Genomic DNA, 72,089 nt, shown 5'->3' with positions numbered 1-72,089 from the left:
ATAAACAACACTATCAACCACCTTAAACTAGCATATATAGAAAAATCTACCCAACAATAACAGAATACATATTTTCTCAAGTTCACAAGGAACATTCTCTAAAACAGACCATTACACAAAATAATAAATTGTAAAAGACTGAAATCATACAAAGTATCTTGCATGAACACAAGGAATAATATTAGAAATCAGTAGAAGGAATCCTGGAAAATTCACAAATATGTGGAAAGTAAACAATACACCCTTAAACAACCAACGGGTCAAAGAAGAAATTACAAGGAAAATTAGAAAATACTTTGAGATGAGTGAAATCAAAAATAAAACATAATAAAACTTATGCAATGCAGTGAAAGCGGTTTAACTATAAACTCACACATTTCAAATCAATGATGATTTTAAATCAATAACCTAGCCTTCTAACTTAGAAAAGGGAGAAAACTAAAACCACAGATAATAGAAGGTAGGAAATTATAAATATCAAAGTGGAAATAAATCAAATAGAGAATATAAAAACAATAAAATCAAGGAAACCAAACGTTGTTTGCTTAACAACAACAAAGTGACAAATCTTCATCTTGACTGTCCAGAAATAAGAGAAAAGACTCATATTACTAAAACAAGGAAAGAAAGTAATAAAACTACAACCAATATTATAGAAATAAAAAGGATTATAAAAAAATACTATGAACAATTACAGGCAACAAATTTGATAACCTAGAGGAAATGACAAATTCCTAGAAACACACAAACTACCAAACCAACTCAAGACCAAGTAGAAAATATAAACAGACTTATAATAAAACATTGAATCAGTAATCAAAACCCTGCTAGCAAAGAAAAGGCCAGGATCAAATGACTTCAATGGTGAATTCTAGCAAACATCTAAAAAATGATTTACATCAATCCTTCTGTTTGCTTTTCCAAACAACCAATTCTCCAATTCTTTCATACCCCAAATGGGTGTTCAACAATTCAGTTCAGTTCTGACACTAATTACCCAGAGTTAGCACAAAGCCTGCAGGTTAAAGGCTCAGTCTGAGAAGACTACCTGCCCCTACTTTAGATGCTAGCATCAAATAGGTTCATCATGTAGGCTAACTACATATTCAGGGTTTCCCCCAATCCTCAACTTCACTAATTTACTAGAATGATTCCTGGAATGCAGGAATAGGCTATACTTAAAATTACAGTTTCTTACAAATGAAGAACCACATGAAGAGGTACATAGGGCAAGGGGTTGGAGGCACAGTGTTTACATGACCTCTCCAGCATGCCACACTGCCAGCACATTGATGAACTTCACCAAGTCAGAAGTTCTCCAAATATCACTGTTTAAGAGTTTTATTGAGGACTCATTGAGTAAAAATTGATTAAATCAATGTCTGCTGATTAACTTACTCATCCATTGGCTAAGGATGAAGGAAAAAACCCACATGATCTCAAGTGATACAGAAAAAGCATATGACAAAATCCAACATCCTTTCATGACAAAAATATCCAATAAAGTAGGAACAGAAAGGAACTTCCTCAACAAGACAAAGAGTATTTATTGAATACTGTTAATATTGCCATGGTCATGTCTAAATCACTTATAACTCTAGCATAAGGGTTAAAACACAAAAGTATTAAAAATAACTATAGCTACAGGACACCTGGGTGGCTCAGTCAGTTAAGCATCTGACTCTTGATTTCAGCTCAAGTCACGATCTCACAGCTCCTGAGTCTGAGCCCTACATCGGGCTCTACGCTGATTTGGGAACCTGCTTGGGATTCTCTCTCTCCCTCTCTCTCTGCCCCTCCCCCACTCATGCACTCTGTTTCTCTCCCTCAAAATAAATAAACTTAAAAAAATAAAAAATAGAAATAACTATAGCTACAATAATTTGTTACTGGATGCACAATACAAAAAGATGTAAACTGTGACATCAAAAACACAAAAGGTGGAGGGGATAGCATGAAAATGTACAGTTTTGTATGCATTCAAAATTCAGTTGTTGCCAGCTTAAAATATACTGCCATAAGACATTTTATGTGAGCCGCGTGTTAACAATAAAACAAAAAACTAGAATAGATATATAAAAGGTAAAAAGGAAGGAATCAGGGGCACCTGGGTGGCTCAGTCAGTTAAGCATCAGACTTCAGCTCAAGTCATGATTTCACAGTTCAAGAGTTCAAGCCCCGCATCGGGCTCTGTGCTGACGGCTCAGAGCCTAGAGCCTGCTTTGGATTCTGTGTCTCCCTCTCTCTCTACCCCTCCCCCTCTCACACTCGGTCTCTCTCTCTCTCTCTCTCCAAAATAAATAAACATAAGAAAATTTATTTTTTAAAAAAAGAGCCTACATCTGGGGGGAAAAAAGGAAGGAATCAAAGCATACCACTACAAAAAATTATCAAATCATAAAGGAAGAGAGCAAGAGAGGGAGAGAGGATCAAAGGAACCACAAAAGAGAAAAAAAATAAAATAAAATGACAAGAGTAAATCCATTCTTCTAAATTATTTTAAGGGTGCCTGGGTGGCTCAGTTGGTTAAGGCTTCAACTTAGGTTCAGGTCATGGTCTCATGGTTTGTGAGTTCGAGCCTGGCATTGGGTTCTCTACTGTGGGCTAGCAGGGTTCAGAGCCTCATCTCCCTCTCTCTGCCCCTCCCCTCCACCAAGCACCCTCATGTGCTCTCTCTCTCTCTTTAAAGTAAATAAACATTAAATAAATTAAAAAAAAAAAAGACTCACTTCAGCCTTAAGAATAAACATAGGCTCAAACTGAGGGGATAGAAAAACATATTCCATGCAAATGGACCCACAAGAGGGCAGAGGTAGCTATCTTTACAGCACACAAATTAGACTTCATGTGGAAGACTGTAACAAAAGGCAAAGAAGGGCATTGTATAATGATAAAGTGATCAATTAAGAGGATATAACAATTGTAAATATTTGTGCACAAACATCAGAGCACCTAAATGTATAAAGCAAAAATCAGAAGAACTGAAAAAAAGAAATAGTCAGCAATACAATAATAGAAGGGATTTCAATACCCCACTTCCAACAATGGACACATCATCCAGAAAGAAAATCAACAAGGAAACACAGGACTTAAACTGCACATTAGACCAGATGGACCTAACAGACATATGCAGAATATTCCACCCAACAGCAGCAGAATACACATTCTTCTCAGAGCATTCTCAGGGACAGATTTATGTTAGGCCACACAACAAATCTTAACAAGTTTAAGAATAATGAAATCATATCAATCATCTATTCCAACTGTAATGATATGAAACTAGAAAGCCATAACAGGAGGAAAACAGGAAAATTCAGTGGAAAATTTTTAAATAGGTGAAAACTAAACAAAATGGTCCTTAAGTATCAATGGGTCAAAGAAGAAATGAAAAGGGAAATTTAAAACAATCTGGCAACAAATGAAAATGGAAACACAACACATCAAAATTTATAGGATACAACAAAAGCAGTTTTAATAGGGAAGTTTATAGCACTGAATGCCTACATTAAGAGAGAAAAAAAAAAAAGGAAATGACATCACCAAGACAGCAAAGTAGGAGACCCCAGCCTCTCCATGCCCCCACAGACATCAATAATTAGACAGCTATCCATGAATAAAAATAGCTCTGGGAGAGCAGTGGAGTCCACTTAAGAAACTTGAGGAGTGTAATGGAACAAAAAACTGGAGAATAACTACAGAAAAAGGAAAGGAAGAACAGCTTCATTTTTGTCTCATCATCCCAATTCCCCATATTGGCACTGCTCAGTACCAAGAGGCAGCACCCCATCTAGAAGGAGTTCCTCCTGCATGGAAAGGGAGATCAAGTTAAGCAACAGGTTCCCCCAGTCTTTTGTGTATCACACAAAGGACCTGATTCTGCTTCACCCCATCCAGAGACCAGCAAAGCTGACACACAGAGATGGCTAGGAACAAGGAAGAAGGGCAGGGACTACAGGATCAGCCACACAGTAGGAGCAGCCCTGGTTCTCAGTGACCTGTTCTGCAAAGGACCTCCGCACCTTTCACCATTGAAGAAAACATTGGCCAGCACGGCCACTGCAGATGCCCTGCAGATTTCACTAGTTTTAATGCCACAGGTATTTGCATTGTAGACACCAGATGCCTCTCAGGCTCCCTATCCCCACCAGATCCCAGGATCCACACTAGTAGCCAGTCCAGGCTTCTGCAGCTGCTCAAGTACATGATGCCAACCTGACCTCCCATGACTGACCCTCACCACCATGTGTACACTTGAGGCTAGCCCTTCCAACCGTGCACCTGCCTGCTACTAGCCTCACTTCCCATCACCAGCCTCTGCTGAAGTGGCCTATAGCCACATAAGTGCCATGTCAACAGCCAAGGCCCCTACAGTTGCTTGTGGACCCAGATTTGGCCCTATCTCCAGGTACTGGCCAGCACCACTGGGTTCACCTGCAGCTAGCCCCTCCAGGCTGTGCACCTGAACATTCCTATCCTGTGGAGACACTATAGCCACAGTAATGCACACCGACAGCCAGGACCCCCAGAGCTTCTTGTGGCCCAGCTCCAACCTTGTCTCCTGTCACTGGCTTGTACCACTGGGCTTACCTGAAGCTAGCCCCACCAGCTGTACACTTGAACACAACCAGACTCCTGTCACCAGCCTCTGCTGTTGTAAGTCCTTGGCATGAGATCGTAGCCACAGAGGGCATGCCAACAGTCAGGGCACCTGGAGCTGATACTGCATCCTTAGTTGGTTCTGGTCCCCACCACTAAGTGTGTGTGTGTCTGCAGCCATCCCCTGCCACTACACGGGCACCAGCAGCTGGCCCCCAAAGCCAAGGGTGTACACATCACAGGCTCCACTCATCAATGCTGCCTGCCCTTGTCCATAGCCTCAGACCTGGAAGTGCCTCTGAGGACCCCAGCAGTACTTGCAGCCATTGTGAACCCCCATGGTGCTCACCAAAGACCACCTAGTTGTCAATGTTGTGGACTCCAGCAGTGCTGACCTCCAATGCTGTGGACCTCCAAAAAGACATTCTGTCCCCACAGAGCCAGAGAAGGCATATGCCCCTGCAGCTGGCACCCTGCAACACTAGACCCACTGTCACAACACACTCCAGCATGCTCCCAGCAACAAGTGAAGGTCTTTCATTATCAAAGTCAGCCCACAAAGTCTGGAAAAGGTGACTGTCTCTTCCAATGTGCAGCCTCATAAGCAAGGCTACTAGAATCACAAAGAATAGGAGTAACATGACACCACCAAAGGAACACAGTAAACGTTTGGCAACTGACCCCGAACTAAATTGCCCAAGAAAGAATTCAAAATAAATGTTCTAAAGATGCTCAAAGACTTCAAGAGAATACAGATAAGCAATTTAATGAAATCAGAAAAAGCAACCTCACTCACAATAGTATCAAAAATAATAAAACACTGGAAATAAATTTAAATAAGGAAATAAAAGATAAATTCACTGAAAACTATAAGGCATTGATGAAAGAAACTGATACACAAATAAATGGAAAGCCTTCCTGAATTCATGGATTGAAAGTGTTATTAATATGCCCATATTACCTAAAGCCCATCTATAGATTCTATGTAATCTCAAGGTTGCCAAGGGCTGAGAGGTGGGGAGAAGTAGGGAGGGATTGGTAAAATAGTACAAACTTTCAGTTATAAGATGAACAAATTTTGAGGATCTAATGTATAATCTGACTATAGTTGATAATACTGTATTGTATCGTTGAAGTTTGCTAAGAGAGTGTTCTTAGCGTTCTCTTTTAACACAAAAGGGCAACTAGGTCAGATGACTGATGTATTAATTAACTCGAATGAGGGAATTCTTTCACATCATATACGTATACCAAATCATCAGGTTGTCCACTTTAAATACACTACAATTTGGGGTGCCTGGGTGGCTCATTTGGTTGTGTCCTACTCTTGATCTCAGCTCAGGTCTTAATCTCAGGGCCCACATTGGGCTCCACGATGGGCATGAAGTATATTTAAGAAAAAAAAAAACCCTACAATTCTACAGATTTACAATTTAAAACTGGGAAAAAGAAGAAATTAAAGAACATCTAAATAAATGAAAAGACATCCCATGTTCATGGACTCAAAGTACTCCCCAAATTGATGGCAGTACTCCCCAAAGTGAACTACAGAATCAATCAATCCCCAACTGCTTTTTGTAGAAATGAATACATGGATTCTAAAATTCATATGGAAGGGCAAGGAACCCTGGATAGCCAATCTTGAAAGAGAACAAAGTTTGAGGGCTCACACTTACTAATTTCAATACTTTCTACAAAGTGACAATAATCAAAATAGTATGGTACTAGCATAAGCACAGATATATAAAACAAGGGAACAGAGTTGAAAGTCTAGCAATAAACCCATTCATCTATGTTCAACAGATTTGCAGCAAGGGTCTCACGTTCATTCAAGAGGAAATAACAGTCTTTTGAACATACAGCGCTTAAGCAACCAACATACAAAACAATAAAGTTCAACTCTTACCTTGTACCACATATAAACATTAATTCAAATGGATTAAACAGCCAAATGTAAGAGCTAAAACAATAAACTCCAAAAAAAAAAAAATTGGAGTAAATCTTCACAATCTGGATTTAGCAATGCAATCTTAGGATACCAGATAAAGGTACAGATAAATTTGGCTTCATCAGAATAAAACTATTGAGTACTGAAGGGTACTAAAAGACAACTCATGAATGGAATGAAAATATTTTCAAATTATATATCTGATAAGGGTTTCATATACTGAATATTTATAAAGCACTCTTACAACTCAACAACAAAATGACAAACCAATTAAATAATGAGCAAAAGGATCTAAATAGGCATTTCTCCAAAGAAATTACACAAATGGCCAAGGAGGGCATAAAAAGATGCTCAACATCACGAGTCATTACGGAAATGCAAATCGGGATTATCATGAGATACCACTAGAATGGCTATTTAAAACACACACACACACACACACACACACACACACACTTTTTAACAGAAAAAAAAAAAAACAAGTGTTGGCAAGAACTTGAAAACCTGGAACCCTCACACACTGCTGGTGGGCATGTGAAATGGTACAGCTGCTGTGAAAAAGTCTGGCAGTTCCTCAAAAAGTTAAACATACAGGGGTGCCTGGATGGCTCTATTGGTGGAGGATACGACTTGATCTTGGGAGTCAGGAATTCAAGCCCGACCTTAGACGTAGAGATTAATTAAATACACCAAAAAAAAATTTTTTTTTGAAGCTAAACATGTAATTACCATATGACCCTGCAATTCCACTTCTAGGTATATACCCAACAGACTACAAAACATGTCCATACAAAAATATGTACACTAATGTTCATAGTAGCATTATTGGTAATAGTCAAAAAGTAGAAACCCAAAAGTTCATCAACTAATGAACAAACAAAATGTGGTATATCCAAAAACTGACTGAGGTACTGATAAACACCCAAGAACCTTGAAAACGGTTTTTTTGACCGGAAGATGGCAGTGTAGGAGGATGCTGGGCTCACCTCGTCCTGCTGATCGCTTAGATTCCACCCACATCTGCCTAAATAACCCAGAAAAACGCTGGAAGACTGGCAGAACAGAGTCTCCGGAGCCAAGTGTAGGCGAGAGGCCCACGGAAGAGGGTAGGAAGGGCGGAGAGGTGGTGCGCCCTACACGGACTGGCAGGAGGGAGCCGGGGGGTGGAGGGGCAGCCCGCCCTGTAAGGCAGAGCCCCTGAAGTCTGGCTTGCAAAAGCAGAGGGGCTGGACTCCGTGAGTTCTGAAAGCCAGCGGGACTTAACATCTGGAATTTTAAAAGTCAACAGCTCTGCTCTCAAAGAGTGGGGAAGGCGAGAGGGCACCAGGAGGGAGAGTTGCTGAGCCCTGGAAGGCAGAGTTCAGCTTGGCGGGGAACAAAGGCGCTGGCCAGTGCCAGATCCCTTTCCCATCCCCCAGCTGAAATCCCAAAGACAACCTGTTCCTGTCACCAAACTTGCTTGCACCGCACAAATTCTGTGCTTCTGTGGATACATCTCTCCGACAGGTCTGCCTCCCTCCCAGTGCTGCAGGGCCCCTCCCACAGGGGGCCACCAATGGCAAAGCAAGCTCAGCCTGCACCTCCCACCCCTGTGCACCTTGTGGATCCACCCTAACACACCAGATCCCATCAGTGTAGCACGATGAGCCTGGCAGTGTGCAAGTAGCCCAGACAGGGGCCATACCACTCCACAGTGAGTCCTGCCACTGGGAGAGGGGAAGATAAGGTACACGCCAGTCTGACTATGGCCCAGCGGTGGGCTGGGGACAGACATCGGGTCTGGCTGCAGCCCCGCCCACCAACACAAGTTACTCCAGACAGCACAGGGGAAGTGCCCTGAAGTTTGGAGCCACTGCAGAGACTACCCAAAATGACAAAATGGAAGAACTCTCCTCAAAATAAACTCAGGGAAGTAGCAACAGCTAACGCTATATAATGGAACAAGAATTTAGAATAATAGTCATAAAATTAATCGCTGGGCTTGAAAACAGTATAGAGGACAGCAGAGAATCTATTGCTACAGAGATCAAGGAACTAAGCAATAGTCATGAGGAGCTAAACAATGCTATAAATGAAGTGCAAAATAAAATGGAGGTGACCACAGCTAGGATTGAAGAGGCGGAGGAAAGAATAGGTGAATTAGAAGATAAAATTATGGAAAAAGAGGAAGCTGAGAAAAAGAGATAAAAAATTCCAGGAGTATGAGGGGAGAATTAGAGAACTAAGTGATACAATCAAACGCTACAATATCAGTATAATAGGAATTCCAGAAGAGGAAGAGCTAGAGAAAGGGGCTGAAGGTGTACTTGAACAAATCGTAGCTGAGAACTTCCCTAATCTGGGGAAAGAAAAAGGCATTGAAATCCAAGAGGCACAGAGAACCCCGTTCAGACATAACTTGAATCGATCTTCTGTACGACATATCAGAGTGAAACTGGCAAAATACAAGGATAAAGAGAAAATTCTGAAAGCAGCTAGGGATAAACAGGCCCTAACTTACAAACGGAGACCCATAAGACTAGTGGCAGACCTATCTACTGAAACTTGGCTGGCCAGAAAGGAATGGCAGGAAATCTTCAATGTGATAAACAGAAAAAATATGCAGCTGAGAATCCTTTATCCAGCAAGTCTGTCATTCAGAATAGAAGGAGAGATAAAGGTCTTCCCAAACAAACAAAAACTGAAGGAATTCATCACCACTAAACCAGCCCTACAAGAGATCCTAAGGGGGATTCTGTGAGTGAAATGTTGCAAGGACCACAAAGTACCAGAGACCTCACTACAAGCATGAAACCTACAGACATCACAATGACTCTAAACCCATATCTTTCAATAACAACACTGAATGTAAATGGACTAAATGCTCCAACCAAAAGACATAGGGTATCACAATGGATAAAAAAAACAAGACCCATCTATTTTCTGTCTACAAGAGATTCATTTTAGACCTGAGGACACCTTCAGATTGAAACTGAGGGGATGAAGAACTATCTATCATGCTATTGGAAGTCAAAAGAAAGCTGGAGTATCCATACTTATATCAGACAAACTAGACTTTACATTAAAGGCTGTAACAAGAGATGAAGAAGGGCATTATATAATAATTACACAGTCTATCCATCAGGAAGAGCTAGCAATTATAAATGTCTATGCGCCAAATACGGGAGCCCCCAAATATATAAAACAATTCATCACAAACATAAGCAACCTTATTGATAACAATGTGGTATTTGCAGAGAACTTTAATACTCCACTTATGGCAAGGGATAGATCATCTAGACACAGGATCAATAAAGAAACAAGGCCCTGCATCTTTTGGGATGAGCACTGGGTGTTGTATGGAAATGAATTTGACAATAAATTTCATATATTAAAAAAAAAAAAAAAAGAAACAAGCGCCCTGAATGATACATTGGATCAGATAGACTTCACAGATATATTTAAACTCTGCATCCCAAAGCAACAAAATATACTTTCTTCTCGAGTGCACATGGAACCTTCCCCAAGATAGATCTCATACTGGGTCACAAAACAGCCCTTCATAAGTATGAAAGAATTGGGGCGCCTGGGTGGCGCAGTCGGTTGAGCGTCCGACTTCAGCCAGGTCACGATCTCGCGGTCCTTGAGTTCGAGCCCCACGTCAGGCTCTGGGCTGATGGCTCGGAGCCTGGAGCCTGTTTCCGATTCTGTGTCTCCCTCTCTCTCTGCCCCTCCCCCGTTCATGCTCTGTCTCTCTCTGTCCCAAAAATAAATAAAAAACGTTGAAAAAAAAAATTAAAAAAAAAAAAAAAATAAGTATGAAAGAATTGACATCATACCATGCACACTTTCAGACCACAATGCTATGAAGCTTGCAATCAACCACAGGAAAAAGTCTGGAAAACCTCCAAAAGCATGGAGGTTAAAGAACACCCTACTAAAGAATGAGTGGGTCACCCAGGCAATTAGAGAAGAAATTTAACAATATATGGAAACAAATGAAAATAAAAACACAACAATCCAAATGCTTTGGGATGCAGTAAAGGCAGTCCTGAGAGGAAAATACATTGCAATCCAGGCCTATCTCAAGAAACAAGAAAAATCCCAAATACAAAATCTAAAGCACACCTAAAGGAAATAGAAGCAGAACAGCAAAGACAGCCCAAACCCAGCAAAAGAAGAGAAATAATAAATATCAGAGCAGAAATAGACAATATAGAATCTAAAAAAACTGTAGAGCAAATCAATGAAACCAAGAGTTGGTTTTTTGAAAAAATAAACAAAATTGATAAACCTCTAGCCAGGCTTCTCAAAAAGAAAACGGAGATGACCCAAATAGATAAAATCATGAATGAAAATGGAATTAGTACAACCAATCCCTCAGAAATACAAGCAATTATCAGGGAATACTTGGAAAAATTATATGCCAGCAAACTGGACAACCTGGAAGAAACGGACAAATTCCTAAGCACCCACATACTTCTAAAACTCAAACAGGAAGAAATAGAAAACTTGAACCGACCCACAACCCGCGAAGAAATTGAATCGGTTATCAAATATCTCCCAACAAGTAAGAGTCCAGGACCAGATGGCTTCCCTGGGGAATTCTACCAGACATTTAAAGCAGAGATAATACCTATCCTTCTCAAGCTGTTCCAAAAAATAGAAAGGGAAGGAAAACTTCCAGACTCATTCTATGAGGTCAACATTACTTTGATTCCTAAACCAGACAGAGACCCAGCAAAAAAAATAGAACCACAGGCCACTATCCCTGACGATTATGGATGCAAAAATTCTCACTAAGATACTTGCAAATCAAATTCAACAGCATATAAAAACAATTATTCACCATTATATCACCACCCATGATCAAGTGGGATTCATTCCTGGGATGCAGGGCTGGTTCAACATTCGCAAATCAATCAGTGTGATACATCACATCAACAAAAGAAAAGATAAGAATCATATGATCCCGTCAATCAATGCAGAAAAACCATTTGACAAAATTCAGCATCCTTTCTTAATAAAAACCCTCGAGAAAGTCGGGATAGAAGGAACATACTTAAAGATCATAAAAGCCATTTATGAAAAGCCTGCAGCTAATATCATCCTCAATGGGGAAAAACTGAGAGCTTTTTCCCTGAGATCAGGAACACAACAGGGATGTTCACTCTCACTGCTGTTGTTTGACATAGGGTTGGAAGTGCTAGCATCAGCAATCAGACAACAAAAGGAAATCAAAGGCATCAAAATTGGCAAAGATGAAGTCAAGCTTTCACTTTTTGCAGATGACATGATACTATACATGGAAAATCCGATAGACTCCACCAAAAGTCTGCTAGAACTGATACATGAACTCAGCAAAGTTGCAGGATACAAAATCAATGTACAGAAATCAGTTGCATTCTTATACACTAATAATGAAGCAACAGAAAGAGAAATAAAGAAACTGATCCCATTCACAATTGCACCAAGAAGCATAAAAAACCTAGGAAAAAAACCTAACCAAAGATGTAACAGATCTGTATGCTGAAAACTATAGAAAGCTTATGAAGGAAACTGAAGAAGATACAAAGAAATGGAAAAACATTCCATGCTCATGGATTGGAAGAATAAATACTGTGAAAATGTCATGACTACCCAAAGCTATCTACACATTCAATGCAATCCCAATCAAAATTGCACCAGCATTCTTCTCGAAGCTAGAATAAGCAATCCTAAAATTTGTATGGAACCACAAAAGACCCTGAATAGCCAAAGTAATTTTGAAGAAGAAGACCAAAGCAGGAGGCATCACAATCCCAGACTTTAGCCTCTACTACAAAGCTGTCATCATCAAGACAGCATGGTATGGGCACAAAAACAGACACATAGACCAATGGAATAGAATAGAAACCCCAGAACTACACCCACAAAAGTATGGCCAACTAATCTTTGACAAGGCAGGAAAGAATATCCAATGGAAAAAAGACAGTCTCTTTAATAAATGGTGCTGGGAGAACTGGACAGCAACATGCAGAAGAATGAAACTAGACCATTTTCTTACACCATTCACAAAAATAAACTCAAAATGGATGAAGGACCTGAATGTGAGACAGGAAACCACCAAAACCCTAGAGGAGAAAGCAGGAAAAGACCTCTCTGACCTCAGCCACAGCAATTTCTTACTTGACACAAATCCAAAGGCAAGGGAATTAAAAGCAAAAATGAACTATTGGGACCTCATCAAGATAAAAATCTTCTGCACTGCAAAGGAAACAATCAACAAAACTAAAAGGCAACCAACGGAATGGGAAAAGATATGTGTAAATGACATATTGGACAAAGGGCTAGTATCCAAAATCTTTAAAGAACTCACCAAACTCCACACCCAAAAAATAAATAATCCAGTGAATGGGCAGAAAACATGAATAGACACTTCTCTAAGGAAGACCTCCAGATGGCCAACAGGCACATGAAAAGATGCTCAACGTCGCTCCTCATCAGGGAAACACAAATCAAAACCATACTCAGATACCACCTCACCCCAGTCAGAGTGGCTAAAATGAACAAATCAGGAGACTATAGATGCTGGTGAGCATGTGGAGAAATGGGAACCCTCCTGCACTGTTGGTGGGAATGCAAATTGGTGCAACCACTCTGGAAAACAGTGTGGAGGTTCCTCAAAACATTAAAAATAGATCTATCCTATGACTCAGCAATAGCACTGCTAGGAATTTACCCAAGGGATACAGGAGTGCTGATGCATAGGGGCACTTGTACCCCAATGTTTATAGCAGCGTTTTCAACAATAGTCAAATGATGGAAAGAGCCTAAATGTCCATCAACTGATGAATGGATAAAGAAATTGTGGTTTATATACACAATGGAATACTACTTGGCAATGAGAAAAAATGAAATATGGCCTTTTGTAGCAATGTGGATTAAACTGGAGAGTGGTATCCTAAGTGAAATAAGTCATACAGAAAAAGACAGATACCATATGTTTTCACTCTTATGTGGATCCTGAGAAACTTAACAGAAGACCATGGGGGAGGGGAAGGGGGAAAAGAAAGTTAGGGAGGGAGCCAAACCACAAGAGACTCTTAAAAACTGAGAATAAACTGAGGGTTGATGGGGGGGTGGGAGGGAAGGGAAAGTGGATGATGGGCATTGAGGACGGCACCTGTTTGGATGAGCACTGGGTGTTGTATGGAAACCAATTTGACAATAAATTTCATATTAAAAAAAAAAGTACCTTGAAAACATTATCCTCAGTAAAAGAAGCCAAACATAAAAGCCCACACATTATATGATTCTATTCATGTGAAATGCCCAGAATTGGCTAATCCATAGAGATAGAAAGGTTAGTGGTTGCCAGGGACTGTAGATAAGAGGAAATAGCAAGTGACAGCTCAGTGATTATAGAGTTTAAGGATGATAAATAATGTTCTTAAAAAAACAAAACCAAACAAAAATATTCTGGAATTAGGTAGTGGTAATGGCGGCACAACACTGTGAATATAATAAAAGCCACAGAGGTCTAATACTTTAAAATGGTAGAAATGGGGGGCACCTGGGTGACTCAGCAGGTTAGGCCTCCAACTCTTGATTTTGGCTCAAGTCATGATCTCAGAGTTCATGGGATCAGCCTACGTGCTGAAAGTGGGGAGCTTGCTTGGGATTCTCTCTCTCTCCTTCTCTCTGCCCCTCCCCCCACTCTTGGGCATCTCAAAATAAACAAACTTAAAAAAAAACCCAGAAAGAAAAACCCTATGAGATAGGTAAGATCATATTCCTACATTATAGCTAGATTCACAAAGGTCAACTCACTTCCCTAACGTCAAATTAAAACCAAAGCTGGGGCACTTCCCCAAACCTTCCTTCTAATCATTAAGCTACAACCAAAATAAAAAATAAAATAAAAACAGTTAAATTCAAACCTACGTCTCCAATGGGTTTTTGAGTTTGTATTCGTTTTGGGGAATGCGAGATACAGGTTTTCCAGGACGAGCGCCAACAAGGGGGTGGAACTCCGGAAGAGTCCGGGAGCACCCTCCGCCACAGCCCGGGAACTTGGGGAGAATGACCCCAAGCGGGGAAGACCGGACGGGAGGACCCCAAGGCAGAGAACTGCGACACTCACCACACAGGCATCCAAAGCGCCACACCTGCCCATCTGCCGCCACCTCCCACGCTCAGGTGCACGCGCGAGTTCCGCCTGCGACACGATGTCGGAACGCCCTACCCAACCGCCCCGCCGCGGGTTTACCGCTCCCGGATCTCTCTGACCTCTCCAAGGCGCGCTACCCGGCGGGCGGGAGGACCCAGAGCGCGCTGCTGGGGCCCCATCACCGCCCACCCGCCAAGCGCCCTCCCGAGGCCTTTCACCAGCCTGCCCCTCCCCACCGCCCACCCGGCGCCTACAAGCCCAGCCCAACTTCCGACTTGGAGGGTGTGTCTCTGCTTCCTTCTGGCACCTCCCCAACTAGAAAAGGAGGAGGGAAGTGAGATGCTCACCTTGGCTGCAACGTTTAAGGGGAAGCCAACTGAGTAATCAAGATCAATATTTTTGATTAATTTTTAGTTTTCAAAATAAAAAAAATCAAATATAAAAGTGCCGTGAGGTGCGAGGGTAGTCCTGACCCTGTTTTTATTTAAAACTTTGGTATTTTGTTCATGGTGGATTTTTTTCTTCTTGGTGTTTTAATTTTTTTCAATATTGCACTTAAAACAATTTTTTAAAAATCTTTTAAAAGTAGTGTGTATTTTGAGTTCTGAATATGTCTCTTAAATTTGGCGCTTGAAGTGAGTACCTTAGCCACTGTGTTTGCCTCATCCTAGTGACAGCTCTGCCCTGCCATCACCTTCAGCATGGTAGTGGCAGAAAATCTAGAGAAGTACAAGTGGCCACCACCTGGGGTGGGGGAGGCAGAAGCTAGCAGAGGACTTCCAGAATTCCAGAAGCAGATTTGCCTTGCCCCTGGACAAAGCCTCAGGGGAGGACAGGGAATGGGCAGTGACACCAGTGATGTCTTTACCAGGCCCTGCATTGCTACGTTTATTAATATTCTTTCTATTAAGTCATTACTACTAAGAGGACTTTCATTATTTTAATAATAATAAAATAAAAACATCAATAGCACTTAATAATACTAACATAATACAGTCAAACCTCGGATTGTGAGTAACTTCCTCAAGTGTTCAGCAAGAGGAGCACACATTTCTAATAAATTTTAACTGTACCTGATGCGGAATGTCACGTGATCATAACTGAGCCAATGGTTCTTCTCCCCCTTCCCCCATCTCTGCGGCATTGTGGGTGATTGTCTCCCATGCCCGGATGCCCGGTCTCAGGCTGTGGTGTTTGACAGAAATCGGTGATTTTTCAGAACATTGGAAGGTGCCCACAACTGACACTAGTGTATCTTTTGTCCCTTCAAAGCACCTATGGATGGTCCTTTGCCTTTCCACACAAGAGTAAGCTTAGGAATGCTTTGCTTCATTCTAGGTCAGGCTGCCTGCAGACACAGACCCTTTCTTCCGCTGTCTTATTACCAGTTACATTAAATACAGTCTATGACAAGAATTTATTAATACTATACTGTAGTCAACATCCATTAGCGATAGTAAAACTCATCCTACACAAAAACCCTCCTCTCTCTTGTCTCCCTCACACCAGCCACGAAGGTTTTTAAAGGTAAGTTCAGGTTAATTTGTTTATTTTTCTTTATATTTTGTATTTTCTTTATTATCTTGTATTATATTACAGTATTGCGATCACCTTATATGAATATTTTGGGGTTGTGGAATGAATCCTCTGAGTTTTCATTATTTCTTCTGGGGGAAATTCGCTTTGATACATAAGTGCTTTGTATTACAAGCATGTTTCTGGAATGAATTATGATCACAAACAAAGGTTTTACTGTACTTATTAAGAATACTCATGAAACACCAACCTGCTAAACACAACAAAATGATTTCATTTATGCCTCTAGGAGACACAAATTCTGGGAGGTTGGTTCTAATATTATCTGATTTTACAATTGAGGAAACAGCATAAAGGTGGTAAAGTCTCTTGTACATCCAGTATGTACAAGTAGTAAAAACCAGGACCCAAATCCAAACTAGCTGATCTCAGAGCCTTTTCTTGGGAATCACTAATGGAGAAGCTCCTAATCCTCTACCTGAGAATGATTTGGTGGTGATTTCATCAAAAAAGGCATTAGAACACCAGTAAAAGCCTTAGAGACAAATTGGGATATTAGGACATCTGTTAACAATGCATCACATTGATGAGTTAAACTAACATTTATGTAGTTGACCCATAAACATTAGGTTTTTGAAGTACGCAGGTCCACTTCAGATTTTTTTTTTTGTAAATACAGTCCAGCACTGTAAATGTATTTTCTCTTCCTTATGATTTTCTTAATAACATTTTCTTTTCTCCAGCTTACTTTATTGTAAGAATACAGTATATGATACAACATACAAATTATATGTTAATTGGTATGCTTATGTTATGCTTATGTTATCAGTAAGCCTTTTCTGGTCAATAGTAGTTAAGTTTTGGAGAGGAAAAAGTTATATGTGGATTTTTGACTGTGTGTGAGGGGGTGTGTTGGTGCCCCTAACCCCTATGTTGTTCAAGGGTAGATTGTAATCATTTTCATAAATCCCTAAATGTATATGAAACTCTTAACAACCATTCCGGATGGAAGCTCTTTGTAAACTAGGCATAAAAGGGTGTTTATTTCTATGTCACCCAAAAGCATGCCATATCCCTCACTGTCTCAGCCAACTTCAGTGATACCCTCCCCCCGCCACCCCCCCCCCCGGAACATTTGGGGCAGGGAAGTGTTTATTGAACAACTGGATGGCCTTTCAGTCCACACCTGCAAAACCAGCTTCTAATCTAGATTTTAGATCATGTTCTACAAGTGGACATCAGACTTGTGGTAGTCAGTTGGAATTCAGGACCAACCAGCCTCCCTAAAACCACTATTCCTACCCAGTCTGGGTGGGAGGAAGAAGGCTGCCCTACCCTTCTATGAGGACTTCTTCCAAAGGTGGTCACAAGCTCCTAAGCTCAAACAAGAACTTCCTGTCTGACAAGTCAAATTTTACTAAGGACCTGGGTGATGTTACCCAAACTCATAAAAGGAAGATGACCTTGAGTAATTCACAGACCCTGTCTTTTAAATAGTTACACAGTTATTTTGATGCAAATTAAAAATGATTAAAAAAGAACATTAATCTCCAATCGTATGCTAATTTTGCTTCTACTGAAGCTAAAGAAGGTACTATAATTTTTAACAAAATATATTAAGTAACAACAAAAGAGATGTCAGAAGGTATTAGAGCCTCCATAGAACCTGCCAGTTGGACTCCTGGCATATGTGATCACCTAAGAATCCGCTTCTACCTGCCAGGTTGTATAACTCCTGACCACAGTCAGAGGTATTGCATAACTTCCATTATGAAAAGGTTCTGCAACCTTGGAACCAGTTACTACCCTGTGTCACTGGCCCCAACAGAATTAATTCAACCAAGATCAATTTTCCCGGTGGTATTTGACTGAAGACCTGAATGATGATACACAAAGCTTTATAAGGAAGATGATTTGAGGAGATTTACAGACTAGTCTTATTCCTACAGGATTTTCTAGAAATGAATACAGGAGCTTTGTATTTTAACCAAGGCTCAGTTATTTAATTAACAATGGAAGGGGAAAAAATCTGCCTCTCCTATTTCATATCTCTTTTAGTTAGTATTTGGTTTAGCTTTTTTTATCCTCAAGAATAACAGACCAACTCCTTATTTTCTTTATACCTCTACATTTTTTAAACTCAATAAATATTACAGAATAATAACAACACAATTTATGGCCCATAAACATTTCTGTATTCCCAGCAGCCCTGGGCATCCATTTCTAAGAATAGTAAACTGAACAAACAAAATTGTGTAATTGAAATCAGCTTTTCCCAACCACCACAGTATCTTCTCGTTTTTTGGTGATAGAAGAGGTTCATTTATTGTGTGGCTACTCTGTGCTAAATACATAATATACAATTTATTTCATCGGTAAATATATTGACATTTTCCCATATACTACCTTTTATTATGATATGACTATTCCCTAAGAAATGCCCTGCACAGCTCACAACCCAAATATCAGGGAAGTAACAACAGAAGCACTCGAGCCCCCTGACCTGTCTCCCAGATTGCACTTTTGCTCATCTGTTTCATCCTATACATTGGCACAAGAATCATCTTTTTAAATGGTCAGTTATTTGGAGCATGTTATTTCTTTCCAAAGAATCGCACTTCTTAGCCTCCTGATTCCAAGAGGCATTTCCAGTTTTATCTTCTGGTGCTCCTGGACATCAGCCCCCACCCCCTCCACACTCACACTCCTGTTCCAACCCAACTCTGTCTGGCAGAACACTATTATTCCCAAGGACTAGACAATATTTTTTCCAGCCATGGATTTCACCTGGCCTGAAATGCCCTCCTCCTCTCTTTCTGCCTGTGTAGCTTAATTGTAAGGATTGGAGTTCTGGACGGACGCCTGGGTGGCTCAGTCAGTTAAGCGTCTCAGGTCATGATCTCGCAGTTCGTGGGTTTGAGCCCCATATCAGGCTGTGCTGACAGCTCAGAGTCTGGAGTCTGCTTCAGATTTGGTCTCCTGCTCTCTCTGCCCCTCCCCTGCTCACCCTCTGTGTGTGTGTCTCTCTCTCAAAAAATAAATAAACATTAAAAAAAGAAAAAGAAAAAAAAAAGGATTAGAGTCCCGGAGACAGACTTCAAAGGCAGATCCCAACTCCTCTGCTGATGTGCTGAGTGACTGTGGACAAAGCCCTTCATCCCTCAGAGCCTCAACTGGAGAGCCCGGCTAAAAACACCTACCTACCATAGAGTTTGTATAATTCAATGAGGTGATGCACCTAAAATGCATGGTGCATTACCTGGTACATAGTAAAGTTAACACTGTTGTTGTTTTACCATTATTAACTTTATTTTTTGGCTTGATTTACCCCCCCCCCTTCATAAAACCTTTATCTAAACAGTCCACATCAAAATAATCTCTTTTCTTTGAATTATCAAAAACGTTTATTTTTCCTATCTCTGATATGGCAGCTACAATTTACCGCCCTGCATTTTGGTTACCTTCCTGTTGCACATATTGCCTTATTTCCTCCTCTCAAGAATAAGCTCCTTGAAGAAAAGGTGCATGCTTAGGCATTTTGGCTCTATGTGTCACTCACTGAGGCCATTATATCTTGTCCTGGGAACTTCCACCTTTTTAAAAGGTGAAGGTTATGTGAGTTAGTTAACCTAGAAGAAAATTCTGCACTTAAAACAATCAGCAGTGTGGGATCTGGAGGTGGGAGTGAGAGTGGGAGAGAGGTTGGGATAAGAGACTCCAGAAAGGGGCAGAATTGAAAAGAAAACGTTTTTTAAATAACTATCTTCTTTCATCTAAGATCTCCTAGCAGCAGGTAACAATTTAAGAAAAAAAGGAGCCCTGCCATCGTTTGACCCCTATCTCCCCGCTCTCCTCTTTCCGGGAGAGGACGACAGGTGGGGAAGAACGAGGGTGGGCGCGACTAAGCCCTTTGCAATGACTACAGCTAATTATAGGAATTGTGGAAGTGGACCCAAGAATACTGAACTCCCAGCCCACCCACTGCCTCAACTGCGATCCTGGAGAATTCGTTGTTGGAGGGGACCCAGCTCGGCCCCTGGGTTGGGGGTGGGGGGAGGCGTGGGAGACAGGCGGAGGGCGGAGACCAGCGTTGCCCCGCCCCCAGCTAGGCGGTGACCAGTAGGCGGCACCGCGGCGCCCTGCTTTCATTTAGGGAGCAGCCTCGGGAACATCGTGCGCTGTGCCCTAGCTGAAATCGAAGGCCCGCGGCGAGATGAGCCGGGCGCCGGCGTTCCTGAGCGCCGCCGAGGTGCTGGAGCACCTCCGCAGCTCCAGCCTCCTCATCCCGCCTTTGGAGGCGGCTCTGGCCAACTTCTCCAGCGGCCCCGACGGAGGCGTCATGCAGCCGGTGCGCACCGTGGTGCCGGTGGCCAAGCACAGGGGGTGAGTGAGAAAGGCGGGGGCCAGGTGCTGGAGAAACTGGAAACGGGGAAGGGAAGGCACGCGAAGGGAATCAGCGGGAGAAAGGAATAGAGGGCTCGTCTAAATCATTGCTAGTAACAGTTGCCACCTAATATTTGCGCTAACCACAGTACCAAGTGGGCGCTTTACAGGCGTTATCTTGTTTAATTCAACACATTCTCCGTATAGGTAGATATTGATGCAAGCATTTTACTAATGGGGAAAACTGAGACTTAGGTTAACTTACCCAAGGTTACACAGGTAGTTAGTAGCAGAACTAGGATAGTTTTTCTCATCCAGAGGCCGACTCTTATACTCCGCATACTGCCTAAAGGAAGGACAGAGGAGGGGCGCCTGGGTGGCTCAGTCGGTTAAGCGTCCGACTTCAGCTCAGGTCACGATCTTGCGGTCCGGTCCGCGAGTTCGAGCCCCGCGTCGGGCTCTGGGCTGATGGCTCAGAGCCTGGAGCTTGCTTCCGATTCTGTGTCTCCCTCTCTCTCTGCCCCTCCCTCGTTCATGCTGTCTCTCTCTGTCTCAAAAATAAATAAACGTTAAAAAAAAAATTAAAAAAAAAAAAAAAAGGAAGGACAGAGGAAATGGGGGGAAGGAGGGACAGTAGGGCAGTGACAGAGGAAAGAGAAAGGAACGTACACTGGGACTTGATAGGGCACCCCAGCATTGCTTGGAAGGGGTTGAAGTTATCCCTCTCTCCTTGCAGCTTCCTGGGGGTCATGCCTGCCTACAGTGCTGCAGAAGACGCCCTGACCACCAAGTTGGTCACCTTCTACGAGGGCCACAGCACCATCTCCATGGTGCCCTCCCACCAGGCCACTGTGCTGCTCTTTGAGCCCAGCAATGGCTCCCTTCTGGCGGTGAGCAACTCCCTGCCTGGGATGAAGTGGGGGCCCCTGGGCCCAGAGCTAGCCTGGAAATTAGTTCTCTGAGAGAGCTGGGTGGAGATTTGATGGGGACCACACGTGCCCCTCTCTGACTAATGATGTCTCTGGATACCAGCAACAATGAAGGGTGTCTGTGACTGTGTATCTGTTTCCAGGACTTCCTGAGGATGCACAATCCAGCACCAGAGTGCACCTGCTACTTGAAGTGTGTGACAGTGTGGAAGTAATAATCTCATCATTCTTGTAGATGCTCTTGCCCTGTCCCAGTTACTCCAATATACAGTTCATGAAACTCAGTAGCCAAGGAAACATTTATTTAGTGACTTCTCTAGTGGAAGAAAAGGAGTGTCCTATAATCCCTGGGAGGCTTTTCTGAGAGATACACAGTCACTGGTTTTAACGGTTCATGGTAGTACCAAAATACAGCAGTAGCTCATTCACTGAGCACTTTGTATGTATCAGGCATGGAGGACTCGACTTGTATTAACTCTCCTAATACCTAGAAGCACTCTGTGAGGTAAGTAATATCATTAGCTCCCTTTTGCAGATGAGGAAGCTGAGTCACAGAGCAACTATGCCCATCTTACCCAGGTTTACCTAACTAAGTAAGTGGCATGGCTGGACTGCAGACCTACTCAGTGTAAGCCCAGGGTCTATACTCTCTGGAGACTGTGTCTACTGCCTTTCTAACTGCCACTTACTGAGCACTTACCATGTGCCAGAGAAGAGAATTTGATCTCATTCAATTGTGGCAACATTCCTCTGTGGGAGTTTTTCTTTCACACCCCACTCCCAATTTCTGTTGAGGACTCTGAACCTCAGAGTAGTGGAGCCACTTTGCTGGAGGTGACACAGCTGCTTAGCCAAAGGCCCAGGAATCATTGCTAGGCCTGCCTGATGACGGAGTTTGTACGAACTTGTACTCTGAACCCATGTGCTCTGTGCCCTCCAAGCTGGCTCTGAGACCAGGCAGTTGCGTTGTTAGCTGGGTCAGTCTCCTTCATTCCACCCATAGGTCTGGATCTTTAAATCCTCTCTCCTGAATTTCTGGCTCCCCAAGGAACCTGGCTGTACATCACTCCTCTGGGGAGACTGTGTAGCCCTACCCAACCTATACTCATTCTGAGGAGATGACATTCATACCACTACCAGTGGTGGTTCCCCCAGAAAGTGGGACCGGCTCAGGCTTTTAAACTAAATGACAAGACCTTAGATCCTTCCTGAATCTGCTCAGTAGTAAGTGATTCACTTCCTTGTCTACAAAATGGAATACTGATACTACCTGGGGAGCAACTAAGATAAATAACTTAAAAACAGGAGAATAACACAAAGGATGGTGGTTATTTTTAGCCAAACATAATTCAGAATCCCCTAGGGAGCTTTTGAAAACAAGGGTGTCTGGATGCCTCCCTTAGAGAGATTCCCTGGGCATCTGTATCTTCACAAAGCTCCCCACATGTGTGGTAAGAGTTAAGAGCCAGGTAGAATTTCAGTTAAGAGGTAGAATTTCATGGCCCTTGCACAGATGTCATATGTCATATGACTTACTCTAATTCCTCAAATTGTTTCTTCATCTGGTGTTTTGAGAGACCCAGGGCAAGAAAATAAAATGGGCAATTCTTGAAGGCTCATCGTGTGCTAGATATTTACATTTATGTGAGTGCTTTAATCCTCACCAAAGTCTTCTGAATGGTTGGCATTGTCTTTGTTTTTACAGGTGAGCCAAATGGTACTTAGAGATTAAGATATTTCTTCAAAGGTGCATTTCTCATAAGCGGAAACATTAGCTCCAGATCTGACAGCAAGCCTGTGCTCTTTGTAGGATACTGTGATACTTCCTGACGCTGCTCTTTTTGAGCTGTTTCTTTCTGCTTAAGTCGTGGCTAGGGTTGCCCCTCGCTCACTGCCTCTCCTTTCCTCCAAGGTCATGGATGGAAATGTCATCACCGCAAAGAGAACAGCTGCAGTATCTGCCATCGCCACTAAGGTAAGATTAGTGCCAGCCTGTGTTGTTGGGGTTTGCTGGAGAGCGGGGTTGAGTGCCTCAAGCTTGAAAGCCTAAGGGAGAAGTGAGGGACTTACTTCGGTATTCTTTTGGACATAACTGGAACTCCATAAGCCAAAAATGGGATGTCAGATGAGCACAGGGATTCATGAAACTATTAACTACCACTTAATGAGCACCACTAGATTCCGGGGACCCTACATACCTTATTCCTTATCTTCACATCAACCTTGCAAAGGAGATAGGATGATCTCCATTTGCCACATTTAGGGAATGTGGCTCAGAGAGGTTATGTGAGTTGCCCAAGATCACACAGCTACTGAGAAGCAGAGCAAGAATTTAAAATTTGACTTCTATGACCCCCAGGACTGCTTTGTTGCCCCCTGCCCCCGTACTACACTGCTCCTGGTAAATCAGGGTAGTTGCTGCATAGGCCAAAGCCAATCCTGCACAAGAAGCAGAGGGGGAGCTGAAGAGATCCAAGTGCACTCACGTATTCATTCAGCTAGTACCGCCTGAGATCCTACTATATGTTGGGCACTGTTCTAAACATCAGGGATATGGCAGTGAACAAAACAGAGAGTGGCACATGGGGGTTTAAGACAACACACAAGATGAAAAGTGAAACACACAGTTTGGTTTGCTAAGAAAATAATTAACCAACAACAAACTCCTTTTGAGTTAATAACATGCTAGGATTTGCTTTTAAAAAAACCCACTACCGACAAAAAACAGATAGTGTGCTGCATGAAAATAAAGCAGAATCGAGAATACTGGGGAGGGGTGACCTTCCGAATTACCCACGGAAGATCTCATTCACCAAGAAGGTGACATTTGAGTAAAAACTGAAGGAAGTAAGTGAGGGAAGGGGCACTCTTCAGGCGAAAGGGAAAGCAAGTGAAGGGGGCGATGATGTTCCTGAGCACTGTCAGGGCATCCTACAAAAAAAGCAGTATCTTTAGAGGTTAGGGTTACGGAGAAGAGGCTTGGAAAGCTGGGTGTCTTTCACGTGAGATGGGAATGTATACGGTTTGCTGAGCTGGTTTAGGAGTTTATGAGGAATGAGCATAAAGAGGTGTGGGGTCTGGGGAGCAGCAGAGACCAGGTGTTCAGATTGTGAGAGTGTTAAGGTCTTCTAAACACAAGATGGGGAGGGAAGAACGTAAGGATTAACCTGAGAATTGTGTAGGAAGGGGGCAGATCACACACCTGGATGAAATGGTTTTTTGAAGCATATCCAGACCCAACTCAGACTGAAATAGTCAAGGGACTCCTTGAGATATATATAATCTCGCTGGTACAATTACTGCCTTTCATTTATTTGTAAAGGACTCTGGTCTTTTTCAGAAGAACTTCCAACCCATTGTCTTGATGTATCTTTCGGTTTCTGTGAGGGAGGGAGAACAAGTATTATTGGCCTCATTTCATCCTAGAGATGGAGACTAGGACTTCCCGAAGTCATATAACCCACGTAGCTATGGGATCTTCTGAGACTGCCTGGTCTTCATGGCCCAGGTCTGTGGTTTCCAACTCAAGCTATGCAGCAGCCATCACCTGGGGAATGTCTTTAAAAATTCAGATCCCCAAAACACAGATTTGAAATCACTAAGGGTGGGGCCCAAGAAAATGGTTGTTGTGTTGTTTTTTTTTTTTTTTTTAATAGTCTCTGGTTACTTCTGATGATCAACCAGGTTTGAAAACCAAAATCTTGTAGACCCAGCTCCCAGTTACACCGTGTTTTGTTGTTTTTTTTTTTTTTTGCATTGATAAAAATCTGCACTCCCATAAGAGTTGAGAATCATTGAGCTGATGCTTCAGAGTTTAGGCTGCAACTTCCCAGCTTTATGCCCAGGGGTGCAGATGGGTTATTTCAATAAGGAACTAAAGGTCTATTATACTTTTTGCCCTGGAAGAGAGAGTGTTTTCTTTTCCACCACTTCTCATTCATTTAGGGCTTTGGGGAGGAGGATGAGAAGTATAAGAGGTTCTCGGGTTTGTCAGTCACTGCAACTTCTTTGCATTTGGATTGCACATACCCTGAGTTGTGGATTCTGACATGCTTTTTCAAGGTGACAGTACATATCAGAGTTTATCCCTGGCAAGCATTTATTCGGCAAATAATTGAGTGCCCACTAGAGGCCAGGCCCAGTGCTCAGTCTGGGGCATAGAATGGTAAGTAAAACCAGATACAGTACCTGCCATCATGGAACACAAGAGTCTATTTGGGGAAACAGATATTAACCCAAAGATCACACCAATACCTGTGAAACTATTACCTAGACAAATACATCGAGTGTAAGAGGTGAAGTGCAATGAGAGTGTGTAACAGGAGGTCTGTGGGATTTGGAAAGGCTCTTCTGGTGGAAGGGATATCTGATGAGAGATATGAAGGATGGGAGGAGTTACTTGTGAAGGACAGAGAGAAAAATATTCCATGCATAGTAAAGAACCTGTGCAAAGGCCCTGTGGTTGATGGTAGCACACGTGCTTGGGAATTTGCAAAGAAGCCGGTGTGGCTGAAGGACAGGAATTGCAGAGGAACATGGCCTGAGAGGGGGCTGGAGAGATGACAGGGCTACATCTAGTGCTGTTCATTAGCAAATGCAGATGACACACACACTTCCAAGCTCTTTAAGTAAGAAACCTAGCGGATTCATATACATGTTTTTAATTATTTGCATGCTATGGGAAAAAGAATGAAGTACCACTAATCCTGCTATTATTTAATACATCTTATAAATGTTATGCTATTTAGGAAAAGAGATGTCTATTGTAACATTATTACCAAGGCAACATATTATCAAGTAAGACAATCAATCAGAATTAGAGATTTAGTTTCACAAGTTGAAGGTTTGTTTTACAGGACACTGCAATGATTTCTAAAGCCCAAGTGTACTTCAAAGAATAGATTCATATTAACTAAGAACAGGAAAAAAATTGATTTAGTAAAGGAAAAATCACCTAATTCTCCTTGTTGGATAAGAGCATAACATTGCTTGTTTTGTTGATATTGTAATTTTGAAAACTTCCTAAGTCAGATACTTTGAACTATATTTTATGGCACAAAATGGTATCTCTCCTTCTGTAGCTACAGGAGAGATGAACATCTGCTACTATTTCTGTGACTCCTTTTTGCTAGTAATTAGTAATTAAAGAGACTTTCGCTTTTAGGATTACATTCCAGAAATTCAATAATTGATATTGAAGAAAGAACAGACTCAAATTTTACTGAATGAAATACAGAAAAGGCAGAAGAGGTTCTTTCTTTCTTTCTCTCTCTCTCTCTCCCCCTGCCTTTCTCTCTCTCTCTCTCTCTCTCTCTCTCTTTTTTTAAGTAGGCTTCATGTCTAGCATGGAGCCCAGTGTGGGGCTTGAACTCACAACCCTGAGATCAAGACCTGAACTGAGATCAAGGGTCGAATGCTCAACTGACTGAGACACCCAGGCACCCCACAAGAGGCTCTTATTTAATATGGATGGTGTGCCAGTAGGTCTCAACCCCGAATGGTTTTTGCCACCTGTCCCAGGGACATTTAGCAATATCTGGAGACATTTTTGGTTTTGTCACAACTAGGGGAAGTAGGAGACGCTACAAGTATCAAATGGATAGAGGCCAGCGATGCTGCTGAACATCCTGTAATACACAGGAGAGCCCATCCACCCGTTTCTGCTGACAAAGAATTATCCAGTCCAAATGTCAGTCATGCTGAGGTTCAGGAACCCTGCTTTACTTCCTACACATAATAGGAGATTTGTGCCAAATCTGTGCAAATGAGACTGTCTCTGCCCTCATGGGCTTACAGATCAGTACAAGAAAATAAATCTTAAAGAAATAAGTGCTGTGAAGGGATGACTTCTATCAGGGAGGTCAGGAAGATTTCACCTTAGAGGTGATACTTGATATGAGTTGATCATAGAACCCCACTCCCAAACACAGACACATGTACATCCTTAGCAGGTGCCACAAATGACAGGTCTACATTCCTCTTTAAAGGAAGATGGAGGCTGAGAAAGGATCAGCAGTGGGCTTCGAAAATATAATGGAGAGACTTGAGTTGCAAGGAAGGGCCCATGGATTCCAGGTAGCTCTTAGAAGTAACTCAGGGCTCTGAGGAGTGGGTGTGGCCTATCATGTCCCCAGGATGGGGTGGCACAGGAGAAAGAATGTGGTCTTTGGAGAATGAAGGGTGTGGTTTTTGGAGACCCATTGTGCCATTTAATAGTTGTAGGACCCTGCGAGTTACTTAACCTCTCTGGACCCCAATTTCTTCATCTAGAAGAGGAGGATAAAAATAGGAGTGCCTTGCTCACAGGGTGATTGCCTGGACTAAATGAGACCATGAGGGTAAAGCATTGGCATATATTAGGGGCTCCCTGAAGGCTCCTTCCTCCCCTCCACACTCTGCAGAGGAGAAACTGAAACACGAAATATCATCTCCTTCATTGCCCAAGAGATAGTGAGGGAGCTAAAGATAGGGCCAAAGACACCTGGTACTCAGACTGTGTTTGTTCTTCACCTGGCTGCTCTGTCTCCCTTGACCTTTGCCACCTGGTTTCTCTCAAATAGTTTTTGAAACCACCCAGCAGTGAAGTGTTGTGCATCCTTGGGGCTGGGGTCCAGGCCTATAGCCACTACGAGGTGTTCACAGAACAGTTCTCCTTCAAAGAGGTAAGTCCAGGGAAGGCTAGGGGAGAAGAGGAGAGGGAGCAATCATGACCTTTATCTATACTCCTTCACTGCAACATGGGCGATTCTGAAATAGTTAGGTCAAGAGTCTGATCTAGACCATTCTTGTTTTTTTTTAATGTTTGTTTATTTGTTTGTTCATGAGAGAGAAAGAGAGAATGCCTGCGTGCCTGCCTGCTAGCAGGGGAGGGGCAGAGAGAAAGAGGGAGACAGAGAATCCCAAGCAGGCCCCACGCTGTCGGCACGGAGCCTGATGTGGGCTCGATCCCACGAACCGTGAGATCATGACCTGAGCCGAAATCAAGAGTTGGACGCTTAACCAACAGAGCCACCCAGGCACACCCATAGGGGATGATTTAAATAACCTTACCCCAGAGTGGCTCAACTTTCCCCTGGCACCAATGAAACATAATGAAACATAAACAGACAAACAATCGTGGCACCAATGTCCCTCTTGTTACCCCCAATGAAGGTGAGGATATGGAACCGCACCAAAGAACATGCAGAGAAGTTTGCAGACACAGTTCAAGGAGAGGTACAGGTCTGTTCGTCGGTCCAGGAGGCGGTGACAGGTGCAGATGTGATCATCACAGTCACCATGGCAACAGAGCCCATTTTGTTTGGTGAATGGGTGAAGCCGGGGGCTCACATCAATGGTAAGCAGAGTGGCTCCCAGAGCCGTGGGTAGATGGTGGCCATAGTTGTCCCTGGGCTGAACCAAGTGGCTGCATCTGCAGAGCTATTTTCCTCATGCAAACGACCAAGCTTTTTAAGGCCCTCAGGAACATGTGATCCCTGAAAAACAATGTTCACTCAAAACTTTGAAACAAAAATCCTAAACCAGAAGCTTATACATTTAAGTTCTATAAAATGTAACATTTTGGCAAGTGATCAGTCACAGCTAAGTTCTTAAATGTAATGGAGTTTAAATTACAAAAGTCAAATGATTCCTTCTTTCTTAAAAATACTTAGAATTACCCCCTGAAAAAGTTTTTTTTTAATTATAGCACAAAAGACATTTAATATGACATGTGGATGCTATTTAATATGTGTGATAGGATGGGTGGGACTCCAACCATGAGAGTTCCTGGGGCTTCTGAGGATTCTCAAATGACTCTGGAGGTTATAGCAAGAGCTGGTCTCTGTCGAATATTTACTATTGCAGGTGCTGTTCTAAAGTCTTTATTTGTATTACATCATTCAATCCTTACAACAACCTTATGAGGTAGGAGATATTCTTATCATTACCTTCATTTTATAGGTGGGTAAACCAAGGCATAGAGAGATTAAGTAACTTGCCCAAAGTCAGAGGTTCTTAGTGGTAGAGCTGGGATCTGAACTGAGGCAATCTACCATCAGAGCACAAGCTCTTCAATTTTACTACTCTCTATTATCTTCCAAAAAGAAGACTGGAATCTGGTGAGCAAGGAGGGCAAATACTAGGGTTTTAAACACGTTTTCAGTGCCCTCTGTTCTGGTGACAGCCACCTGGCGTGAACTCAGAAGCTAAGAATTCTGTACACATTGGCAGAGAGCAGGCAGAAGCCCAGTGTCATGGTTGTGCATCCAATCACAAATGTGTCCTGAATCCCTACCATGTGACAGGCACTATTCTAGATGCTGGGGAGGCCAAAATAAGCCAGCACTCGGGGACATTTGCTTTCCTGATGCTTACATTCAGGTGAAAGGAAATCGACAACAAACAGGTAAGCAAATAGATGGACTAGATGGTTCCAGCTAAAGAGAAGTTCTGTGAAGGAAACCAGTGTGTGGCTTGTCTGAGGAATGGGCCAACGCAAAGTGAAGGTCTCAGCTTGTGTGGGACTGGTGTTAAAATGATGTGAGTCCAGAGGGTAGGCAGGCAAGAGATGGGTCAGTTCTGGCTTGTGACAGTAAGACCATTTCTGGAAGGACTCGGGAAATCAAAAGAAACCAGTTCTTGGTAAAATGGACAAGAGCTGAATGTTCAGCCAGACTGACTTGATTTTTTTCTTTTTCAGCTTAAAGCAGTACATATGTATTATCTTGCAGTTTCTGTGGTTTTGGGGGTCTGGGCATGGGTTAGCTGGGGCCTCTGCTCACACAAGGAGGAAATCAAGGTGTTGTCTGAGCTGCGGTCTCATCTAGAGCTCAGAGCCCTCTTCCAGGGCTAGGTGGTTGTGCAGATGCTTCACATTGTTAAGAGAGGAATACTGGTTTCCTGGGGGCTGTTCGCAGCTCCCGGAGGCTGTCCACGTTCCTTGTATGGCTGTTTCAGCCTCAAAGCCAACAACAGAGAATCTCTCTCACACTGTGACTCTCCAGGAAGTGCTGCCTAAATCTTGAGTCCAGGCATCCCTTCTGTTTCCCTAGCCCAAAGACAAAATTGGCTTAGGCGTTTACAGAGGCATCAAATATATTTCAGAAAAGTATGTTACAAGTGTGGTTGACAGGGAGACACCAACAACAGATTTTACTTACTTTACAGCTTGGCTAAGAGATAGGCCTGATTTCACCCCCGCCCTGCACCCTCTCCCCGCTGCCGCAGCTGGGGTCTGACCCTCACCCATTCTTGCTCCACTGGAGCAAGGCCAGGGCCCAGACTGAGTGAGACCCCTCCCTTCACTGCCTGGCCCACCTCCATCTGCCCAAGTGGCCTCACAGGACCCTTTGAAAACTCCCCCTGCTCAGAAGAACTGGGGCAGGAGAGGGTTGGGGAGGGGGGATGCAAGTGCAATGAGAAGAGGTGGCTTGAGAGGCTAGGGTTTTTCCCACCAGCTTATGATTTATTTACGAGCTTCATTTAGTTAGTGCTTTTGTTCTACAGAACTCCCCACACAAATGCCCTTCGAGAAGGACATTTTTACACCAATCTCTTTGAAAATTAGAGTAGGGGACAACAGCAGGAGAGGGAACAAGTACAGAAAACTGGACACAATGTGGGAAGGCACATAAATGCCGCCTTATGTGGGTGCAAGGCTTTATAACGGTTTCCAAAGACTAGCTGGCCATGGGCTGGATCCAGCCAGCAGATGTGTTTTGTTTGGACCATAGTGTGCTCTAAAAATCAAGAAATAACACATGCAAATAGATTTCCTGCTTCTCTTTAAAAAAAATAATAAAAGGAAGAAGGGGAGAATATCTAACAGCGGCCCTGCATTCTCACATGGCCACAATTAGCTGGAGATGAATGGTGGCTGCCCTGTTTACAAGGGCCAGCTTTCTTCTGTGTACCAAGGGCTCCACCATTTCCAGTCCAGCCCCTCTGACCAGCTTTGCTCATGTTCCTTACCTGCCTTGTCTTGTGGACTTTTGGTGGCAGCCTCTGTGTTATCCTATGTGCCGGTGCCAGGAGGCATGATTCCTTGGATTCCTCATTATGCTGCTGGGCTCACTGCAAAGGATGTGATATCTTGGTGCCAGGATGGAGCCAGTTTCCTCTCTACTGGGGCTTCTCCGTGAGCCTGGCACTGGGCTCCTTTGTCATGAGTGAAGAGAGAAATGGTTGGGGGTGAGGAGTGGGAAGGATTCAGAACCAAGCAGATTGATAGAAGATGGAGGAGTGTAGGGTGTGAATAAGCTGTAAGTGATGTCTCTATTCCCAGAATTTTATAAAGAGGTCACTGCCCCCAGTAAACAAACAGAAAAGGCATCAAAGGGCCCCAGGAGCACGTCTTAGATACACAACCATGGCCAACACCTTCGGTTCTTTGAGCCTCCTTTGTGCACCTTGTAAATGGAATCAGACATGAAGCGTACTTGTGAGGATTATAAATAAAATGTGCGAAACATCCCACAGATAGCAGGCAGCCAATAAATGAATGCTAAGTTGCCTCAAAATCTCTTAGAAAGATCTTGATATGAAATGCAAAAAAAAAAAAAAAAAAGACAGGCATTATTCTTATTGATGAGTGTTCAGTCTTGCTGATTGGGGGGGCTGGCATTGGGAAATGAGGCATCCCAAATCTGAGTGTTCCCCTGTGTTCTGTGTCACCTCCTTTTCCCCACCCCTCCTCCACTTTTTGGCACGTGTAGTGTCCCTTGCCTCTATTTCTGGGTTCAGGGTCCGTTTTGCTGTCTCTTAGCCATTGGAGCGAGCAGACCCGACTGGAGAGAGCTGGACGACGAGCTGATGAAACAGGCTGTGCTGTATGTGGATTCCCAAGAGGCTGCCCTGAAAGAGTCTGGAGATGTCCTCCTGTCAGGGGTGAGCCTCTCCTCCTGGTGGGCTGCTGTCCAGCTGGCCTCACCTGGATGCCAGGGTTTCATTAACCTTCCCTGCCGTTTGGACTGTTCCAGACCTCAGTCACTCCTACCTCTTTGTGGGGTGACAGCCCCTAAACATCTCTCAACCCTTTCTAATCCCCTTCTGGAATAATGTGGCCATTATGTTAATGACATGTGTTTTCCTGTCCCCTTTGCCTGGAGAACGGCTTGATGGATTTTTCCCATCGGACTGAGCTGTCCTATGAAGCAGTAAGATTGGGAGATAAGTGGCTGGCAACCTTCCCAATGTGGCCAACAAAGTAAGACTGGGGTTGGCCACGTTCTGGCCTTATTCTTCTGTAATCGGAACATAGGAGCAAGAAGAGGGCTGCCAAAATGAGCGTTAAGATAAGAATATGCTTATTTCCTCACTGACAGACTGTCTTGGCTGGACGTTCTCCTGGCTACAAACTTGAATCTCTGCATTCATGGTATATCACAAAGGCGGATGTTATGCAAAAAAAAAAAAAAAAAATATATATATATATATATATGTGTGTGTGTGTGTGTGTGTGTGTGTATTATATTATGATTATATATTATACAATAATTATAATATAATTATATTTTATGTTATATATAATATGTATGTGTTATATATAATTATAATTATATTATATATAACATATATAACACATATTATATATATTATATATAATATATATGTGTTATATATATAATTATAATACAATTATATTATATATATACATATGTAACACATATATATATTATATATATCCTTTTTTTAATGGGGGGAGCCAGTTTACAAATGGTCTTTTTGTCAAGAACCTCATCCAGTTCTGGGTGCTCTCCCTGCCCCTGCTTCAGAACCTGGCCAGAGCAGACACTGGCTCCATGGCCCCCGGGTCAGTGTGTGTTCATTTCACAGGCTGAGATCTTTGCTGAGCTGGGAGAAGTGGTGAGGGGAGTCAAGCCAGCGCACTGCGACAAGACCACGGTGTTCAAGTCTTTAGGTAAGGACCGTTGCTCCCAGGGCACACTCCAGCCAGAGCACAAGGGCAGGCTTGCCCATTGGTGCAAAGGGGAATGAGTCACTGGACTCTGTATTTGAGTCATGAAATCTGTCATTTGAGTCAATTATTTATGTGTGTTAGCACAGTAGGTAGTAAGCCCATGAACTCTGGAACTGGGTGGTCCTGGGTGGGATTCCCTTCTCTGCCATTCCCTGGATATGCGCCTTTGGGCAAGTGACCTCACTCCATCTGAGCCACGGTATCTTCACTACCTGTTCCCTTCAGTGTTTATGAGAATTAAGTGACATGTGTATGTGTGTAAAATGATTTGTATACAGCAAGTGTCAGCAGGAAATCATTTGGACTTAGATCTAAATGAAAGTCAGAAGAAGGTATCCTTCAGAGGTGGGGGTAAGGATGTTTAAAGACAGGGAGCTTGGGGCGCCTGGGTGGCTCAGTCAGTTGAGCGTCTGACTTTGACTCAGGTCATGATCTCACAGTTCATGGGTTCAAGCCCTGCATCAGGCTCTGTGCTGACAGCTCAGAACCTGGAGCCTCCTTCAGATTCTGTGCGTGTGTGTCTCTCTCTCTGCCCCTTCCCTGCTTGTGCTCTGTCTCTCTCTATCTCTCAAAAGTAAACAAATGTTAAAAAAAAAAATTGTTTTTAAGACAGGGAGCTTAAGGGAAATGGCAGGGAGACCTACCAGAAGAGACCCACCCAGGAAGTACAGCCTGAGACCCCTTTTTGTCCTTCCTTCCCTACCCTCCTACTTGCTGATTTGATAGGGACTTCCATGGGGAGCCCCATTACCGACAGAAGCCCAACAAAGGATGGGCTCCCAGTGGCCAGTCTGCCCCTCAGCCCAGCAACTTTACCCCCCACTCGGAGTTAAGGAAATGGACGCACATGATAACAGAGCTGACAGTCAGCTGATACACCTAAAATATTGAAATACTCCCAAACTAGTTGATAAATAGTTATTGCCCTGAGCCCCCAAGAATGTCTTCCACCCTTCTCCCAAGATCTTGCCTATTTCCTATGATCAAGAACCCAAAGCTTTAATGCTTGGCAGAAACATTAAGAGTACTCTAGCCACCTAGCATCCATGCCAATGGGTCAGTATCCGTGCCTTGCTGCGTTTTAAATATATTTTCAAAATCTCTCATGCACAGGGAGACAGGAAAAAGCAGTGTAAACTTTACCCAGAGCTTGGTTCAAAGACATCACACTGATCCAGTTGTGATGGAAAACTTCAGAGTTCAGAGATCAGAGGTCAGCAACCCCTTCAGCAGACCATACTGCAGAAATCTGCTGTGCCCTTCTGAGCAATTTTTGTTTTCTTGCTTTGGAGATTGGTTTATTGGCACAGCTTTCCATCTAGCAGGTGCATATTAAACGCTTATTATGTATCAGACTCCGTACTGGATGTAGTGGTGACTACAAAAATTAGTAAAAATCAGCCCCTGTCCTTTAAAAACACATAGCCACTTGAGGTTAAGCTACATATCCAAAACAATAAGATAAGTGGGGTTGCTGAAGGATGCAGGGTTTGGACTAGACCAAGGGTCTGCAAACTATAGCCTGTGGGCCATACTCGGCCCACCTCCTGTTTCTGTCCTGCCTTCAAGGTGGGAATAGTTTCTAATCAAATGACTAGAAAACAAAAAAGAAGAAGAATATTTTGTGACGGATGAAAATCACATGAAATTCAAACTTCAGTGTCCATAAAGAGAGTTTTACTGGAACATGGCCAGGGTCGTTTGCTTACCTATCATGTATGACTGCTTTTGCCCCACAATGGCAGAGTTGATTGCAACAGAGACCATAGGGCTTGCAAAGCCTAAATATTGACCATCTGGCTGTTCACAGAAAGTTTTCAGCACACTAAATTAAACTTTGAAGGACATTTAAAATGTGTTTGGTGGGCATTTCTTGCTTAGCATCTTTTCCCTGCTTCACCCTGTCCTTCGCAGACCTTCCAAGCCTAAACTCACCTCTGGATATGAGTACGTTTTACCCCAATGGGCATGGTTAGCAGCACAGACAGTGAGTCAGGAAACTGCCAGTCACAGGGCCTGGACTGTTCCTGGGAATGGTGTTCTGACAAAAAGTGAACCACATTTCTGCCCCTTCCAGGAATGGCGGTGGAAGACCTGGTTGCAGCCAAACTAGTGTACGATTCCTGGTCATCTGGCAAATGAAACGAAGGAACTTTGCGTGGAGGTAGATTCAACAGCTCAAGGGATGTTGTTACCAGCTCCCTTTCAATTTCTAGATCAAATGAGGGAACCCGAGGTACAGTGAGCTATAGTTTTGAGCTTATCATGCCTTACCTTAAATAATGAGATCCCCATTTGTGTGTGTAGTTGGAAAGCAAAACTAGGTGGCCATTTCTTCTGTTACACCAGATTATAGTGATGCTCTGTTCCCCCCCGTATTTCACTGCATTTTGTAATTCCTTGAAATAAAGCATTTTCCAAGTCTGCAGTTCTCACTGTGGTCCTTTCTGTCCCCCATGGCAGAGGAAGTGAGGAAAGCAGGTGCTCCCATTCACTCCCTGGGGGAGTTCCAATGACCATAATTACATTTATTTAAATTATTTAAATTAGTATACAATTCCTGTAACATAAAATTCACCAGTTTAAAGTATACAATTCAGTGGTTTTTAGCATGTTCAGAGGGTGCAACCGTCCACTGTCTGATTCCAGAACATCTCATCACTCCCCAAATGAAACCTGGTGCACATTAGCAGTCACTCCTCTTTCCCCCTTTTTCCCAGTCTCTGCCAACGACTGATCTGCTTTCTATCTTTACGGACTTGCCTCTCCTGGACATTTCATATAAATGGAATCATGCTTTATGTAGACTTGTTTCTGGCTTCTCATTATTTAAATTTCAAGGAACAATGGAGCTTCTATATTGGTCAGGACTTCTTTGGTCACAAGTGGTAGAGACCACAACTCAAACTACCCTAGGCAGAATGATTGAAAGAACGAATGAATGAGGAATGGAATGTATTGGCTCTTACAATTCAGAAGTACACAGGTAACTGCTCACAGCTACAGCTGTATCCAGGGCTCCAAGTCTCCATAGGACCCAGTGTTGCTCTCTCCATCCCTCAGCTCTGTTTTCTTCAGTGTTGGCTCCATTACCGAGTAACTTTTCCCCTGGCTGTCCTCTTCGGCAACCCTAGCAGAAATGAAGATTATCCCACAACTCGAAGGACCATCTAGGTGATGTGCCCATTTCTGTGCCTAACACTGTAGCTAAATGAGATGGAATACTCTGGCACAGTCCAGTGCCATGTGCCTGTCCCTGAAACAAACACATCCTCCCACTATTCTGATGCCACTATTATCCGGGCCTGGGTCACATGCCCCCATTGAAGTCCAGAGTGGAATTAGTCCACCTGACCACATGAGCTAACAGAAGAGAAGGGGGCTCTTAGCAAAAAGAGGAAGGAATGGGTATTGGGTGGACAAATCTACAGATGTCCACTAAAGTATCAGTGTTGAGAGGTTCATTAGGAATTATCCAGTCCAACCTCCTCGTCTTCCAGATGAGGAAACTGAGGTGTGTTTTCCCTAGCTCCCCCAATTCACTAGCAGAGTTATGTTGCTCTTGTCCTGCCAAAGACCCCTCCCCCATCCGAATCCACTCCCACTCCTAGTCTGGCTATGAGATAAGTCAACAGCAAAGGAAAACATTTTCTGTTGCTTTGTTTTCCTACGCAAACTCCTAACAGTTCTTCATGCTATAGAATGAAGCCACAAGTTCACCCATTCCCCTACTCACCTCCCCTCTGGTAACCATTAGTTTGTTCTCTGTAGGTAAGAATCTGTTTTCTGATTATTTTTTTTTTCCTTTGTTCATTTGTTTCTTAAATTCTACATAGGAGTGAAATCATATGGCTTAGCCACAAGTTTATCATGTTTGCCAGGCTGTCTGGATAGGGGCCTTTGCACTGGAATAAAATATCGATCTGATCTGCTTTTGCACATCTCAAGTGACGATGAAGTCCTTCTGGGGAACTTAATGGTCACAACCCTAAGGGATGTGTAGAGAAGGATGTGTGATAATGGGATTATTCAAAGTGCCTCAATTACAGTAATTTCTCTGACATTGGCCATAGCAACTTCTTTCTAGATATGTCTCCTGAGGCAAGGGAAAGAGAAGCAAGAATAAACTATTGAGAGTACATAAAAATAAAAAGCTTCCGGGGCACCTGGGTGGCTCAGTCAATTAAGCATCTGACTTCTGTTCAGGTCATGATCTCTCAGTTCATGAGTTTGAGCCCCACCTCAGGCTGTGTGCTGCAGCTCAGAGGCTGGAGCCTGCTTCCAATTCTGTGTCTCCCTCTCTTTCTATCTATGCCTCCCCTACTCACACTCTCTCTCTCTCAAAAATAAATAATAAAAAATTTTAATAAAAAGCTTCTGCACAGCAAAGGAAACAACCAACAAAACTAAAAGACAACCTACTGAATAGGGAAGATATTGCAAATGACATATCCAATAAAGGGTTAGTATCCAAAATATAGAAAGAATTTATACAACTCAACAACCGAAAAACAATACAATTAAAAAATGGGCAGAAAACATGAACAGACATTTCTCCAATGATGACGGAGATGGATAACAGACACATGAAAAGATGCTCAACATCATCAATCATCACAGAAATACAAATCAAAACCACAATGAGATATCACCTCACACCTGTCAGAATGTCTAAAATAAAAAACACAAAAAACAATAAGTGTTGGCAAGGATGCAGAGAAAAAGGAACTATCGTGTACTGTCGGTGGGAACGCAAACTGGTGCAGCCACTGTGGAAAAGAATATGGAGGTTCCTCAAAAAATTTAAAAATAGAACTACTACATGATCCAGTAATACCACTACTGGGTATTGACCCAAAGAAAACAAAAACACTAATTCAAAAAGATATATGTGCCTCTGTGTTTATTGCAGCATTATTTAGAATAGCCAAATTATGGAAGCAGCTCAAGTGTCCATCAATAGATGAATGGAGACTATATATATATGAATATTACTCAGCCATTAAAAAGAATGAAATCTTGCCATTTGCAACAACATGAATGGATCTATAGCATATTATGCTAAGTGAAATAAGTCAGAGAATGACAAATACCATATGACTTCACTCATATGTAGAATTTAAGAAACAAATGAACAAAGGAAAAAAAAGAATAAAAAAACAGACTCTTGCCTACAGAGAACAAACTAATGGTTACCAGAGGGGAGGTGAGTAGGAGAATGGGTGAACGAGGTGAAGGAGATTAAGAGTATATTTATCATGATGAGCACTGAGTAATGTACACAATTGTTTAATCCCTATATTGTATACCTGAAACTAATATAACACTGTATGTTAACTATATTGGAATTTAAAATTTTTTAAGTGCCTTAAATAATTCATAGATTTCTTCTTTTGATCTTTGCATCAGAGCCCATACAATAACTGTTTTAGGCCACCAAGACACAATAGAAAAGAAACAGTCATTGTAAAGGGAATTAAGAGATACAAACTTTGAGTTATAAAATAAGTTGTGGGGATGAAAAGTACAGCATAGGGGATATAGTCAATAATATTGTAGTAATGTATGGTGACAGATGGTAACTATACTTATCATGGTTGAGCATTTCATAAAGTATATAATTATTGAACCACTATGTTGTACACCTGAAACTAATATTGTATGTCCACTATACTTCAATTTTTTAAAAAAGCAGTATTTACCCCCAAAAGCACACAGTCTAGGAAAAGAGAGATGTAAAAAGATGATTACAGTACCATGCTTCAGTATTACAGGAACATATAGTCAGGGTCCCAGCAGGAACAGGGGTGACTGAAGAGAATTCAATGAAGGGACCTTAGGAAAGGAGAGGGGAGAGTTACAGGAAGCAGAGGGGACAGTGAAGCATGCCAAGGCCAGCCACAGTAGGAAGCTGCCACCACCACTCGCTGAGTTGGCATGAGCAGTTAGGGAACCCAGCAAGCACTGGAGCTAGGGCAGACGGGGGCTGTGGGCTTGGATGAAGGGAGGTAGCCGCAGCCCCACAAGGAAATGAGAGGTGGAGTAAATGTCTCAGCCCCTCTTTCCTCCCACTCTCTGGTCTCTTGATGGTGCCTCCCACTGGCCAAACCCAATCAGAAGTCCAGGAAGAGTCCATGGAGGTCACCAATGGGACACAGAGGAAGGTGGAGAATAGCAGAGAGAGGTTCCGGAGGTTAAACAGAACATGGCCTGCACAGCTGCAGGGTCCAACCCAGACTAGCGGCAGGCAGAGAGGGTGAGTCTCCCAAGAGAGTTGGCTACATGGAGGAAGGGTTTCCCAGGAGGAGGGATGATGGTGTGCGGGGGCACAGGCATAGGAGAGGCACACTATATTCAGGAAGCTACAGGAAACCTGGTGTGGCTGTAATTAGGAGAGAGAGAGAGAGGAAGGGCCAGAGATGAGATCAGAGGCTTGTTAAGCATGCCATTCTCAAAAGAGGAAGAATAGATAGAGCCCTGGGTTTCTCGGTCTCTGCATTATCAACATTTGGGTTCAGATTATTCTTTGTTGTAGGGGGCTGTCCTATGCACGGTAGGATGTTTAGCATTCCTTGTTTCTAGCCACTAGATACCTGTATCAACCCCTGGCCCCCAACTCACGATAATGAAAAATGCCTGTAGACATTGCCAGAGGTCCCTGGGGCAAAATTATCCCAGTTAAGAATCACCGACTTGGGAGAAGATAGGTTTAGTTCTGGGCATATTGAGTTTGAGGTACCTGTGAGACATTCAAGGGGAGACGTCAGATAGGCACTCGGGCTTATGGATTTGGAGCTCAAAACAATGGTCTGGGTTGGTTACTCGGATTTTGGAATTGCAAGCATACAATTGATGTGTATAACCTGACGGCCTGAGATATAAGCACGATATGTGTTTGACACACCAAACTCCTTCAGTGAAATGTTCTTTCTTTTATTTCTCACTGACTTTTACGTTAGACTACAAAGAGAGGGAGACAGAGAGAGAACCAAGGGCATTAGGGAGTTTGATAGCACTGGATAAGCATCTAGTTTAAGGGATGGAGGTCTGAATACAGTGAGTATTTAAACTCATCCAGGCTCATAATCCTCCAGTCTGTCTCTAGACAAGGCATTTATACTCCTCTAGCTTCCTCCCTTAGGCCTCTCTTGTTTCATTTAGTTTGAAACATCTAGAATTCTTATAACAGTTATAACCTTTTATAATATGGTATAAGACTTTTTTACAGCAATGTGGCATGATGGAGAGGCTATATCCTTCATGATAAGTTGGGAGAACATTCACATACTGATTCTGTAAATAATTCATAAGAGGCCAAGAGCCCACAAGAAGAGCATAAAGGTGCCTAGTGAGATCCCCAATAGCAAATGTCTCCCCAAAAGAGGTGAGAGTTGTCCAACGTGACTGATGACTACAACTATGTTACACTTGAGGCAGAAAATGGATTGAGAATGGTTTGTGCAATGGGGAGAAAGTTTTTCCTTTCAGAGTCACTCCTTTCGACGTCACATAACCCACCCTGACCCTTAGATGCCATGTGAGACACTACATTCAGTGAAACTCCTAGGAATCAACAGCCCAGCATAATTTGCATCTTGCCTCCAGCCTAGGCCTCCCATCTAGTTATGCAACAATAAATACTGACCATCTGCTATATGACAGACCAGAATTTGGTGCAAGGGATATGTCAGTGAACATAGGACAGAGAAAACTCCCTGTCTCTAAGGAGCTTACATTGTAAGGCAGAACCTGGCTTCTCCAATAAGGAAGTGGGCATAGCAGAGTTCTCAGTAGTGGGAAACTTTTAATTCAACTTCTTTGCTCCCTGATATATAAGACCGAAGGTAATTCTCACTGTTTCGTTCATATATTTTGATCTAATTTTTGTGATAATTGCAGACATGGTCTCTACCCTTTAAATGGAACAACAGGAGATGTTCAGAGAATGGTAGATGAGCCAATGGAGCCTACAAGCTGGGTTACCTTAATAAAAATAAAATTCAGCTGTTGAAAAAAAATGCAACTCTGACAACCCATTGTGGCCTCACAGAGGTTTGTGATTATTCACGTGATAACAGAAAGGGATTAGGTTTGGTCCCTTCTTTTTAATCCAGCAATTTTGGATGGCATTTTCATGTGACATTTTACAATCCACATGTCCTTCAAAATCATATCCCCTTCCCTCATCGCAAAATTGACATGAAATCCAAGGGGATGGTCATGGTGAGAGCTTCCAGTTCTACTGGACAAACAAACATCCTCCTTCCTGTATTTTCTGAGCCAAATACTGCCCCTCCAGTAGGAGAATTCTCCAGCATGGAGAATTCCAGCTGGAAATGAGGGACTCCCACAAAGCACTTTGAATGAGATCCTTTAAGGCGGAGAGTTCCAGTAATATTTCCACTGACCTGCCTTTTCTCATTCTCCCAAAGAGGTATCTTTCCACGTCCATAAGGTGATATTCTATCCAGGCAGCAATGCAGGTTTCCAGCTCACAATTCTTTGTACCACCTCACACAGCCTCTCATTTGCTACAATGTATCGCCAGGCTTTCTATACTACTTTTACCTCTGACAGTCATGTACAAAGTACTACTAGAACTCATCCTTTTTGTTAACAGCAGCACTTCCTCCCCGCCCCCCAACCCCAGTGACTTATACTTCTCATATATCCTAGGAACCAGTGTCTCATTAGGCAAATTCTGGAGAATAAGTGGAGAGAGGATCCTGGCATCTACAATAATGAAGTACTAATACACGCAGGCTCAGACACAACAAACTTTATCTGGGTTTCTTTTATGTGCCAAATGCTTTTGTGCACACTTTTTTGAAAGCAAATACAGCTTCGGTCTATTCCAGACCAACAAAATGCAGTATTTGTAAACATGATCATCCCCTAGTGCAACATATTTATTCCATGACTGACAATCTTTCTGAATCTATCCATTGAGGAAGAATGAGCCAATTGTTCATCAGATTTACACATCTGTATCCTCCTTAAGCTTATCGTCTCCATGGGTGCCTCTTGAAATAACCCAAACAGATGTGCATGAGGAACCATGCTGAAGATGAACAGCTATTTCTGTATTATACACACAGTCAATAGTAAATTCCACTTGATGTAAGTCTGGCTATAAAAGTCCAAGGAAGCTTAGCTATTCAGTAGGGTTTCAATCTGAATTGGGACAGCCATTCAAAAATGTCAGCTGCAATGCTGCCAGTTTATATCGTAGAACTTACACATATTCAGACATGTGGCCATGCTGACAGACAAGAGTAAATAAAAGATATGTACATAATAGGGGCTCTTGGGTGGCTCAGTCAGTTAAGCATCGGACTTTGGCTCAGGTCATGATCTCACAGATCATGGGTTTGAGCCCTGCATTGGCCTCTGTGCTGACGGCTCAAAGCCTGGACCCTGCTTCGGATTCTGTCTCCCTCTTTCTCTGCCCCTCCCCCTCTCATGTTCTATCTCTCTGCCTCTCAAAAATAAAGTAATAAAAAATTTTTTAAACCACATAAAAAAAGATATGTACATGCACATAAAAATGTAAAATTTCCTTTTATAATCAACTTTTCCTTACAAATGACCTAGATTTCCCCCCCTTCTTTTAAGTTTCAGAAGGCACTTACCTTGAGAAAAATCATGAAACAGTCCAGACTTTTTCTCGGCATCCTTATTTTCTCTCCACTCCTTAGTCTTGGTCTGCTAAGACTGCCATAACAAAATACCACAGACTGGGTGGTTTAAACAACAGAAATTTATTTTCTTACAGCTCTGAAGACTGGAAGTGCAAGATCAAAGTATTGGAAGGTTTGGTTTTGCCTGAAGCATCTGTCTTTGGCTTGCAGATGACTGTTTTCTTGCTGTGTCCCCACGTGGCCTCTTCTGTGTGTGTGTGTGTGTGCAACCCTGAGTGTCTCTTCTTATAAGGACACCATCCATCCGTGTCCCTTATGACATCATTTAACTTTAATCACCTCTCTAACGGTCTGATCTCCAAATACAGTTATGTTGAGGCATAAAGCTTCAACATACAAATTTTAGGGAGATACGATTCATATTACATCAGGTACCCGGTATTCTATTTCTTTCTTCACTCTCCTTACATGCTGCTCTGCCTCTGTTCCCAGGCAGGAATATTATAAACCCATTTCCATTACTTATAAACATGTAAACATCTGTTGAAGGGTTAAACACATTTAAGTTGGACATGAAGCCTCAGGCCAATGGAAGAACTCAAATCTCTTCCAACAGACAAAGTTGTAGAGCTCAGGACAGAACTGGAGTTGGAATCCCCAGGCTCTAAGGATGAGAAAGTAAGCAGCACGCTTGCGTGACAAGAGATTATAATTTTTAAGTTCAGAGTTGGAAAAGTAAAGAGATTTTCCCTTGTCTGTCATTCATTTAACCCTTTCTATATTCAAAAATATCAAAAAGATAATTGGAGATAAAATTGCATTTTTGTATTCCCAGATCTCTTTGAGTTGGTCACTGGTGGTTTTTTTGGACAGGTACAGAATATTTCTCAGACTACAGTATGGGCCTCTTTCTCAGACTACAGTATGGGCCTCTTTCTTAGGAGCGCATTTCCAAAACCCTAGGAACTCTTCCCAGTGGCCTGGCATTGGGCATACAGAGGGTGTTGCCTGGAGGGTTTCCAGTGGGTCACAGCATTGCCCCATTGCTGCAGGTTCACCCTGTGGACCCAATAGTCCATCAGAGGCTGGTGTCAATCAGTTGCCCAGGCTGTTGTAGCACCTGCTTCCTTCCATTTATAGCATTAAGAACTTTCTTCCTGGGACCAAGCTGCATTTGTATACTCTGAAGGTCCTCATCAGAGCAAAGTAACAGAGCTTCTAGATCAATCTGCTCTCTCATGAAAATGGGAAGGAATTCTTCCAGGTGGTGGGACTGCAAAAACACTTCCAGAGGAGTAGCATCAACCACATCTTCCTCCCACTCCACTTCATCCTCATCCCAAGGCAGATCATCTTCATGGTTGTTTTCCACTCCCTCTTTGTTAGCCTCAGCTTCCTCAGCCTCTGCTGCTCCTTGTCTCTGAAGCAATTCACTGTGCATCTGAAATCCCAACACCCTCTTGCTGTCTGAGAGGTCTTCGGGACTTAATATTCTGTTCCTTCTAAAAACAATATTGCCTAGACCTGGACGGTTAAGAATGGACTCGTGCTGCACACCTCTGTCCTCCTTTGCTGAGAACTGGAGCTTCTCTTTGAAGTCCTGGGAGAATGTGTCTTCCTCCTCTTCTCTGAACACTTCCATCACATTCCTCTGCCCACTTCTGCTCTCCTTCCCTACCAGCTCTTCTGTATCTTTGTTCTTCTTGAACTTTATCTTGAAGGTGTCTTTAATGCCCTTAGTTGCTGACCCAAATGTACCAGAAGCAGAAGCATTTGAAAGGGATGACCTGGAGAAAGTAGCCTTGGAAGAAGAAAGAGTCCCAGATTCCTCCTTGCTATAGGTGCGAGCCATCTTATGTTGGTGCTTCTCTTGGAGCCTCTCGCACTCTTTGATCTGCCTCCTGGCATTCTTCTGAGCCTGCTCCTTCAGCCTGGTAACTTTCTTGGGGCTCATGATGTTCTGGGCAGTGGCAGCTTTATCCAGGAGAGCAACACATTCATTCTGCTCTCTGCTAGCAGCAGCATCCAGTGGGGACTGTAAGTTGTTGTCCAGGGCAAAGATGTTGGCACCAAAGTTGACCAGGAATGAAACACAGTGGGTATGACCATTGGAGGCTGCATAATGCAAGGGAGTATTTCCCCAGATGTCACATCTATTAGGGTCCCCTCTAGAAAAAATATCAAAAATACACATAATTTTTGTTTCTTAGAACATGAGGTCCAAAATAAATAAATAAATAAATAAATAAATAAATAAATAAAAACAAGATGAACAAAATACATGTTAATCCTGCCTTGGCATTGGTTATAACTTGTGAAAGTCTAAACACATAGAGAAATCAACATGGCCAGAAACAGAGAGAGCCCATCTCTACCCTTTGTTTCCTTTTTAGAAGAAAAGCTTTCCAAGAAACATCCCCCTCCCCCAAAAAAAGCCACTTTCATGTCTCATTGTTCCCAATTGGGTCACATGTCTATAGGAAGAGAAATAGAACTACTATAACTTAAGCCAATTAAAATTTTCCCCTGAAGCTAGGGATAAGATTACCCAGTGGCATACTTGTAAATGTTTAACAACTGGCTTACCCAAGAAAAAGATCAAAGCTCTGATTTATGGCATGTGTCAATTTTTGTGTTGTACATACACCCATCATGGCAAAATTCAAGCTACTAATGTGATATTACTGGACACAGTTTGGAAGAGATGTACGGTAACACACTGTTATAAATTATTCCCACCATATATGTAGATATTGCAGATGTGCAAAATCTTAAGAACATAGTTAGGAAGTGATAGTTAGGAAGCACTAAATAATTAGGAAGTGATAAGTTTTGAGTATTTAAAAATATAATTTATTAACTGATAGGTTAAATAACCTTATTTTTAATAATGACTCTGTTTAACAGACTGAAACTTCCTGAAAATTTAGCAATGATCTCTCATGAGCTGGTAAGAGCTCATTCCCACTCTAACAGTGTTACCCCACTGGAGTCACATGTAGGAAAATAAAGAACTGAACAGAACTGGGTTCCCACCAGCAAGAAAGAAGAGGAGAATGGATATTGTGTAGGTACCAAACAGTATCTACTATAACCATTATTCATACAAAGGGTAGAACATACCCATTGATTCCCCAACTTACTTCTGTGTAATTACAGTGTCATATATGCGATCAGTTCTGCAACGGTTTATGGTGTAATTGGGGGTACTATTAGATGGGATTAAGGCCAGAGACCCCATGCCAGCATAGAAACAGTCATGCGGTAGGTGCTCAGTAAAGATTTGTGGGATGAATTAATGCCTACTGGAATCTTGCCCCAGGGCACAACCCCACTCCCCCTATGAGATTGTGAGTTACTGGCAGTCATGTTGTTTAATATGGCTCTGGCCCCAAGCCCAAGCCATTGATGAGGACTCTGATAATACAGGTACTAAAAGGGATTCTTCCCTCACCCTAGACTACACCCCCAAACCAGGATCCCTCTAAACTTTCCCCCGTCTGGACCCATGGAAGGACAGGAGACAGGTTCCGAGAAGGCCTCTTGATATTCTTGGTGAGTAGGATGTGGAAACAGGAGAGACAATCCATTCACTTGCAACTGCCACATCAATGCCCTGTGACCCTTCCTCTGTTGCTTGCTACTCAAAGTTTGGTCCCTGGATCAGTAGTAGCAGCTGCAGTTGCAGCTGCTAGTTTGCTGGAGATGCGGAATCTTGGACTCCAGCCCAGAATTCCTGAATCAGAATCCGAAGTTTAACAAGATCCCAAGGTGATATGTAAGTTCCCTGCAGATTGAGAAGAGCTGCGCTAGTTAACCAATGTCCAGTAATTTGATGAATCGGATTTGTAACTCCTCCATGGAAACCCTTGGTCTCCTCAGGCTTTTCAGTTGTGAAGGTTTATACTTTCAACACCATCACCACCACCCACCATCACCATCTCCTTCTTAAAGAAAGACCAGGATAATTATCAGAGGGGTAAAATAAGGCTCAGAATGGTTAACTGATTTAAGCCTGTTACACAGGCAGCATACTTTGGATCAGGCTTGCCTCCAGGCCTAACGGTCTCCAGCACAATACAGTCTTACGTTAACAGACCTCAAGTTTTTCTACTTTACCAGCTATGAGGCCTCAAGCTTAACTCACTGAGGACTCAGTGTCCTCATCTGAATTCGAGTGTGAGAATAATTTCCATGGAGTTGCTATGTGAATAAGTTAACATAAAGCCTTAGAAAAGTGCTTGGTCCATAGTGAATACTCAATAAACATTACCTATTATCATTTCCCTTTTCCCTAAACTCATAATCCCTAATTTCATATATGTATTTTTCCCACAGCATTATAATAGCTCTTGTGACTTTTGTTAAATGTTTACTTATTTTGAGAGAGAGAGCACAGGGGAGGGACAGAGGGAGAGAGAGAATCCTAAACGGGCTTTGCATTCAGAGTGGAGCCCGACTTGAGGCTTCATCTCGTGACCATGAGCTCATGACCTGAGCCAAAATCAAGAGTCGGACGCTTAACTGACTGAGCCACCCAGGCGCCCTAGCTCTTGCGACATTTTAAACACTTACAGTCGTACTTCATTTGCCCAATATTTATGCCCCATCTCCCTAATGAGATAATATGCCTGAGAGGGCCAAGCCTGTGTCTTTTTGTCCTTTGTATCACATCTCCTAGCAGAAGTCTCAGACTCAACTTAAACCAAGCAGGTAATTTAAGCAGCTGAATGGAGCCAAGCTTGTTCTTTCAACAAAGTCATAGTTGAGTGTGAACTTCAATGAGAAAGGATAGCTGTCACTCAGCAGCAGCTGACTGCCACCTTGAATAAAAGCAGCCACAATTTGGCCAGGGCTTCCATTTTCCACATAAAGCCAGACATCCAGGATTTCATGTGGAATTTTTTGAATTTCAAACGTTGGCTCCAATTTAAAAGAAAAATACAGTGAAATCCAAATAAAACAGAGTTTTGGACTGGATCCAGCCCATACTCTGGCAGTTGGTAACCTCCTTCTGAGCAGAGAACAGCATGAACAGATGCACATATGGGTGATGTTAAACATGGCATATCTGAGGAACCAGGAGTATATTTCGGTTGACCAGAGTGCATGGAGATGGGGCAAGGGAAATCAGTGCAAAGAGGAAAGTAAGAAAATGAAATTTAATCTAAGGAAAGCAAATATTAAATAAGACCATTCTGTCGGGCTGCTACTTCCAAGAGGTCTGCTCAGTATGCCTGATTTAATTGTTTTAGATCAAAGAAAACCTCTTTCAGTCTTAGTGCAGTTGTGTATCTTAGGGGGGCACAGTGCCTCACCCCCAAAGATGTAGTTTTACATTTTATTTATTTTAACCAAGCACCATATTCAAAAGACTCCTTAAGTACTCTAGACATCAAAGAGGGATTGTAAAAACATCCAAGATGGTACTATAAACATAAACAAAAACATACTGGCTAAATTTGCTTGAAACTATTGGGTTGTATAAGTTAAAAAAGAAATTATTGAGAGGAGTGAGCTATGGTGGGGATGTTCAGGGTCTTAAGGAGTTTAGGTTAAATCTACATGCTTTGGAACTTAAAGGAACTTAAATGATCCTTTCAAGATGGAAGGAAGAACATCAAGAAAACCTTGAGATGACCCCAAAGATGTGTCTTGTTCTAAGAAAATTTCAAATGCAAAATTCCAAATTTATAGATGAAACTGTCAGTAAGATGATTTAAAAGTTTCCCTAGTGTATTTAAGTTATTTCCACTTATAAAAATTCTATTTAAAAGCAACTTTCTTGGGTGCCTGGGTGGCTGAGTTGGTTAAGCATCTGACTCTTCATGATCTCACAGTTTGTGAGTTCGAGCCCCAAGTAGGGCTCTGTGCTGACAGCTTGGAGCCTGGAGCCTGCTTCAGATTCTGTGTCTCCCTCTCTCTGCCCCCCACCTGTTCACACTCTGTCTCTCTCAAATAAATAAATATTAAAAAAAATTTTTTTAAAGCATCTGACTCTTAATTTCGGCTCAGGCCATGATCCCACAGTTTTGAGTTCGAGCCCCGCATCAGGTTCTGTGCTACAGCTCAGAGCCTGGAGTCTACTTTAAATTCTGTGTCTCCCTCTTTTTTTGCCCTTCCCCCAGCTCCCTCTCTGTCTCTCTCTCTTTCTCAAAAATAAAATAAAATAAACATTAAAAAAAATTTAAAGGCAGCTTTCTGGGGCACCAGGGTGGCTCAGTTGGTTAAGCAACCAACTTCAGCTCAGGTCATGATCTCGCAATTTGTGAGTTGAAGACTCGCGACAGGCTCTGTGCTGACAGCTTGGAGCTGGAGCCTGCTTCAGATTCTGTGTCTCCCTCTCCTCTTCATGCTCTGTCTCTCAAAAATAAATAAAAACTTTAAAAAAAATTTTTAAATAAAGCAACTTTCCAAATTTGTGTATAACTTAAAATATTTCCTAATGACAAATTTCATGGAGACCTTATATTTTTTTAATGTTTATTTATTTCTGAGAGAGACAGAGCACGAGCAGGACAGGGGCAGAGAGAGAGGGAGACACAGAATCCAAAGCAGGCTCCAGGCTCTGTGCCATCAGCACAGAGCCTGACACAGGGCTCGAACTCGTGAACTGTGAGATCATGACCTGAGCTGACGCCGGATGCCCAACTGACTGAGCCACCCAGGCGACCCTCATGGAGTACTTCTAAATTCAATCTTTGTCTTTCAGTCTTTGGTGTCTTTCATACTTCTTGATAGAATCATTACACATACCTGCCCAGATATTCACAAACTGGTCCCCCTCGTTTGACTATCTGAATCCAATATTGATGCTATAGTGTTTGCCTAGGCTAAATTCAGTCTTGGGTTGGTTTCTTTTCCTATTTCTTTTTTCCAAAAGAGAAACTCACTGAAGAGATTTTAAAATAATCTCCATTTTGCTCTTGCTTTTTTGTAGGTCAGTGCATTTGGGCAGTAATTTTTAAAACTGGATTGGTATTATAGTCACTAAATGGGCAACTTGCTTATATTAACTTACTCTGAGCATCTGGTCCACATCATTTTTTCTCTTTTGAAGTTAATTTGTTTTTTGTGAAGCTGTTCTCAGAAAAAAAAATCAGTATTTCAAAAATGTTTTTCTACATAAGAAGGAATATTTGGACTTACTAATAATCAAAGAAATATAAATGAAAACAATGTACTACCATTTTCTTGCCCATCAGATAGGCAAGGATTAAAAAGAACAGTAATACTCAGTTTTGGCAGGAGTATGGGAAAATGAACAATGCTGGAGGAATCATAAAGTAGTTCAAATTTCCTGGCACATTATGTGCCAAAAGCTTTTAAAACATAGTACCCTCTTGAATCAATAACTCTGCCTTTAAGAATTTATCCTAAGGAAATATTAGACCCTTGTGTAAAGATGAGTAAGCAAGGGTGTTCATCCTAACTTGTTAATAACAGTTGAAAGACTGGATTCAAATTTAAGTGTTATGAACAAGCAACTGGTTAAATAAATTATGATGAAACCGTAAAAACAGAATACCATATAGTCATTAAAAACCAGTGACATGCTGGGGCGCCTGGGTGGCTCAGTCGGTTGAGGGTCCGACTTCGGTTCAGGTCATGATCTCACACTCCGTGTGTTCGAGCTGCATGTCGGGCTCTGTGCTGATGGCTCAGAGCCTGGACCCTGCTTCAGATTCTGTGTCTCCCCCCCTCTCTGTCCCTCCCCTGCTCATGCTCTGTCTCTCTCTGTCTCAAAAATAAATAAAAACATTAAAAAGAATTTTTAAAAAACAGTGGCATGGGATGCCTGGGTGGCACAGTTAGCTGACTGTCCAACTCTTGATTTCAGCTCAGTTCATGATCCCAGGATCATGGGATCAAGCCCCACATCAGGCTCTGTGCTGAGCCTGCTTAAGATTCTCTCTGTCCGTCTCTCTCTCTCTCTCTCTCTCTCTCTCTCTCTCTTTCTCTCCCTCTCCATCTGCCCCTCTCCCCACTCTTCTAAATCCAATCTCTGTCTTTTAGTCCTTGGTGTCTTTCATACTTCTTGATAGAACCATTACACATATCTGCCCAGGTGTTCACGAACTGGTTCCCCTCATTTGATTAGCTGAATCCAATTTTGATGCTATAGTGTTTGCCTGGGCTAAATTCAGGCAAATTCTCTCTCTCTCTCTAATTAACAAAACAAAACAAAACAAAACAAAACAAAACAAAACACCAGTGGTATAGATTTCTACTTCAAAGAGCAAATAAAAAACTGAAAGTGAAAATGATCCATAATCTATTGTTAAATAATTAGAAGCAGGTGTCAGAACAGTTTGTATAATATGACTGCCTTTCTTCAGGGGGAAAAGTGTATGTGTATGTACATGTTCTCAAAGGAAAAATTCTGGAAGGATATAAGCCCAAATGTTAATGACTGTGAAAATTGGTTTGATTTTTACTTTATTAAATTTATCTTTGTAATATGATGTAAAATTTTGCAATAAGTATCCTCGAAGAATCAGGGAGGAAGGTAACTTAGGTTAGCAAGTGAAACAAAACAAAAAAAATTCACATACACTTTGAAGGCAAAATGAAATTTTGTATAATTGGAGCCATCTTCCAAGTGTAGGAGAACATATGTAATTATTGCTTTTCATCTTTAAATTTTGAAAAGAAAGGAACACAATTTTTAACAAAGCCAGAGTTTGGGTATTAATAATTACCACATGATTCACTGTCAGTGATCAATGACTGATTAACTTCTAAATTCAATTTTTAATTTATTTCCCTTTTTAACTCCCTTAAGTATAACTGGCAATTGATCTCTCACAGTTCCTGAAAATTGGCTGTGGTCAATATGGGAGCCTAAGAAAACCTGTACAAGATATTTTTTTCAGCCTATGTACTCCATGGCAACTTAACACAACGGTGGAATACGGGGTCTTACCTTCCTCTTCCTCTACTCACCAAAACATCCAGTCAACTGTAATTGATCCTACACCCAAACTGCCACTCCAATCCATCCCTGTCTCTCCATTGCCATTGCCACTGCCCTAGTCCAGTTCATCTCTCATCTCAACCATTAAAATAGCCCTTGAACATTTTCCGTGACTGCTACACAGCTGCCTGAACAAGTTTTGTAAACACAAATCTACCAGGTGGCTACCCTGCTTAAACCTGACAATGACTTCCCATGCCGTTAGGATAAAGTTCAACTCCCAGAGTTTACAAGGCTCTTGTGATCTGGTCATTTCTTACAACTTGGCCTCTCCCCATTAAAGCTGCATCCAGCCATACTCAACTTCAGTGCCTAGAATGCAAAGTGCTCTCACTTGGGGGGAAACATTCTTCCTTCCATCTTCTGGCCAGCTTCTTCTCACCTTTTAAGTTACAGCTTCAATGATCCAGAAAGCCTATCCTCACTCTATGGTTTGGGATAGATGCCTGTGTTATTTATGTAGTGCCCTTTCTTTCCCCCCTTTATAACCAATATCATCTGTGACTTAACTTATTTAATTTCTGTCTTCCTCTCTCAAATCTGATCACCATGAGGAGAGGAAATGGGTCTCTCTTGTTGACCAGAGCATCCCCAGTGGCCAATAAAATGGCTGGTACATTGCAAATATGTAAAAGTAAATATTTACTGAATTGAAATTGATTCACTTAGCTCCTTTATTAATGTTTTCTTTTTTCCTTTCTTTACTGCCATCGGGTTATAGTTGCCAACACTGCCTAGCCCTTCTGGTAACATGCAGAAGAAAAGAGATAGGTAATTCCTGCATTAGAATTTGGGGGAAGTGTGTATGCATGTGTATATATCTGACAGCTAGAGAGATAAGACAGGCTGAAGGTCCCTTATAAAGCCAACTATTTCATCTAAGAATCATGGCTTGCATTAGGGTTGTGTATTAATAAAAGGCTGTGGATTTTAATGGAATAGATAAAAAAAAAACAACGCATCATTTGTTCCAATCAAAGTTAACATCTTAAAGTCAAGTAAAACAGTGATTTCTTTTTAAGAGTCAACCATTTAAATTTCATGGAAAAGTTTGTTTGTTTGTTTGTTTGTTTGTTTTAAAGTAGGCTTCAGACCTAGCATGGAGCCCAATGTGGGGCTTGAATTCATGACCCTGAGATCAAGACCTGACCTGACATCAAGAGTCAGATGCTTAACTGACTGAGCCACTTAGCCCTTATGTAAAAGATTTTTAAAGACACAAAATTAAAATATCCTCCCCCCCATCCCGAACTCATCCCTGAACTCATGGAAAGAGTTCAGGATCTTTCTATGTGTGGCTCATAAGGAATGAGCTATCCCCATGGTACCAGTTCTTAATGTGAAAAGAGCATCTCTAGGCAGTTTTCTCTTTTTCTCTAAAATGACAATTATTTAGACAATCCATAAAGAACAAAGTATTTTCACTGACTTCCCTGTCTCTTGCTGCTGTCTGTAAACTCCTACCATAAACACTGTTTCCAGTAGAAACCATCAGGTTGAACTTACCCTCTGCTGCAGATTATTTCTAGGGCTTCCAAATTCCCATGGTAAGCTGCCAGGAGTGTGGGAGTCATGCCATCTTCATCAGAAAGATTCAGATCTCTCTTGGTAGCCTCTTTCAAAAGTTCTAAGTAGCTATCACTAGCAGCTTGGTGGTAGCGAGTGGACATTTTTCCTGCCCACCTAAGCCCAGCCAGATATTGCTCTCCAGGCAGATCAGGTTGTTGGTGAAGTAGCCTTCCTGCAAAGCTGGTTAATCAGTAACAAGGAAGAGTGTCACCTCAGGACAAAGGTCATTCCAGCCTCCTCCATGGAAGGTAGCCAGAAAGGTTCACAGCACTGAACTTGGACCTTTCCTTTCTGGCATGGCCATGACCTGGAATAGTAGGGAATGCGGGGTTCGTCTTGAGTGTTTTAAGCCACATTTAATTTTTTCTGTCCATTAGCATGTCTTGAATGTAGTATTGGTCATCTAGGCACAGAATGTACAAAATAATTTCCAAACAATTCAGAACTAGTCTAGTTCACTGGGGAGGTCTATTTTAGAAACTATTTTATTGAGGTATAATTTATACACTATGAAATTCACCCCTTTTAAGTGTGTAATTCAATGATACTAAATTTACACAGTGGTTCAAGCATCACCACAATCCAATTTTAGAACATATCTATCACCCTCAAAATATCCCTCATACTCATTTGTAGTTAATCCCCATTTCCCCTCCCAATCCCAGGAAACTACTAATCTGCTTTCTGTCTCTGTAGATTTGCTTTTTAAGGGCATTTAATATAAATGGAATCATAAAATATACAGTCTTTGTGTTTAGGGGTTTTTTTTAGCTTCACATAATTTTCTGAGGTACATTCATTTTTCAGTATATAACAGTACTTCCTTTGTATTGCTGAATAATATTCTACTATAGAAATATACCAATTGTTCATGGTTCATCCAATAGCTGATGGACATTTAGATTGTTTCCCCTTTTTGTTTTTATGAATAATGCTTCTAAGAACATTCACACGCAAGTCTGTGTGGACATATATCTTTATGTCTCTTGGGTTTATAGCAAAGAGTGGAATGGCTGGGTTACATGATGATTTATATTTAACTTTTTCAGAAATTGCCAGTGTTTTTCCAAAGTCACTGTACTGTTATACATTTCTACCAGCAATGATTGGTGATAATTTCTCCATATCTTTACAGCCTTTGTTGCCTTTTTGCTTATAGCCATCCTTAGCGGATGTGAAGTGGTATCATTATGGTTCTAATTTTCATTTCCTAATGATTAATGATGTTGAGCACGTTTTCATGTGCTTATTAGCCATTCTTACATCTTATCTTTATTAAATTGTTTGCCCATTTTTCTCACTGGGTTATTATCTTATTATTGAGTTATAAGAGTTCTTTATATATATTGAACAAAAATCCTTTATCATATCTATTTTGAACTGAATGAAAATGAAGACACAACATCTCAGAATTTTAAAACAGAGCTTGGCCCAAATGTCCATCAACTGATGAATGTATTAAGAAGATGTGGTATCTATGAGGTGCCTGGGTGGCTCAGTTGGTTAAGTGTCTGACTTCAGCTCAGGTCATGATCTCACCGTCCATGAGTTCGAGCCCCATGTCAGGCTCTGAGCTGACAGCTTAGAGCCTGGAGCCTGCTTTGGATTTTGTGTCCCCTCCCTCTCTCTCTGCTCCTCACCTACTCACACTCTGTCTCTCTCTCAAAAATAATAAACATTAAAAAAAAAGATGTTATATATATATATATATATATATATATATATGTATGTATACACACACACACACACACACACACAGTGGAATACTACTAAGCAATGAAAAAGAATGATATCTTGCCATTTGCAACAGTGTGGATGGAACTGGAGGGTATTATGCTAAGTGAAATAAGTCAGTCAAAGAAAAACAGATATCACATGATTTCACTCATATGTGGAATTTGAGAAACCTAACAGATGATCATAGGGGAAAGGAAGGAAAAATAAGATAAAAACAGAGAGTAAGGCAAACCATAAGAGACTCTTAAATAAAGAGAATAATCTGAGAGTTGATGGGGGTCAGGGGTGGGGAAAATGGGTGATGGGCATTAAGGATAGGACTGGTTGGGATGAGCCCTGGGTGTTATATGTAAGTGATGAATCACTGGATTTTACTCCAAGACTACATTGTATGTGAACTTGAGAATAAATAAAATAAAAATAAAAAATGTAAAAAATAAATAAAACAGAGCTTGGGGGAGAAATTAGCAGTTTTTAATGCCTATATTAAAAAAAGAGAAATATCTCAAATCAATAACTTAAACTCCCACCTTAAGGAAAGGAGGAAAACATGGAAAAATTAGTGCAAATAAAGAACACAATGTAAGACCAAAAACATGGTCCAAATATCTCTGTAAAACAAATAGGTTTAAATGGACAAAATTCACCAGTTGGAAGACCCAGCTATATCTTATTCACAACAGACACAGCTAAAATATAAAATTGCAGAAAGATTGAAAGCAAAAAATGGAAAAGTTTTATCAAGAAAATACTGACAAAAAATGGTATATCTATATTTATATCAGACAAAATATAGTTTAAGCCAAAAAATTACTAGGGATAAAGAGAGATGATGAAAGGAACAATTCATCAACAAAATATAATAGTCCTAAGCTTGTGTGTACCTAATAACATAGCCCCCAAATAGAGAAAACAAAAAACAATAGAACTGGAACAGAAAGAGCAAATCCACAATCACAGTAGGAGATTTTAATTAACTCTCTTAATATTATATATATAATGATAATGTTAACTTACCCTCTGTATATCATACACACACACACACACACACACACACACACACACACACATTAGGTTAAAGATTAGTAAAAATATAAAATATTTGAACACAATTAAAAGCTTGACTTAACAATCCTATGTATAACTCTATACTCAATAGAAAAAGCATGTTCTTTTCAAGTACACAGAAATATTTATAAAAATTGCCCACCTAGAATGCAAATTGGTGCAGCCACTCTGGAAAACAGTGCAGAGGTTCCTCAAAAAATTAAAAATAGACCTACCTAATGACCCAGCAATAGCACTGCTAGGAATTTACCCAAGGGATACAGGACTACTGATGCATAGGGGCACTTGTATCCCAATGTTTATAGCAGCACTCTCAACAATAGCCAAATTGTGGAAAGAGCCTAAATGTCCATCAACTGATGAATGGATAAAGAAATTGTGGTTTATATACACAATGGAGTACTACATGGCAATGAGAAAGAATGAAATATGGCCCTTTGTAGCAACATGGATGGAACTGGAGAGTGTGATGCTAAGTGAAATAAGCCATACAGAGAAAGACAGATACCATATGGTTTCACTCTTATGTGGATCCTGAGAAACTTAACAGAAACCCATGGGGGAGGGGAAGGGAAAAAAAAAGAGAGATTAGAGTGGAAGAGAGCCAAAGCTCTCTTTGAGCCAAAGCATAAGAGACTCTTAAAAAGTGAGAACAAACTGAGGGTTGATGGGGGGATGGGAGGGAGGGGAGGGTGGGTGATGGGTATTGAGGAGGGCACATTTTGGGATGAGCACTGGGTGTTGTATGGAAACCAATTTGACAATAAACTTCATATATGGAAAAAAAAATTGCCCACCTAATAAAACCAGTGCAGGCCTCAATAAGTATCAAATGATAGATTTCATGCAAACCATGTCCTGTGAAGACACAGCAATAAAATTAGAACCCCTCACCCGATACAACTGATAAACTGTATAGATATTCTCTTGAAGTATATATTTTACATAGTTTTTATCATCAAATACATACATTTTTGCATTGTCTTTTCCTCTCTTTAATCCACCATAACTATTTCCCGTATTGTTACAAAACCTTTAATATGTTTGGATAATAGTCCATGGAATTGAGGTGAGGAAGATCTATTTTCAAAGTCTATAACTCTTTATTCATCTTATCTCTTTTTGTCTAAGCCTTTATTCCAAGATAAATTATCTGTCAACTTTGAGAAAGTACAAAGCTTTCATCTGCAAGTTTCTCACGATAATTAGCTCCAAGAGTCAATGTTTGTTCCTTTTTCTAGTTTCTATGAGAACCAGTAGAAGCTGTAGAAGCAACCTGGAGGACACTATTATTTATTTGTAAGGACGGAAAAAGAATTTTTTTAAGACTGCAGAGAGTGAAATATTTAAGTGTGATTATGGATACTTTGAGAACAACTAATTTTTTCATGAGCTACTTTAATTTAGACACAATTACATTCATTAATATATTCTAAAATAGAAAATCATATATAATCTGACAGAGGGCTTCTCAAAGATCAATTAATTATAGTGTATATAATTATAAACTATATTATTAGCTTATAGAAAGCTAAGTGCCAATCAAACGAGGAGTCTGTTACAGGATGAAGATGATGATAAAGAGAATGTGATAATGATGGGGAGAAGGAGAATGATAAAGATAAGGATGGAAGCAAAGATAAAGGAGGACAGAGCAATCATTCATATAGGAAGAAGGGTTAGAAATGGAGGAGAAGGAAGAGTTTCTCAACTCCAGTAGCACTCATGACTTGGACTTAAACTCTCCTGTGAAATGGTAAGACACCTGAGCTGTTTGTTTTAATATTTTTATTTTTTTTTTAAATTTTTTTCAACGTTTTTTATTTATTTTTGGGACAGAGAGAGATAGAGCATGAACGGGGGAGGGGCAGAGAGAGAGGGAGACACAGAATCGGAAACAGGCTCCGGGCTCCGAGCCATCAGCCCAGAGCCTGACGCGGGGCTCGAACTCACGGACCGCGAGATCGTGACCTGGCTGAAGTCGGACGCCTAACCGACTGCGCCACCCAGGCGCCCCATTATTTTTAAATGATATTTAAATATCCTGGCACCCTTTGGCATTTCCTTGGGAAAACCCCTTCCTTAAAAGAAGAGTGTGTTGGGAAGGTGAGGTGAAGCAGAAACAGATCCTGAACTTGAAGATCCTCCTTACACCATTCCCTCAAGAGGAGATTGACAGAGAGGGTTGAAATTAGACCTAGAAGACCTGAAGTCCATATATTCTGGAAGAACTTACTGCATCTATTTGAGTTTCCATTTCTTTGTGAATAAAATTGGAGGATATTGCTCATGATCATATTATCATCTAAACTTATAGTAGTAAAGGTGAAATGATATAAAATTCCTTGCAAACTGTGAAGTATGGTTTTACAAACTGGAAGAGCCAAGAAGCCATGTGATTGTGGCTAAGAGTGCAGTTAGAGAGAGAGCTCTAAAACTTAGTAATTGGTCTCTTATTTTCTACTGTACTTCTCAAAGTACAAAGGAGAGACACAACTGGTAGGAGATGGTAAGGGCAGAGATTAATGAAAATACCTAAGACAGATCTGCATATAATTTAGGCACTAACTGCTCATGAGGAGTCTAGATAATTATGGGGCAATTGTGGCTTTTGACTGTATGTTTTGACAGTATTGGCCTTGTGGAAATAAGTGTTTGAATCTGTCCCAACAGTATGCTATTGGACTCTTTGAAGGTCAGAAAAGAATATCTTCCCTACACACTGGTTGATAGACTTTAAGGGTCAGATTTAAATGTCCATTTAAATATCCAGAGTAAGTCAGGTGCTCATCACCTTCCTGCTGTAACCAACCCTGTCCTGCTCCCACCTCCCTATACACCTGCAATATTAGAATAACTTTAGAAACTCTTGCTAGTGACTTCTATGCCCCTCTGCTGCCACTTAGGTTCAGAGGGGGTAGGCTTTATTTCCTCCTTTGTTTTCTTAAAAACTCATTTATTACCTGACACCCCATGCATTTAACCATTTCACTTTGAGAGTCCCTTAGACCCAAACACCACTTCTTTCTGCCAATGACCCAGAGAAAACAGGGTTAATTGGCACCCCCAGGGACAACACTTAGAAAGATTCTCCCCCTAAAGGGTCTCCTCCTCCCCACAAAGCAATGGCATTGTCCATTCTTCATTGCTGTGTTTATAATTTTGCAGCCTCTCCTGCCACCTGACAGCTTGATGTTGTAAACAACTGTCCCATCTACCATGGAGTCTAATCCTGGATGAAAGGAAGTAGTAGCCCTTGGATGAAGAATTTACCTAGGACTCTGACCTATCTATAAAACAGAGTCTTGTGTGTTCCTTTGCCCAGAGGGAGAGATGGAAGGAACAAAGATTAGTGGTAGTTGATACCTCCAGTCTACCCCCAAGAAAAACCAATGCCAACAAAGTGGAAACCCAACTTCTTCCTTGTTCTGAAAAACCATTCACTGCTAATTGGGAAAGAAATTCAATGTGAAGCCCAGAAACACTTATTTTTATTAACGAGATTGCCCCCTAAACCCAAGAGACCTGGTTTTCAAAAGCAGCCTGTATTTGTTCTCCAAAGCTATTTACGCCTAATTATAGAGGAAATTCACTTGTATGGTAGGGAAGCACATTTTTACCTAATAAGGAAAAAGAAAAGATCCAAGCAGAACGTTGCTTTTAACAAGATTGTTTCATCTAATGAGCATCTTATTATGAATTTTAATGAAAATAAAAGGATTAACAGAAAGTAAAAAAAAATTATAAAGGATTACAGAAGTCCTATTGTTACATGGAACTTATAGGAAGTAAGCAAGGACAGAATAGGTGTCATTAACACATTACTGTATGTGCTGGACTTGGGTTTGTGAGAAACAAACCATTTGAGGTAAAGACATTTTTAAGTCCATTACTCAGAAAATGTCACTTAGTTATTTATGTACGTTTTCCTCCTGAGCACAGCAACAAAATCTTCAACCTATTTGATGTGGATTTTTCCTCTTCAAAAGAGATTCAACAACCCTGCTTCTCATTTAAACACATATATCACTCAAAATACAGAGAAACTTTCTTTCCCACATTGAAGGTCACTGGTGTTGTTTTTCTTAGAAACATTGTTAAATACAAACATGAGGCAATGAAAGGAACTACTGTCTGCCCTTTTGTTTTTTTCTTCTCTAAATGAAAACATTTATGAAAATATTTAGGTGGGTAAGTTGACTATTGAAATTATAATGTCCCTGAAGTATTGATTGGGCTTAATTTATTCACATAAGTTTCAAGCCATTCAAAGCCCTATTTTTCTGCCAAAAACACAGACAGAGCTGTTATTGTACCATCTGGTTTGCATGAAGAATCTCTTGGCATCTCTTAACTGCATATTTTATAAATGCTAAATCCCAGATGGCATTACATTGTAACAGTGGAGAGTTTTATAAAGGTTTCCAAAAACAAATTCTTTAAAATGTGAATACTGGATAGTCTAAGCAGGGGCTACGAATTTAAATTCTGCACTTGAATCAACTGGCTTTGTTACCTAGACAAATTTACTTTTTCTTTTGCCCTTACTCCTTTCTAATTATTATTGGCTCTGTGAATTGAAGATTTCAATCAATAAAATCATATGACCAAGTCCTCACTCAAAGCTTAAATTCGTATAAAAGTTGTAAGAACAATGATCACTGGAAAACCTGTATTAGCTGCCATTTTGTTTCAAGATAGAATTTACCACAAAGGAGGGATGTTACAGTACCTGTTAGCAGATCATCAAATACCATCAAAACCATTCACCACTCTTAAAGCTGATAGTTGGACTGGAAACTATGCAACTGTGAGCAGCATGCGTTATGTTGAAACAAAGCCCTAGTATGGTAATAGCTAAGAACACAGATTCTTAAGTCAGAGACTGACAGACACTAACCCAGAAATTAAATCCCACCATTAATTTGGGCAGATTACTTCTGAGCTTCAATTTCCTCACCAGTAAAATGAAGAGAAAACCCCACAGAGTTATTGCAAGTAATATTATTCACAGGGCTGATGCAAGTAATTAGTTACTTCACACAGTGTATGGTCTGTAGTCAGTACTCAATGAATGTAAATTAGTAGTAGTCCCACTGGAAGTAGAAGCTGAAGTCAAGCAGAAGTAGCAGTACTACTAGTAGAAAGGAAGGAACTCTTGGGGTGCCTGGGTGGCTCAGTTGGTTGGGTATCCGACCTCAGGTCATGACCTCACAGTTGGTGGGTTCAAGCCCCACGTCGGGCTCTGTGCTGGCATCTTGGAGCCTGGAGCCTGCTTCTGATTCTGTGTGTTTCTCTCTCTGCCCCTCCCCTGCTCACACTCTGTCTCTGTCTCTCAAAAATAAATAAAAATGTTTAAAAAATTTTTTTTAATTAAAAAAAGAAAGGAAGGAACTCTCTCCCTTCTTTAGGTCAATCATAAATGTATAATTACTGCATTTTCTTAAACCTTCTCTTTCCTTTGCATTTTTCTTCTCCGTAACAACAAGGAACTGGCTTTTTGTTTTGTTTTGTTTTTTGGGTTTTTGGGTTTTTTTGGTCCTATCCTTCATCATGGTTCAGTAAAAAGAGTATATATTTTATAGTCACACAGAGTTGTCTTTCAGTCTGAGAATGTGTATTTGTCTTCTAGGGTTGCCCCAAAAATTACCTCAAACTCGGTGGCTTAATCAGCAGAATTTTTTTCTTACAGTTCTGGAAGTCAGAAGTCCAAGATCAAAGTGTCAGCAGGGTTGGTTCCTTCTGAGGGCTATGAGGGAAGGATCTTTTTTGGGGCCTCTCTCCTTGGCTTATAGATGGCCATCTTCTTCTGTGTCTTCATATTGTCTTCCCTCTGTATACATCTCTGTCCAAATTTCCTCTTCTCTTACAGACACTAGTCATATTGCATTAGGGCCCACCCTAAAGATCTCATTTTAAGTTAAGCTAGAGGATCTATCTCTAAGTACAAGGCCTCTCAAGAACTGGGCTCAGAACTGGCATAGTGCCAGTTCTACCACATTCTGTTGGCCAAACCAGCCAGACTCAAGGGGGAAGTGAAGACACAGGAAGAAACTGACCTCGAAGCACACTGCAAGGGATGGGAATACAGGGAGGGGTGGAAGATTGTGACTTTTACAACAAATCTTCACATCAGCTTCAGAACTTTAATATTTAACATATATTCTATCAACTAAAAGTAATGTGCTGCATTGCCAAGAAAACTTTTTCTCTATTTCTGTGGTAACCACTGCACTCTTTACTAGATATGGAGTAATCTGTATTAATACTTTTATATAAATGGATTTTTATTTAGAACTTCTGAGCCTTCTCTGTCATCCATTTACCTAAGCTGCCCTATCTTTATATTTACAGATCAATGAAGTCTTGTATGCCTTTGTTCTAGTTCTTTCTGAGCCCATGACTATCAAGAGGCTTATTCAACTTGGATCTGTCTAAAGATCCCAAGGGGAAAATGATATTAATATTGTATAGTTACACTGTTAAAGGAATTACCATATGATGTTAAAGAACATTCTCATTGACATAATCTATCTTGTTTTCCTAAGTTAAATTCATATTTGACATTTGAAAGCTATTTTAAGCTATATTAGCATAGCTGGTAGAAGTTTCTAGATTTCTTATTTATCTTATACTGCTAAATTCTAATTAATGCCATCTTGTACTTCTAAAGCTAACTGATCTGCAAGAGAAGCAGAGTTTTAAAACACCTCCTCATACACACACACACACACACACACACACACACACACACAGGGGGAGAGAGAGAGAAAGGGAAAATCATAATGAATTAGAAAGAGCTTGGGAATGGACATCAGGACCTGATTCCTTACTGGATCTCTGCTGCTAACTTTCTGTAAGATCTTGAGCAAGTTACTAAACCTCTTAGGTGTAATTTCTTCATTTTACATTAGGGAGATGGACTTTGGAAGCCTCACTTACCAAATCCACTCAGTTGGGTGCTATACCTTTATATCATGAAGTTTGAACCCATGGGCCTTTGATTGTATATCTTCTATTGATCACTTAAATGCCACTCAGATTTACTGTTACTTCTGTTTGCACTTTAAAATTATTTTAATTGGTTATTTTGTCACCAAGACAACTCAATCAATACAGAAAAAAAATAGAGTCAGTAAAACAGGAGTTCCCCACCTCCGTATTCCTACGGATGATATTGTGCATATATTTATAACCAGTAGTAGAAGAAGAGCACAGACAAACCAGAACCAACAATTGTTGTAAATGGCCAGCATAGCTGGACTGGGTTTGACTGCCTGTATATCTGCACGGTTTCTTCCTCTGGGTAACACAATTAGCTCTCTGGAAATACTTTCCTGGACTTTTTTTCCATAAGAGAGAGAGCACGCACATGGAAGCAGGGGAGAAGGGCAGAGGGAGAAAGAGAAAGAGGGAGGGAGGGAAGGAGGGAGGGAGAGAGAGAGAGAGAGAGAGAGAGAGAGAGAGAGAGAGAATCTTAAGCAGATTTCATGCTCAGCGAGGAGCCTGATGCAGGGCTCGAACCCATGGTCCTGGGATCATGACCTGAGCTGAAATCGAGTCAGATACTCAACCAACTGAGCCATCCAGGCACCCCATCCTTCCTGTACTTTCAATGCAAATATACATTTATATACACAGACACAAAAATGTATAGACATACACAGGTTTTTTTTTTCTTTTTTTAAGTACAATATAAAAACATTAATTATACAACTCCAAAACTCCAATTTTATTGTGGTCATCTTTAATATTACCATCCATAGATCCACATGAATCCAGATGCATTTTGGAATTTGAAGATATTCATACTTACCTAACAATCTGATGATGACATTTAGGTTGTCTTTTAATATGTTTATATTGTAGAAAATAAGACAGCAAGCAAGCTTGGAATTTAAGAATTGTAAATTGTTGGGATGCCTGGGTGGCTCAGTTGGTTAAGCGTCCAACTCTTGATTTTGGCTCCGGTCATGGTCTCACATGCTTCTTGGTATCAAGCTCCACGTCAGGGTCCAGGCAGTGTGGAGCCTGCTTGGGATTCTCTCTCTGCCCCTCCTCCACCCTCCTCTCAAAATAAATATGTAAACATAAATGAAAAAGAACTGTAAACTGTCATTTATAAGAACTGCATTTCAGAAGGAGGGCACATGCTCAAATGAGGCAACAACACTGCCTTGTTATGCATAACAACTTAAAACTCCCTTCAAGAAATGCCTGGTGATGAGCAAGTAAGAAGTGACCTCAGGACCATCAGGTAGAGACCCACTCAGAGAGTAGAGGGAATACCTTGTAGTCATTAGCACAAAGAGTGCTAATGAAATTAGTCGCGAAGGAAGATGGCGGCGCAGGAGGACTTAGATTCCACCCACACCTGCCTAAATAACCCAGAAAACCGCCAGAAGACTAGCAGAACGGATTCTCTGGGACCAAGTGTAGATGAGAGGCCCACGGAAGAGGGTAGGAAGGGCAGAGAGGCGGTGAGCGCTACACGGAGAGCTGGGGCGGAAGGGCAGCCCACTGGCAAAGCAGAGCCCCCGAGTCTGGCTTGCAAAAGCGGAGGGGCCGGACAGAGTGTGTTCCGACAGCAAGTGGGACTTAACATCTGGAAGGTTATAAGTTAACAGCTCTGCTCAGAGAGAGGGAGGGCTGGAGGACAACGGGAGGGAGAGTTGTTGAGCCCCTGACGACAGAGCTCAGCTTGGCAGGGAATAAAGGTGCTGCCAGCGCCATCTCCCTGGCCCATCCCCCAGCCAAAATCCCAAAGGGAACCAGTTCCTGTCAGGGAACTTGCTTGCACTGCACAAACACCCAACACTGTGCTTCTGCGGATCCATCCCTCTGGCAGCGGGTCTGACTCCCTCCCGCTGCCGCAGGGCCCCTCCTGAAGCGGATCACTGAATTGGATGGAAAGAGCCTAAATGTCCATCAACTGATGAATGGATAAAGAAATTGTGGTTTATATACACAACGGAATACTACTTGGCAATGAGAAAGAATGAAATATGGCCTTTTGTAGCAATGTGGATTAAACTGGAGAGTGGTAGCCTAAGTGAAATAAGTCATACAGAGAAAGACAGATACCATATGTTTTGACTCACGTGGATCCTGAGAAACTTAACAGAAGACCATGGGGGAGGGGAAGGGGAAAAAAAAAGTTAGGGAGGGAGCCAAACCACAAGAGACTCTTAAAAACTGAGAATAAACTGAGGGTTGATGGGGGGGTGGGAGGGAAGGGAAAGTGGATGATGGGCATTGAGGAGGGCACCTGTTTGGATGAGCACTGGGTGTTGTATGGAAACCAATTTGACAATAAATTTCATATATTAAAAAAATAAATAAGGGGCGCCTGGGTGGCTCAGTAGGTTAATCGGCCGACTTTGGCTCAGGTCATGATCTCGCGGTCCGTGAGTTCGAGCCCCGCGTTGGGCTCTGTGCTGACAGCTCAGAGCCTGGAGCTGGTTTCAGATTCTGTGTCTCCCTCTCTCTGACCCTCCCCCGTTCATGCTCTGTCTCTCTCTGTCTCAAAAATAAATAAACATTAAAAAAAAATTAAAAAAAAATAAAATAAATAACATTGAAAAGAAAAAAGTATACCATAAAAAGAAATAAAGAAATAATAAAGAAATAAAGAAATAAATAAAAGAAATTAGTCTTTGGTGTACTCACCACCTTTACCAGTTCCCACAGTGGTCCTCCTTCTCTCCATGCCTCCTGCTCAGGGCTTTTGTGCTGCCCCTTAGTCTCCCAGAACCCTGAATTTGGGGCTGGGATCAAATCTGTCCTTTCCAAGGCAAGACCTCCTACTTTGGAGAAAAGGCACAATATTGGTAGAGAAGCGAACCTGGGGGTGGGGCCTGGGAAAGTGGAGTGACACATCAGTCTCTGAACCTTGCTTCCACACTGCATCCTCTACGGCCTTCCCATCACAGTCTTAACAATCATGGTAGGAAATTACCTTCACATTTGCAGAAAAGTTGTCACTTTTTGGAAAATATGCTTCACAGAAAAGGAGTAACTATTGCTACCATGCCTCTGCTTGGAATCTAAATCTTCTCACTGTCTCTAATCCCAGAGACCTGCTTATCCTGGCTTCTGTTCCCTCTCCCCAATTCCGTATAACATAATGGGTTAATTCCCATTGAAGAAGTTGACCACTAACAAACACTCATTTTCGTGCCTTCCCTCCAAGTATGTGCCAAATTTTCCCCATCATAAGATTCACCTGTGGTGCTTGTTAAATAGTACATTAACTCAGGACCCTCCCCTGGAGAGCCCAATTCAGCAGCTTTTGGGTGAGAGCCTGGAATGTGTGCTATTAATGAGAGCCCCATGTAATCCTTTGATCAAGAAAGTTGGGGAAACACTGCTCTAACCTACAATGGTATTTCAGACACCTGTAACAGGGAGTGGAGATTACCCCTCAAGTTACACTACAAAGACAACACCATAAATCAATAATTACAAGTGCCACCCCGTCACTTGCACAGAATTTGAACATGGCTGCAGAAATCTAGGTATCTCAAATTGCAGTAAGAGATGCTGAAAATATCTTGATTGGGCCTTAGAAAATCTGAGTCCTCAACCTGGCTCTGACACTCAGTTGTTAATAGGTTGGGCAAAGTTGCTTTGCCTCAATTTCCCCATGTGTAAACTCCCAATTGGTATGCACTATGACATTATTATTTAGAATGTTACTCTCTTTGACCCAGAATTTCTACTTACCAAGGGTTAGCCAGGGGAATATACAAGAATGTCCATGGTATTATGGTTTATGATGATGAAAAGTTAGAAGTCTTTGTAATGTCCATCATTAGGAATAAATGCTGATTTATCTAGACATTGAATACTATGCAATCTTAAAAATGGTAATGGAGATCTTTATGTTTGATATATAAAATGCCCATGTCATGTAAAGTGGTAAAATCAGGTTACAAAACATTACCTAAACTTTGATCCCAGGTTATTGGTTTTTGTGTGTGGTGTTTGTACAAAGAGCCCATAAAGCTATATATCTAAATATTAGCAGTGGCAAGATTACAGGTGACCTTTTCCTTTTCTCTATATCCTTCTGTAATTGTCTGAATTTTTGCAGTTAATTTAAATTTTTATACTTGGGGGAAATAATATATCATCATTTTTTGTAAAGGTACTTCATGCACATTGCTAGGGTAGTGATAACAGCCAGGAAACTAGGCTTACTTAAAGGAAAGGTTTGTTACTTGAAGATGGTATGAACAAGAGATGTTCTTTCTTCAATAAAATCCACCACCCTCTTTCACTCTACACTGGAGTTGTATTTTTCCCAAAAGATACTAATTTTGCCCAGTGTTATGGAGAAAAACACCAATTCATTCACCTGGAGCCAATTTTAGTGACCTCTGGTTTCATGGCTGGCCCACAGAGAAGCTGGTAGAATAACCCAAAGGCAAATGTCAGGAAGGGCAGAATTATGTTTCCTTTCAGGCCTTCCAGAAAGTCCTTCCTGTCCCAAATCCCTCCTCTCAGGTGAGAAAGCTGGAGAAAACTCAGGTGTCTCCAATGGGGAGAGGGTGGGGTCATGTTCTATGTTCTGCTATAAAAAAAGCACAGAACAACCCATCCCTCTATCTGGTTGATTTGGTGATACACTTGGCCATGGCTTCCAGACAGAAAGGAGAGAGTGGGAGTCCTTCAAGCTGGTTTAATGCAGATTGGAGGTGAGTAATTCTGGCAGCAGAGTAGGGACAGACACAATGGCCTTGTTTGCTGAAGCTCATTCCTCCTTAACTCTCTCCCCAATCTCTTTCTAGCACCTACAGGTCACTTTTTCTACTCTTCATCCTCATGACTTCAGTGAATTCCATAGGTGTTTTGCAGTTGGTGAATCCTGTCTTCCCAGGTATGTCTGTTGGGTGAGGGGAAATGCCCTTAGCATCTTTCAAACAGGTTGCAGCTAGATGGCCAGGGAACATTAACATGGGCCACAATCTCCACTCACCCCGTTTCTTAGTTTGATCAAGTCAGTAGATTTTGCTATTACTTACCCATGACTTGGTATACTAGCTAAAGAAAAGATCTTGCAAAACACCTACACTAGGTTTTATTCCCTTACTGCCTCAAGCTTTACACTACCCCCAAAACAGCAGAACACAACACTAAATCCCCATCTTTAAGGGTAGTCCTTTTCAAACACAAGCTTATGCTTAAGGAAAGCATCAACATGACAGACAAAATTGGAGCTGCTCTGCTTATGAGTTTTTTAAACTTTCACGTGGGCAAGAGGATGTAAAATAGCATATTATAGGTAGAATTTAGCCTTTAAAAAGTGTTCTTGGGCTTATGTAGGGTGAAGTTTTTAAGTTTAAGTAATCTCTATGCTTAACACGGGACTCAAACTGAGGACCCTAAGATCAAGAGTCTTGCATGCTCTTCTGACGGAGCCAGCCAGGTACCCCGTGTTGGGCATTTTTTAAACTTCAAGTTGAAAAGTCTTTAGATAGAACATTTGTTCTCCAGTTTTTCACAGACCTACCATCCCCACCTCTGTCAGCATCATTGTCAAGGTTCTAGCCTGGTCCCTGTTCTGGGGCCTATTCTGGGCTTAACTTTGGAGAGTTCCAGAAAGCCCCAGGCATTTAATTGACAACTTCCCTACAGTTGGTAACTTGCATTTTAGTTATGTTTTTGCCACCAATCTGTAAACTCCCTGAAGGTAGGGGTCAAAGTTTGCCTCTTGCAAGTGGTATTCTTCCCTGATGCCTGTTGGAGAGGTGGCTCCACAAGTTTAGGAATCCTGCCTCTTGCAGCTCAAGGAGGCCCCAAACTTTTCCTTTCCTTTTCAGGTACTGTCACTTGCTATGAAACTAGAATGGCAGTGGAATTTCCAAGTGATTTTGGCACCAAAAAATGGCATACATCTGTGGTGGGTAGGTAATGTGTATATTCTTATCTTAGTCTTAGTAGAAAACTCTTGGTTCAAGGCTAGCCCTATTTTTCAGGTGAGCAGAGTACGCAAACTTTAGAGTAACTGACACCCAATTCCCATGATGCCACAGGGGTCCCTGATTTGCATGATTCCAGTAAGAGTGAAAGACCTTCTCTTGCCTTAGAAACCTGTCTTATCTCAGAATTTCCTGAGAAATCTTTAGTAGCAAACCACAGCATCTTTTTTTTTATTTTTTTTTATTTTTGGGACAGAGAGAGACAGAGCATGAACGGGGGAGGGGCAGAGAGAGAGGGAGACACAGAATCGGAAACAGGCTCCAGGCTCCGAGCCATCAGCCCAGAGCCTGACGCGGGGCTCGAACTCACGGACCGCGAGATCGTGACCTGGCTGAAGTCGGACGCTTAACCGACTGCGCCACCCAGGCGCCCCTCACAGCATCTTTTAAAGCTTGGGTCCTATCACCCATCTGGGACAATAAAAAGTAAAATGATGGAGCTTAGAAATGGATTGATACTCTGGGCTATGTAGCTTTGGTTTACTTTGTTACTGTAATGTACTTCTTGGCAATTTGCTCTGGCTTCTATAGATCCCTTTAGTTTTGAATTGTTGAACTGCACTTACATCTTGGATCCAGAAAAGCTCACCTTAAAGGCCCCATATGAGACCTGTACCAGAAGAACGGTAAGTAATAGTTTTGAGGAGTGATGGTGGGAAATAGTAACCTAGTAGTTACTAATAGTAACCCTACTAGTTAAGGATTTGGCTTTAGAGTAGAGCAGTTACTCTCAAAGGTGGGTGGTGGTGGTGGTGGTGGTGGTGGTGGTGGTGGTGGTTGGTTGGTTGGTTTTTGTTACTGTTTTGGGGGGTTGGGCGGAGTTGTTTAGTTTTGTCTTCCAAGAGGACATTGTGCAATGTTTGGAGACCTTTTGAAGACCTTACTGGCTGTCACAACTGGTGTATGGGGCTGTCTGCCACTGGCATCTAGCAGGTACAAGCCACAGTTGGTGCTAAAAAGCCTACATTGCACAGGGTGGCTCCCTTTAACATGGAATTACCAGTCCTGAAATGTCAATAATGTTGAAAATGAAAAACCCTGAAGTTAGGGCCTTGGTATGAGTTCTGGCTTTGCCACTCTCAAGTTGTGATCTTGAGCAAGTAAGCTAACCTTTCTAAGCCTTGGCTTGCTCATTGCAAAAGGGGGATTATGGTACCTTTTCTACAGGGCACCTAAAAATTAATAAGATACAGATGAAGAACTTGGCACAGCAGTAAGATACAACAAATGTTTAAAATGAGATATTCTGATCAGTAACCTCCATGGGCAACTGAAGGCTATTTTGGTGCTGGCAAAGAGCACTGCTATGCTATAAAAACAGGTGTTGGAAGGCAAGCAGCAGCTGAGCAATAGGGTTTTCTCTATTGCCAAGCAACAGTACTGCCCAATCAAGGTTATTGGGAGCGGTAAAGGAAATCTGTCAAGCAGCCAAGAATCACTTGGGGAACTTTGTATACACTTAGTTCATTGATCTAAGTTGATGACTTAGGTCTAAGGTACATTTTAGAAATCTGCATATTTAACTGGCTACTTGATCCAACTCTGCAGTGAAAATCTCCAGTAATTAATTTTTCCTTTCGGAGATGGCCTTTGCCAACTTGCAGAGAGGCTAGAGTTTGCTTTAGACCAAGGGTCTGCCAACTACAAACTGTGGATGGCCACATTGAGCCCATGATGTGCATGTATGCATGTGTGTGATAGTCCTTGAGCTAAGGATGGTTTTTAAAGACTTAAAAAGTACATGTTAGGGGCGCCTGGGTGGCTCAGTCGGTTAAGCATCCGACTTCGGCTCAGGTCACAATCTCACGGTCCGTGAGTTCAAGCCCCTCGTTGGGCTCTGGGCTGACGGCTCAGAGCCTGGAGCCTGCTTCCGATTCTGTGTCTCCCTCTCTCTCTGCTCCTCCCCTGTTCATGCTCTGTCTCTCTCTGTCTCAAAAATAAAAAAACGTTAAAAAAGTACATGTTAGAAATTGTATGTGGCTTTAAAATCCTAAAATACTTATTAATAGTTAATAGAAAAAAGGTGGCTGTCCTTTGCTTGAGACTGAGTTCCCTAAACGAGGGGAAAATACCAAAGATGGCCCTGTCTAGCACCCAAACAATGGCTGATAAATACGTGCTCAATATTTGTTTGACTTGGGCAGAGGTGCCAAATTAGCTGGAACCACGATATTCAAAGGTAAATGTCAAATCAAAACCTGAACTCTAATCCCTGAAGCTCAATAAACTATTTTCTGCCAAGACAGGAGTCTTAACTAGGCTATAGCTAGTGCTTTCAAATATCCTATCTTTGTATAGGAATGGTTACTTTCCAGAACCTGTGGTACTAGTAACCTCAAGAGTCTGGCCATTCAGCTGGATCCAATGGTCTTCTGGAATCACCTTTCCCACCAAGGTACCAGCACTTACTGTTGTTGCTATGCCTTTGTACACAGCTTGGCCAGCACCGGATGATCATCAGACTCAAGGACCACAATGCTGCTTCAAAACATAACAGTTTGATGTATCAGATCAACTGTCCAGTTATGCAAGCAGAAGAAACCCATGAGCATGCAGGATCCACTATCTGCACAAAGGATTCCATGTCTGTGAGTGAAGCAGACTGATGGCTTCTCATGGTTACTGCAGGGGA

General features: G+C 41.7%; 3 protein-coding genes across 3 annotated transcripts in view; 2 read left to right on the top strand and 1 right to left on the bottom strand.

The window, feature by feature from the left end:
- Positions 1–20,363: 20,363 nt before the first annotated feature.
- CRYM (crystallin mu) lies at positions 20,364–35,906 on the top strand. The gene is made up of 8 exons (XM_049639170.1): positions 20,364–20,594; positions 21,331–21,484; positions 23,436–23,498; positions 28,084–28,185; positions 28,676–28,859; positions 32,268–32,389; positions 33,338–33,422; positions 35,560–35,906. The coding sequence occupies exons 1-8, from the start codon at positions 20,425–20,427 to the stop codon at positions 35,622–35,624; spliced, it is 945 nt and encodes a 314-aa protein (XP_049495127.1). The 5' UTR covers positions 20,364–20,424; the 3' UTR covers positions 35,625–35,906.
- Positions 35,907–43,073: 7,167 nt separating this feature from the next.
- On the bottom strand, positions 43,074–55,296 carry ANKS4B (ankyrin repeat and sterile alpha motif domain containing 4B). The gene is made up of 2 exons (XM_049639169.1): positions 53,607–55,296; positions 43,074–45,291 (listed from the first exon to the last, which is right to left on the bottom strand). The coding sequence occupies exons 1-2, from the start codon at positions 53,768–53,770 to the stop codon at positions 44,202–44,204; spliced, it is 1,254 nt and encodes a 417-aa protein (XP_049495126.1). The 5' UTR covers positions 53,771–55,296; the 3' UTR covers positions 43,074–44,201.
- A 12,815-nt stretch (positions 55,297–68,111) lies between these two features.
- The window catches only part of ZP2 (zona pellucida glycoprotein 2), a 12,392-nt gene continuing 8,414 nt past the window's right edge, over positions 68,112–72,089 (top strand). Inside the window, exons 1-5 of the mRNA XM_049639185.1 lie at positions 68,112–68,173; positions 68,267–68,355; positions 69,299–69,382; positions 69,989–70,083; positions 71,893–72,045. Coding sequence (XP_049495142.1) covers positions 68,112–68,173; positions 68,267–68,355; positions 69,299–69,382; positions 69,989–70,083; positions 71,893–72,045 — 483 coding nt within the window. The remainder of the gene's footprint in view (positions 68,174–68,266; positions 68,356–69,298; positions 69,383–69,988; positions 70,084–71,892; positions 72,046–72,089) is intronic.

Source organism: Panthera uncia, chromosome E3 (genome assembly GCF_023721935.1).
Source record: "Panthera uncia isolate 11264 chromosome E3, Puncia_PCG_1.0, whole genome shotgun sequence".
Classification (NCBI taxonomy): domain Eukaryota; kingdom Metazoa; phylum Chordata; class Mammalia; order Carnivora; family Felidae; genus Panthera; species Panthera uncia.
This window is presented reverse-complemented; position numbering and strand designations above follow the sequence as displayed.

Bases quoted from the DNA above. Each gene is read 5' to 3' on its own strand.
- ANKS4B (XM_049639169.1), bottom strand. From the start codon at position 53,770: ATGTCCACTCGCTACCACCAAGCTGCTAGTGATAGCTACTTAGAACTT. The intron at 45,292-53,606 runs GTAAGTTCAACC...TATTTTTTCTAG, and splicing joins GAAATAATCTGCAGCAGAGG to AGGGGACCCTAATAGATGTG.
- CRYM (XM_049639170.1), top strand. From the start codon at position 20,425: ATGAGCCGGGCGCCGGCGTTCCTGAGCGCCGCCGAGGTGCTGGAGCAC. The intron at 21,485-23,435 runs GTGAGCAACTCC...CTTTCCTCCAAG, and splicing joins GCAATGGCTCCCTTCTGGCG to GTCATGGATGGAAATGTCAT. The intron at 32,390-33,337 runs GTGAGCCTCTCC...TTCATTTCACAG, and splicing joins GAGATGTCCTCCTGTCAGGG to GCTGAGATCTTTGCTGAGCT.